The 72,089-nt window shown below is 37.1% G+C and overlaps 3 protein-coding genes and 1 long non-coding RNA gene across 4 annotated transcripts in view; all 4 read right to left on the bottom strand.

Moving 5' to 3' along the window:
- Positions 1-4,295, bottom strand: part of LOC109077440 — a 4,403-nt gene extending 108 nt beyond the window's left edge. The window contains exons 1-3 of the mRNA XM_042766969.1: positions 3,642-4,295; positions 1,595-1,912; positions 1-218 (exon numbers count right to left, since the gene is read on the bottom strand). The exon at positions 1-218 is cut by the window's left edge and continues 108 nt beyond it. Coding sequence (XP_042622903.1) covers positions 1-218; positions 1,595-1,912; positions 3,642-3,696 — 591 coding nt within the window. The 5' untranslated portion in view covers positions 3,697-4,295. The remainder of the gene's footprint in view (positions 219-1,594; positions 1,913-3,641) is intronic.
- A 10,061-nt stretch (positions 4,296-14,356) lies between these two features.
- On the bottom strand, positions 14,357-21,480 carry LOC109087119. The gene is made up of 3 exons (XR_006161145.1): positions 21,231-21,480; positions 15,051-15,100; positions 14,357-14,939 (listed from the first exon to the last, which is right to left on the bottom strand). It is a non-coding gene; the product is annotated as an uncharacterized LOC109087119 (long non-coding RNA).
- Positions 21,481-21,544: 64 nt separating this feature from the next.
- On the bottom strand, positions 21,545-24,690 carry LOC109112397. Its single transcript, XM_042766606.1, has 6 exons — positions 24,577-24,690; positions 24,068-24,361; positions 23,687-23,986; positions 22,500-22,799; positions 22,067-22,150; positions 21,545-21,786 (listed from the first exon to the last, which is right to left on the bottom strand). The coding sequence occupies exons 1-6, from the start codon at positions 24,629-24,631 to the stop codon at positions 21,632-21,634; spliced, it is 1,188 nt and encodes a 395-aa protein (XP_042622540.1). The 5' UTR covers positions 24,632-24,690; the 3' UTR covers positions 21,545-21,631.
- A 119-nt stretch (positions 24,691-24,809) lies between these two features.
- On the bottom strand, positions 24,810-52,590 carry LOC109111954. Its single transcript, XM_042766968.1, has 8 exons — positions 52,473-52,590; positions 51,404-51,721; positions 30,779-31,078; positions 30,612-30,662; positions 30,305-30,349; positions 26,110-26,142; positions 25,689-25,747; positions 24,810-25,600 (listed from the first exon to the last, which is right to left on the bottom strand). Exons 1-7 carry the CDS (start codon positions 52,588-52,590, stop codon positions 25,716-25,718), a joined length of 897 nt encoding a protein of 298 aa, XP_042622902.1. The 3' UTR covers positions 24,810-25,600; positions 25,689-25,715.
- Between the last annotated feature and the right edge of the window lie 19,499 nt (positions 52,591-72,089).

Genomic DNA, 72,089 nt, shown 5'->3' with positions numbered 1-72,089 from the left:
TCTCACAGATGAACTCTGACCTCCAGACCAAACACTGATCTGAGATCCAGTGAGTGAGAGCTGACATGATGAGCTCTGTTTTGAGTTTCTTTCTCTTCCATTTATGTTGAAGAAACACTTTTGCATCTTCAGATCTTCAGTATTCTCACAGCTCAGCTCAACTGTGTCTGTTTCCAGAATAACTGAAGCAGACACTCTCAACTTGGCCTGAGGAAGATCTAATGAACAAAAAAATTATATGTTCAGAGAGATCTCAGAATAGAAGCAAGTGGCTCCTCAGACTGCAAAACCTTTTAGTCCTTTATAATTCTGTCATTTGGAAGGAAAGACAACAGCACAAACATTCATATTAGCATAGATTTGATGAGTTTAGTGATGTTTTGTGGTATTAGTTGGTAGATCTGTATTACAGTGTAATATCATCACTTCAGAAGTTGGTTGACACACTCATGTAAGCTAATTGTCAATCATTGGCTCTTTATTTGCATCCTGTTCATTTTATTGCTATTGTTTAAAACAAATTATATAAATAATTAATCAAATCATAATCAATAAGGTATATGATTAGCTTAACTAGAGAACATTTCTAAAGTATACTTTTAATTAAAATACTTCTGACTTTAACACTAGTGTATTCATTTCTGTAAAGTCCAGAAGGTGATGCAGAACAGAATGACCCAATAAGAACTTACAAAATAACATATTAAAATTAAAATAACTTGCAGATTTCAACAGTTTCTCTTTTCACCATCATATTATGGATTTCATTTTAGGCAGACACAAGTTTCTGTAGTTTTTTTAGACATAGTCTGGCTCTCTGATATGTCAACTTTCATTGATATGCATCAGATTGTTCACTTGACAAAGCAACACATCTTGGGTATTCTATAGTTCATCTTAGGTATTCTAAGTATAAAAAATCGTTGGTCTATATATAAAAAAAGATTCATCAATAAAAAAAGTCAACTCAGTAACTTCAAAACATCAACAACAAAACCAATATGAGAAAAATAGAATGATACTATCTCTGTAAAAAGCCTAGATGGATTTTTTACATAATGACCCTTTCAATAGGCTTTGAATGGGGACAAATGCAAAACGCAATATGGCCACTCTATTAAAGGAAGCCCCACCTTCTGAGTAAAAGAGCCAATCGCTAATCAGAACAGTTATTGTGTCACTGCAGCTGCTGTTAGAAGTCTTGTTGCTATAGAAACTGTCAGCATTCTGGAGACATGTGCTAAGGACTGCGCATATGGCTGGTGTAGCCTGAAAAATAAGCTTTTTAAGGTATATGAGCAATATACATTTGTGAGACAGCTGATGTTAGATTGCATTGGTGATTTCAAATATGAAATTTAATCAAAAGCTTGGTGACTTTTGGAGAATTTCATGTTCCCCAATCACAGAGATAGGAGCTTCACTTGCATGCTCGAGAGGCGTTCAAAGATGGCCGCAGAGTGAAATGACTTGCATTAAAAGTACTTTGATACTACTTGCCTACATAAGAAATCATACTGTCTAAATAATTATACATGTGTCTCTAATCATTAAATGTGCTCATGTTTAAAAGATGATAACAATAATAACTCACCTCTGATGGTGACTGTGTTTCTGATGGTGTATGTGTCACTGCGTGGTGATCTGATCTCAAGTTTAGTCTTGTGTGAATAAACACAGATCAGCTGTCTGCTGTTCACTGATCGTGTGAAGAGTTCACTACGACTTAAATAAAACATACAAAGATTCTTTCCAGACTGACTCCACTGAGAGACACGTTGATACAGAAGAACATCATCCTCAGTGTAGAGACTACAGATGAAATCAGCTCTGACTGAAAGTGGTATTTCACATGATATGGTGAGCTGGACATCATCAACATTAACACTGATGATGGGTTTCGGAAGTGAATCTAAAGAGAAAAAATCCACAGCTATTAAAGTGCCCATATTATGCCATTTTTAAGGTTCCTATAGGATTACATGCATGCAAGGTCAAAAAACACAATTTCATTTTCTCAAAATATGCATATGCAATATCACCTCATTTTCCAACGATTTTTAAATGATTTGTTTGAAGAAGTTCTAAGTTTCAGTCGGTGTGTCCGAAATCACGTACTGTCTGAGTAGGTACTAAATTTGAATTTCAATTTACTTCATGACCATAATATAGTATGAATATGGGTAGTATGAATGAAATTAATATGTACTACATCTGCCATGTTGTTACTGTCACATGCATCGCTTCACTGCCATTTATAAATTCTCTCCCGTGGCCTCATGGGATTGTAAAGTGTCCATCGAATGCGCACTTCAGAATCTAGGCGGAAGTAGTAGGTCATCCAGGTACTTTTTGCCTACTGTTTTTGTGTACTATGATTTTGGACATACTTCTTGCCTCACATACTGTTTTTTCACCTACTATACAGTAGGGAAGCATGCGACTGACACAGCAAATAACTTCATTTATCGTGCACTTTCATCTTTGCAGATCATTTACATTCAAAAACGGCTACATTACACACTGCATGAAAGACCGTATTGGAAATGGCATGATAAAGGCACTTTAACTGACTTTAACACAGCAGTTACTGTTTCTAAGACAGAAGAAGAGCAGTGAAATATCTTACCTAGAACCGTCACTGTGGCAGGAGGAGAATGAGATGAGGGTTTATCGATGCCTCGTTCATTTATTGTGTAGTAACAGTTAATGTAGATTGATTGAGGTGATTTTACACCTGCCCAATATGAGCACTTCAGCACCAGTGAGCTTGAGCTCACATGATGATCTGACTTTTATATTCTTCTGTTCTCTGTTTGTGTAGAAATAACACTGATTCACTCTAACATCTGCTGGAGTCTCACAGCTGATCTTCACTGAGCTGGACTCTCTTATGGGATCTTGAGATACTTTCACAGTAGGAGATTCTGAAACAACACACACAAAAAAATGGTTCTTCAGCGGTTATTTGGGGTGGGTAAGGTGCTATATAACACTGCTTATGTATATAGAACCCATTAAGCTGCTGTATAGCTCTTTAAAGGTTCTCTAACTCTCTCTTAGTCTCTTAGTTTAGTTGGAGAAAGGATTAAAAAATAACATTAAGATACAGTGTATTTCCTGAAAATAACATGGTTCTGAACCTTTTTGCTCCCAAGCACCCCCCATATGGAAATATTCCAGGGCCCCCACAGAAGAATTTTTGCCTCAGAAAAGCATAAATTATTATTATTATAATTAGTAGAATGGGGTTCCTCGTATGGTTCTACATAACACCATTTGACAAAATGCGCTGTAGCACCTTTAAAGCATCTATATAGCAAGTGGTTCCCCCATGATTACAAGCCAATGAACCACTAGTGCTATTTAGCACCATTTTTGTTTAGAGTGTATATTACATCTGCTCGTGGTCTATGTGTGCAAACACAATAATATTCTGATATTAATTATATGTATTTGGGTTCTAAAGTCTGAGTAAGACAACTGCTGATTAAATACAAAATATTCTACATTTAAACGATTGTCAGGTAGGTCCACATGGAGCACTATTGATGTAGAAAAATATTAGACAAAGACACTTTGTTCACTACAAATGTTAACATACAGTATTTAATTAACATTAAACAACATAGATCACTTACTGTAAGACTGAACCTCCATCAGGAGCTGAAACACTATGAAGATGAACAACTCCATTACAGCGAGTGTGAGGAAAGAGTCGAAACTCACACAATGGGTGAATTAGGAAGTAACACATCAGACCACAGGAAACTGAAAGCTTTGTGCAATCAATTTTATGAAGATGAACATGGTTATGATACTTACAGTTATGTGCACTGTAATGTAGCCTAACTGAAACTTGACACTAAACCACGCTTTTCAAATGGTGGGTCGTAAGTTTAATTAAGTTCTAATAGGGCTGTGATATAAAAACTAAGTTTTATTAGTGTATTTGTGTTATGACGGTGAGGGCGGGCAAACATATATGACGTAGCCACACGCACTTACTACAGCGTCTCATTCTAGCATTTAATGCCGAGGAGGACTCTAGTCTACAAGCCTCTGAAGTACTGAACTAGGCAGGATGCAGCCTCGGTAGGATGCACCCTTTCATTTGAGAAGCACCCGCTGTGCAAGATGCAGCTTGTATGCGCGCTTCAGGTGTGTCAGACACCAAGATGAGACGGCAATGAGTTGTTTTCTGCAACTTATTGCACTTAACTCTTTTTAAAGGGGTCATATGATGTGATTTCAATTTTTCCTTTCTCTTTGGAGTGTTACAAGCTCTTGGTGCATAAAGAAGATCTGTAAAGTTGCAAAGACTAAAGTCTCAAATCCAAAGAGATATTCTTTATAAAAGTTAACACTTTGCCGCCATGTCGTATAGACGCTGTGTGTTTCACTGTGAAAGCAAAGCTACTTTGTTTGGCCTTCCAAAAGAGGACGATATCCACTTCGTCATGCCTGGAGCTGATCCGTGCTGGATCACCAGTTGCTCCTTTGTAGAATCTGCCATCCACGCCATTCTCAAGCCACCCGCCTCTGCTCTCTCAAGGCCGCGGTGTGTGATGCTGTATCGTTGAGAAAGCGAAACTACTTTGTTTGGCCTTCTAAAAGAGGAAACGACTAGAAATCATGTTTATATCACGTTTATAATGGGTTTTATGTTTATGACTCGTCGCTCCGGCTGAACAGGGCATCACAATATGTTGAGGGGCGTAACATTTCCGTCACACGATTGAGGTATTCGGCCAATCACAACGCACTGGATAGCTGGCCAATCAGAGCACACCTCACTTTTCAGATCGATGAGTCTGCGATCAACTGCGATATTTACATTTGCAATATTTCGATCATTTCGATATATCGTGCAGCCCTATAGTTCTAATTTAGATTTACAAGTTGATACCATTGATTTTACCGGTGTAGTAGAATTCATGTCACTGTAATGTGGGTTTTGTTTCATGTTCTTGTTTTCATGTCTTTTATTTTGTAGTTTGATTGCTGTTTGTGTCATGCTTCCCTTGCCGTCATGTAGCTCTGCCTTGTGGATGTGTCATCAGTAAGCGATATAAGCGCCTGCATAGGCCCCCCGTGGCCACCAGGGGGCCCCGTGTCAGGAGTTCAGACCGTAATCACGGGAGTGAGGCGAGATGATGGTGGAGATGGCAACAGCAGAGCTGAGCTGGAGCGTTCTCTGAAGCTGTACTTCCATAGGAATTAATTAAAAACGTTCGTGGACACGCACTGTAAGTATCTGACAAATTTTGTAGAATGCAATGCGTGCTCAGCACCTCCGGTCCCGATTGCGAAATCAAAAGCGACACTAAAAAGGATGCGTGCGCGCATTCAAACGCAATATCAATACCAGTAACGTTAGTTTGAAAGCAGCTGTGGCTCCCATATGCATGCAAATTAGGCTGCAAACATTATCTAGGCTGTAATTAGTATGCACACAATATAATAGGTGGTGTAGTTATAACCATCTCTTAGCTCTGTATCATGCTTGAAGAACATTTTGGTTTCTGTTTGCGCTTTGCTTTCAATATTGAGTAAGTAGCCTACTTTGATTATGGTTGCTCTTAATAAGACAAAGAAATAACAGTTCTTTTTGTTTGTTTGTTTGTTTGTTTGTTTGTTTTTATTTAAATGATCAATTTGTTGAAAATAGTTCAGATAGGAGGTCAAACATTCTAAAAACTCATAGCCTGCAAGTACAATCGTTCTAAAGAGACTCATGAAATCATACAAACGAGAAGTCAGTCAGTTGAGTTTGTGGCAAAATATTTTACAGTGCTTGAGTATAGTTTGTTATTGCAAATAATAATTCATACTCAGAAAGCAGAACTGAGATGGTATTTATTGCAATATTAGTTCAAACGTTTCAAATGCACCTGCAGACTATTTTTCCAGGCATGTTTTTCATCAGTGAAGATTTCTTAAAATAGTGTAAAAATTTTGTTTAGTCTCATTCTTGTGAACCCTATATCTTGTCTCGTCTCAGATTTTTGCCAAGATAAAATTTTTAAATAATTAATATTGTCATCATTTAAATTGTATTTGTCTTACATGGACCCATTTTGCTTTGTTATTAGATTTATTATCATTTTTAACAAATTTGAGCTAAATCTCAACTGTCTCAAGGATGTTTAATAAATTACAACTTTTATAAATTAAAAAGAAAAGCATACAATTGTTAATAAATACCTCAGACATAATTTTACACGTGTCTGTTTTAGTAATTAGCAATCATTTATTCATCCATATATTTCTAAAAGCATATGAACTTGATACATTATGTCACTGAAAACTTTGTCCTCAGGTGTGACACCATATCCAGTTTTTAAACTCCACAGACAACTTTAATTAGTTGAAGGGCCAGGAATATTGTTTTACAAAAAAGTTTTTTTTTTTTTTTTTTGCTGTATATTTGTCAACTACCCAAATATATTTTCCTATCTATATCTTGAAAGATAAATATATTGAGTAAAACAAATTGGTAAAACTTTACAATTAGGTGTCAGTGTAGGATATGCACATTAGGATGGGATGTGGGTAGTTAGGTGAAACTGTAGGTATGGGGGCCCCTTTTGAAAATCTGCTTAGGGCCCCCAAAATGCTATGGCCGGCCCTGATGCAAGGTCAAAAAACACTTTAATTTTCTCAAAATATGCATATGCAATGTCACCTTATTTTACTTAAATGATTTATTTGAAGAAGTTCTAAGATTCAGTCGTTGCGTCCAAAATCGCATACTGTCTGAGTACAGAGGCATCATGCCCATTCAAAGTGAGGGGGCACATGCCCCCTCAGACTTTTGAGCCAAGTGGATTTTGAATGCAGCTTCCAAAAGATAAAAAAATAGCCGATTAATATTTTTTATATTTGATACAATCACACCGACATGAGAACGTCCAGCGAGTCATATCATCAGCTGCTAAATTCAGATCTGCGTTCTCTGGCTGGCGCTGAGCCAGAGACAGACAAGTTTTTACAGCGCTGCGCATTATAACCAATCACACAAGATTCTTTTGAGCTTATGAATGCAATGGGCAATCAAAGGTGTTCAGGTGAGTCATCGCTCGCTGACTGAATACCTCTTTCTGGTGAATTCTCTCGTGAGAAACAACAAAGTGCAGATGTGTGTACAAATCTATAAATAAGATATTGATTTCACAGTGTTAACAGCTTCAGTGATTTTAATGGGAGTTTTTGAGAGTGACTGAATTAGACTGTCAGTGAAAATGTTCTTTGATAATGTAAATGTTCTTTGCTCGTTTTCTGTACAATGAAAGATTAGTAGCCTAACTTCCAACGTTTTTATATCACATTAAATTTCAATGTTATATTCACATTTAATATAAAGATATGAAATATAAAAATATGTTATGGCATGACACCCATATCTTTTACTTAAGTAAACAGACAGGTTTTTAATGCATGGTTAATAGATTACATTACTAGGCTACTTTGACCATTGCATATTATCTAACATAATCTATGAAGGTGAGAATCAGATATTTCATGATATAGTTCATGCGTCTGGGAATGTTTCTAATAAAAATGAAAAAAATAAATAATGCGTAATAATAATTTGCCAATATGCTGTTGTAGCTCCTGTGTGTCACATGACAACCCAACCTTAATAATTCTTTGGAATTTGTGAAACTTTTTTTCAGGATTCTTTGATGAACAAAAAGTTAAAAAGTATATATACTACAGTTAAAAAAGTTTGGGGTCAGTAAATTTGTATTCTTTCTTTTTTTTTAAATAAATTAAAACTTTTATTCAGCAAGGATGTGTTAAATTAAAAAGTAATAGCAAAGATTTCTATTTTTAGAAAAGATTTATATTTTGAATGAATACCATTCTTTTTAACTTTTTATTAATCAAAAAAAAATAATAATAATTGGCAGCACAACTGTTGCCAACATTGATAATTCTAATAATAAATCAGCATATTAGAATGATTTCTTAAGGCTCATGTGACACTTTATACTTTATAGTAATAAAAAGAAATCATTATTATATATTGTAATAACATTTTGCAAGATTACCGTTGTTGTTGTTGTTTTCTGTATTTTTGATCAAATAAACGCAGCCTTGATGAGCATGATATAGTTTGGAGCCAAATAATGAATCGGGGAACAACTTGTCTTACGGGAACTTTACTGAACAAAGTTTATGAGAAAACAAAGTGACGATAACACAAACATTAAAGCAATTAAATTCTTATAACTTATATTTATTATTCTTCAGTGTTAATTAACTGCAACTAATAAATTGCAAAAGAGCATAAGAGACTTTTTAAAAAAAAAACATTACAAGTCTTACTGATCCCAAACTTTTGAATGATTTTTCTGATATTAATCTTATATATTTGGATTCTAAATCTGAATAAGACACCTGCTGATTAAATACAAAATACTCTACAACAAAACGATTATGGTTCACATGTAACCCTACTGACATGTAGAAAAATATTACACAAAGACACTTTGTTCACTACAAATATGAACATACAGTATTTAATCATCATTAAACAACAGAGATCACTTACTGTAAGACTGAACCTCCATCAGGAGCTGAAACACTATGAAGATGAACAACTCCATTACAGTGAGAGTGAGAGAACAGACGAGACTCACACAATGGGTGAATTAGGAAGTAACACCTCAGACCACAGGAAACTGAATGCTTTGTGCAGTCGGTTTTATAAAGATGAACATGATTATGACACTCACAGTTGTGTGCGCTGTAACATGTCACTAAAACTTGACACTATACAGCGCTTTTCAAACAGTGGGTTGTAAGTTTAATGAAGTTTTATGTGGACATAACTTAGATTTACGAATTTCACTATTGATTTTACCGGTGTAGTAGGATTCATGAACAAATCAATTAAAAATTTATTTTATAAATTATAACAATGAATAGTTATGAATAGTTCAAAAGACTCACAAACTCAGATCCAACAAAATAAAATGATCCCGATCATGGAAAATAAAAGTGGAGTTTGGTACGAAATCTAATCTGAAGTAGAGAGACATTAAAAAAAATAAAAAATAAAAAACATTTATGTTGGTTAATTTGCAAGGTCTTTTCTTAAATTTTTAAATAGCTTTTATGTTAGGTGGTTGCTATATGGTTACTTGCGTGTTCTGGTCATCCGTTATGCCTATAGACATTCCTACATCTGTTTAGAACTAAATGCTCTAAACCTGTGATTTATATTTCATCCAAGTAGCCTAAATAAATTAAACTCTTTGGCCCGGTTTCATAGACAGGGCTTTGAAAATGCCTTAGAAAAAAAGCATTACTGGTGTGCATCTTAAGAAAAAACAAAGGCACTAACATGCTTTAAGATCAGTCAGTGCAAGTTTCTTTCAGTTGAAACAGCTCAGATTTACATTTTTGTCTAGGACTAGGCTTAAGCCTTGTCTGTGAAACCAGGGGTTTATGTAGGCTTTATAAGGTAGACCTACTCTAACGAGTTTAGAGACAGTGTTTAATAGATAAGATAAGATATGTAAGATAAATGCCTCAGATAAAGTTTTAAACTGCAAATATCTTCACATTCATTTGAAATCGACATCCTGTGACATGCAGTTTGTCTAAATATAAAATGTTGAATAGAAGTAAGATATTATATGTATAATTATGTTGTGATGGTTTATTTTGAAAGTCAGTTACCCTTTTTGAGAGCTTGATGTTACTTGATTTAACCGGTTTCATAAAACTGTGAAGATTCAAGTTGGACTTTCCTGTAAAAACCACATCATGAGATTAATTTCAGTTAGATCACTAATCATGCACATGGGCCATTGGTGCTTGCACCCTGATGCCACCCTAAACAATTTTCTAGATCTGCCCATGTAAATAGATTGTTATTTTTATCCTGTTGTTTGTTACAGTGTTATGCTTGTTGCCCGAGTATCAAGTATCACCCAAACTTTCATATGAAGATGTGCAGATGTAAATAAATATTACTTTGGATATTTCAAATAAGTTGTTTATTGGACTTTGTTTTTTAGGAAATATAATTGGATTAATTTGGTTATTGCAATCAGGTTACATTTGTTTTTCCTCAGTATTTTCACAAGTAAGATTTTTAAAACTCTAAGTATAAAAATCCATACTGACCACACTTTTAACACAGATCTCATGCTTTATTACAATTACACACATTTGTAGTCCTCATAATCATTGTTTCAGAGATTCAGATCAGAGAACACAAGATTATTGTAAAATGTCATGACATTTTGTTGTTGTTGTTCTTTTTTGTCAGAAAGCCAGAAAAAGATTTAGAGCCAATTATGTTTACACACAGGGCCGTCGCTAGTGGGGTGAAAAGTGGTGATGATTATGGGGCCCACAGCTGAGGGGGGCGGGCCTGGCGATTTCGACCGACTGCCCGAGACCAGCATAAGAAGACGGCCTTGTACGTCATCACAAAAGCTTATCAATTGCACGTGTTTTAAGTCTTGCCAATTTAAACATTCAAAACAGTGCATTCAAACACAAGACGCGGAAAAACTCAACTGAGAGTTCGCGTGCCAAGTTCGTTGCGCACATGGAGAGCCGCGCAAACACCGAACCGAGCTCTTCTTCGCTTCTTCCCGTGCCTGAACGAACAAATACACCTTACCAGTTTAAACATACAAACCCAAAAATACGCGAAAAGCTCAATTCAGCACCCGCGTGCTGTTCTGTGCACACAGCGCGCACAGAGATCTGCGTCTCACAGTCCTTGAACACCGAATTGAGGTTGGTCTCTTCTTGCACTTGAAACAACACATACATACAAAAACTCGTCTTTGTGAGTATTCTCTCAAAAATGGTCAGTTATGTCTTAAGTGAAAGTAAATAGTTGAGAAAAAAATCAGATGTGTATCATATTGGATGTGTAAGGTCCAGGCACTTGGTCCAAGGAAGGTATCCAGTGCTGGCTGAAGGTTTCTTGCATGTTCGGTCTTTTCAGCGCATAGAGTTATTCAACTTAAATCCAATTCTAATCTGACTCCATTTTTAGTATGACCTCGAATTTAGGTTGAAAGGCAAATTGGTTGTTTGTCTGTCTCTAATTATTATTATTCTTACATTTGATTATTCTATTTATTCTTTGATATTATGGTACTCATTCATTCGGGTGCTCATGTCGCTCAAAGATATCGCTTTGGCCTTAGCATATCTTACGGTCACATTCTCGTCAGTCTTGGTTATTAGACAGAGGTAATTGCTAATACTTTAGACGGCTGCTCCTATGCTTGTTCATTCTAAAAGTACTTTTAATAAGCCCCCATAGATTTGTACACACTTGAATAAAGCAACATTATTTCTAGTCAGAGGTCACGACCACTACTATAGATATAAGCCGACCAACATAACTTTCCCTGATAGTAGTTTTGGTAGGGTCATGTCATGGTTTCCCCATGTACACTTAGCTAGAGTAATATTACAGTAAACAGAGGTTAGGCTCACCCTATTTAGGATGGTCGAACAACATCCAGTTGACCTAAACGAAAATTCCCTATAAGCCCTTACAATCTAAGTACACTTGAACTAATACCAAGTGTTAGCCAGATCTCTAAAGATACAATTGATGTGCCCTATGCTCCATCAACTGAACTTTAGTCCGTTACTAACCTAATGCAGGAAATGCGGTAACAAGGATACTGTGTAATCTACTAGAGTCAATAATTACAGAGTAAAACAGAATAGAATCAAATGTAACAATTTATTATCAGTCAGGTAAATGTGTATTATGCCAATTCAAGTTATCAAATCAATACAAGACATCAAATTCTCAAGGATAAATCTAAGAGTAAAGGATGCATATCTGACTTCAGGAAAATACATAGTATGGAGTGCAGAGACACACACCACACTACGGGATTTCTGGCTACAGAATCGCCCTGATCCTTTTGCTGCAATCCTTTAAATACCTCAGACCAAGACAAACATCCCCTGAGATGGAGACAGGAACTAACAATTGGAATTTGCATTAACTCCGGTCCCAAACCTGAGTGGTTTACAACTCAAAGGGTAATTTACAGAAGATAATTTACATGGAGGACCATGGGAAGGGGCACTCCCATTACAGTAAGCAAAATATCTCTTAACTCTTAGGATCTGTATTATCTTTTAATCTACTTTTGTAAGATTGAGACCATTGTACCAGTTGCACTGAGACATTTCAAATGATACCAGACATGACTGTTAGTTCACTTGCATTGACATTTTCATGTAATCATTTTGAGCAGATTGAGCAGAAGGAAGCATGGGTGAAGGGATTTAAAATGAAACAAATGGCCAGAAGGGAAGGAGGTCTCCTGCACTTCCACTCTGTGGGGTGTCTCGTAGATGCCCGTGTATGTTTGTATTGTCTGTTTCTCAGGAGATCATAGTATCTCAGTTTCTTTTATCCTTACAGATGTATTATCTCTTAAAGTGACAGGACCTAATTTACTAGCTGCTGTCAGTGTCCTTAATGTTAATTCAATAAATTAAATGGGAGAAAATCATTTACTGCTCTTTACTGAATTACTTTGTAGTTTTAACAAAAATTAATCTTAAATAATGTTTAATTTATACTTTGAAGACTATGCAATGCTATTTACATTTGATTATTCAGTTTCTGTACCTGGACACCTGCAACCTTGAAAAAACTTAAACATTGTTACATTTGTTTATTTGGCCTTGCAATCCCCAGCTACGGCCCCGTTTACACACACAAGGAATTTGTGTTGGCGACAGGAGCTTTCAGTGCAGAACAAAGTACAGACATAGTGCAGATAGTGCAGACATACATAGGAATTACACAGTATGAAATATAACACTAATATAAGAAAAACAAAATTAAATAATGCAATATAATACAGAAGTAGAAATACAGAGAAAAAACACATAGTTGTTTTAATGAATGTTCAGATATGTTACAGTATGATCTTATTTTAGTTTAGTCATTTTACCAGTCAGTTCATTTAATAGCAAACAATCAATGCAAGATAGGTTTCAAATCACCCTTGTTGGTGAAATAATTACAGTAACCCAGGCTACAGATGCCACATTAGAAAATACACTTACATTACCTAATTTATGTAACTGGCATAAAATCCGGTATCTCTTCAGTGTGTCACCCAAAAATGTCCCCACACTGTTAAAAATTAATGTTATTTCCATCCTTGTGAAATGTAGGGTTTACCAGGCAGGACCATACACACACAAATGCAATCTTTGAACAAGAACACTTGTGTTATTTGCAAAGCAAATAAAAAAAAAAGTAATTATTTTTTAATATTTAATTTATTTTCATATTATAAGCTATTTAACTTAGTTTACGTTTAAAGTGTGTGTGTGGTCCTGGTAAACACTATGTTGGATGGCAATACCAGTAATATGTGACCTTGTGGGGACACTTTGTTTCTGTGAAGGTTGTGTATAGAGATAGGGTTTGGGAATGGAATATACCAGCTGTACATTCTAACCTTTATGTCTATGCGTCTCTAATCATTAAATGTGCTCAAACTGATAATGATGGTGATTGTGTCACTGTGTGATGATCTGATCTCAGGTTCAGTCTTGAGTGGATAAACACAGATCAGCTGTCTGCTGTTCACTGATCTCAACAGTTTATGACTTTAAACACAATGATGGAAAAAAATAGATTTTCATAATTCATGTATGTATACAGTGCAACAGAATAAAAATTGAGGAACAAAAATTGTACATTTGTTTAGAGCTGTTATATGCAAATAAACACAAGTGAAGGTGCCATACAAAACAGGAGATTATGGAAATGCCAAAAGACTACTATACTAGTCGCCTTGCCTTGACTGCATATGCTACTATATGGATCTGTTCAGAATTACTAAACACACCAAAATAAAAATAAAAAACAAATGCTTCTTCTGTGAGCATCCATGATTAAAACACTCAGCAGACATACATTTCAACAACTTGAAATTATGAATATGTTGAAATTACGCTTGCAATGTTAGCAATCAGTGTGCTAAGAGTGCACATATGTTTTGTTTGATAATAACAATAATAACAGACTCCATCATGCCTTATGTATGACTCTATGTCACTTTGATTAGAGTCGTCAACCATCTAAACTTTGCTCGCAAAACACTGGTTGGCATCATCCAACGAGAGTCAGTTCACTTCACTCTTAAAAATAAAGGTTCCATTTTTGTTCCCCAAATAACATTTCAGTGAACAGTTCTTAAAATAAAAAATTTTTTCTTGGTGTAAAGAACATTTTAAAAATCTAAAGAACCTTTTTCCACTATAAAGAACCTTTTGTGCAATGGACAGTTTCCATTAAATGTTTTTCATGCAACAAATCGACACCAATAAAGAACCTTTTTTTTTTTTTTTTTTTTTTTTAATAAAGAGTATTTAATGGATGCTTTGACCTGCGATTCAGTTTGTGTTTCAAACAAAAACACACTGGAATGAATGATTCACTAAAACAGGATGCGAGTCACTATTCTCTTTCATCTCTGATGTAATTGACTGGGTTTTGTGGCACTAGAAGCTATAGACACATGATGGACTATGAAAAACTAATAGACTAAATATATATATACCTTGAGTAATACAGAACAGTAAGGAGAAAAAAAAATTCTAGTTCAAAAGGTTTACGATTACTTCAGAAAGTTCAGCCTTTATTGAATGCTCAATTAGCTGTTCTTGGTATTGGAGTGGGCCTTGCCACAGACTGAAGTTGCTATATTCCGCACCATGCACTGAATAATGAAAATAGGACACTTATTCATCTGCAAGTGAAGATTTTTTATTTACAGTATAGTGGTTGTACATAATAAACACAGACATGAGATTCATCAGTGCATGTTCACCAAACTGTACATGTGATCTTCTGTGTTTGAGTGAACTGGTTTGTCAGGGATTGTGGAGTACAGGTGATAAACATTCTTAAGAAAGAAGAAAGAAAGACAGAAAACACATGCAAGATTGAATGTGTTAGTATTCTGTTGATGATGGACGGTGATGTGGGCTTGGGGTGTGACAGTGTTCAAACATACCTCATTTTTCTCTGTATTTCCCTGTTTCTGTTTTTTATTGACCAGGACATCTGTAATGCAATGCAGAAACAGTCAGACCACTTTAAAAAATGTGTTGACCTTGCGTTGAACTTGAAACGCATAAAAACGCAGAAACACATGCCTTGTTGCTAGGAGACGCATGATAAACGAAAGCAATATGTATTCTAAAATCAGCTCAAAATAACATTTGATATCCTCAGATTGGATGGAATCATAGACGCAAATTGAAAAATGATCATACACTTACAAAAATTAAGCAAAAGTCATGCAGTGTATTCCAACCTTTAACATTTTAGCACTTGATTCTGTCGTCCTGAAGTCAGTGGGTTTTTTTGAATGGGTTTTGGTAGATGACTGAAATAAGGTCTGTGAGTTATTTTTTTTATTTTTTTTTTTTTTCGTGTTATTGTACAATATACTGTACAATACAGCAGTAATATAGCATAATACACCTTTGTGATATTTATTTTTTTAAAACAAGTTTTATGTATCTTAAAGACACATCAGACAGGTAAACAAAAATAAATACAATGAGGATGTAAAGCAGACTAATGAGTAGTCATTAATCTGCTTTTACATCCTCATTGTATTTATAATCGTGCTCTTGCAATCTACTCTAACTCAGACTTTCAGAGAAAATGTTTTTTAAATAAAGATTTGTCGGAAGCAGGGGTATTTCAATCCTTTCATCAGTAGTCTACTGGGGCACAGGCCCCCCATTTAAAAAAAATGTGCCCATATTTTGACACTCCTTTTTAATTTAAGATTTTTAGGCTTCATTAATTAGGTAATCCGGAACCAGGAACACTTCCCATAACACCCGATGTCCTTGCTACATCGTTAGAAGAATGGCATCTACGCTAATATTAGTCCGTTTCTCTCTTATTCAGAAGTCACCGTAGCCACCAGATCCAGTCTGTATTCAGATCAGAGGGTCCTGCAGTCACCCAGATCCAGTACGTATCCAGACCAGACGGTGGGTCAGCACCTAGAGAGGACCTCTACAGCCCTGAAAGACAGCTGAGACCAGGACAACTAGATGAGCCGCAGAGACAGATCTGAATCACATCACTGAATTCAATGATGAACTGCCTTTAACTGTCATTTTGCATTACTGACACACTGTTTTCCTAATTAATGTTGTTCAGTTGCTTTGACAATCTTTTTTGTATAAAGCGCTATATAAATAAAGGTGACTTGACTTGACTATTAACTCCACACATTATAAACCCATCTTTATAGGCAAGTACCAGATATGGGTGTCATGTCATAAGAAAGAATTTGTATTTAACTTAATGACAATGTAATAAAAAATATTGTAAGTTTCTGATTATAATGCTTTCATTTCCATGGTTATTCAAGTGGTGTATAAATTACAGAGAAGGCGAGCAAAGAACATTTACATTATCATCAAAAAAAAAAAAAAAGTCTAGCGTGAGTTAAGCTCTCCCAAAAAACTCTGATTATAATCACTGAATCAGTCTACACTTTATGATAAACGAATCTTACTTGTATCGTATGTAAATCTGCACTATGTTGTTTATGATGAGAGAATTCGTGAGAAAGCAGAATTAAGTCAGTGGGCACGTGCACTGAACAAAACACCGGCATTCCAGCATTGACTAAGGCCTTTTGTTCGGCCATTGAAATCAGAAACTCAACAAAATAGTGTGTGATTGATGAAAATCCTCAAACACTAAGAAATATGATGCAACGGTAACACTTTACAATAAGGTTGTATTAGTTAACGTTAGTTAATGCATTAGTTAACATGAACTAACAATGAACAACTCCACTGTTCAGGATTACTTAATATTTTGTTAATGTTAACTTACACATTTACTAATGCATCTCTTCACATTAACAGATTAACTAGTTAACGAGAGGACTGACAAGATGGCGGTGTTAATAGTCAGAGGTTTCGAGCTCTCAGCACCAAACTTTTCTAAGGAAAGTAATTAACGTAGCTATCAGCATAATTGTGTACGTTTTGGTTTGTAAGATATATTTTTCAAACAAACCTGCACAAAAGAGAACCAGTGACTCAGAAAAACCAATTTACACGTGCTTGCTAATAACGACCATGGCTACGAAAGTGGTTAGATTCGAGATAAGCATATGGCAGAAGATGAAGACGAATTTCCGCCATACCCTGTAACTCAGACTAAACCTCCACTTGCGAAAAAGCCAACTTTTACCAACGTGAAAACAGGGAATTCTAATACTGATGAAATAACCTTGACACTCGCTAATCTTATCAATACACGGAGTGATGCGTTAGAATCGATGGTGCAAACCGCCTGTGCAGGATGCTGAACTGCCACTGTATTAGTTGGAGGAGATTTTAATATCGTATTGGATGGAACAATTGATAAATGGCCACCAGGTCGATCTAACATAAATAACAGTAATCTTAGAAATTTCATGGATAAATTCAATCTCATAGATATTTGGAGAACCAAATTTCCACATAAGTCATTTACCTGGAGCAATAAAACAGGGTCCAGTCAGTCCAGAATTGACTTTTGGTTAGTGTCCGAGAAATTTAATATAGATAATGTGGTAGTTGATATTGCTTCTACCCCATTAACAGACCATAAAGCTATAAGTATTAATATTAAATTATCTAATACAAGTTGTTTCAATAATGGGGCATACTGGAAACTCAACAATTCATTGTTAATGTATGATGAAGTAAAAAGAGAGGTATCTAGATTGATATGCCAATTCTGGGGTAAAGCTAACAAGGAGGTTTTTTTTTTTGTCAAATTGGGAACTTCTGAAATTTGAGGTCACTAAATATTTAAGGAAATTTGGCAGCCAATTAGCAAAATATAAAAGAGCTGAAGAAACCGCCATTATTGTTGAAATTACTAAATTAACAAATAACTGTCCAGACAGTTTATTAAATGAAGAAAAAGATTATTATCTGATCTGCAAATCAAACTAGATGAACTTTATAGAAGTAAAGCTGAAGGTGCGTTTGTTCGATAAAGGAGACGTTGGCTTGAGGAAGGCGAGCAAAATTCACAATACTTCTTTAATTTGGAGAGACACCATATTAATAATAACTTAAGTACATTAAATGTGAATGGGATTGTTACAAAAGACCATAAACTAATTTCTAATTACTGCTGTGAATTTTATAAGAAAATATATACTTCTAATTAATCTCCATCTATATCTGATGCTTTTTTGAGCTCTATAGAGGTAAAAACTATTGACAAAAATGAAAGAGAATTTTGTGATATGCATATCTCTGTTGAAGAAGTGATAAAGGCAATTAATAATTTGAAAAGTAATAAATCTCCAGGCACGGATGGTTTGACTGGAGAATTTTATAAGCTACTTGCAGATGATTTGGCCCCTTTTTTGCTAAAAATGTTTAATGAAAGTGTTATTAATCAGTGTCTTCCTCCCACCTTAACTCAAGGGTTAATCACATTAATTCCCAAACCAAAAAAGGATCTATTTTCTCTGGATAATTGGCGTCCAATTAGTTTAAACAATGATTATAAACTATTTGCCCTGATCTTCGCAAAATACTGAAATCTGTGCTAGATTCAATTATAGAAGAAACACAATCTGGATTCATGAGAAATAGGCATATTACAAACAATATAAGATTAGTATTAGATATTTTGGATTATCCAGAATTTAATATAGATAATGGTTTTATTCTTTTTCTTGATTTTTGTAAGACTTTTGACTCCGTAGAGCATCAGTTTATTTTTAATTCTCTTATAAAATTTGGTTTTGGAAATTTCTTTACTAATGCAATTAAAACCCTTTATAAGAATTGTAACAGTTCCATTAAATTGTTTGGTGGTACTTCTAGTAGATTTAACTTGTCTAGAGGGATTAGACAGGGTTGCCCTGTTTCTCCATATTTATTTTTGATAATTAGTCAACTCCTAGCAAATCATATTAAAACCAGCACAATTAAAGGTATGTCTATTAATGATAGAGAACTTATTATAAAGCAGTTAGCTGATGATACCACCCTTTTTCTCTGAAATGAAAACCAAATCCCAGTCCCAATTAATGTAATAGAGGAGTTTTCTAAAGCATCTGGTGTCTATTTAAATGTAAAGAAGTGTGACTCTGATTATGGCGGGTTAAAGAATGTTTAGTGGCATCTTATTGTAACATTCCAGTCAAAACAGAAGTCAAATACCTAGGAATTATAGTAAATAAGAATCAACAGAACAGAAGTTTATTAAATTTTTTCTGTTATTCAAAGGAAATTAAATCAGTGGCTTTCAAGAGATTTATCATTAAAAGGAAGAGTTTTGATTTCCAAAGCAGAAGGTATATCCCGGCTAACTCATATGATAATGGTGGCCTCAACTTACTGGACTTTACTACACTAAACAATACATTTAAAGTCAACTGGATTAGACAATTTGTTAAATATCCAACCTCTATTTGGAATATTATTCCCTGTCATCTTTTATCCAATCTGGGTGGCATACATTTTTTTCTTGTTTGTAACTTTTACATCAACAAAATACCAGTGATGCTTTCTGCATTTCATCGACAAGCTTTTCAGTCGTGGAATTTGATTTTCAAACACAACTTTTCTCCACACCACTACATTATTTGGAATAATAAGGACATATTATATAAACAAAAGTCTATCTAATTCATTCGTACATCTGGCGCGACTAGTTGTGATTCTAAACAGTGGATAGAGAAAACATGACTTGATTGCTGAAATATTATCAGAGAAAAATATTTTCAGGTTGGTATATGTCAAGGATCATCAGTTATATTTTACTGGGGGTGTAGCGGCGTCCCTGGTCAGAAGTCATGCAAACATGGTGGAACAAAATGTGTAAGAATCAAACTTTTGTTGGTAATAGAGCTTATTTTCTGCAATAATCTAAAAGCCAATGGAAATTTTTATTGGGTTTTTGTAGAGGAAATGAGGGTGATGCTGACTTCTGGGCTCGCCTGCGAAAATATGTAATTGCAGCAATCTACACAACAAAGGGGAAAGACTTTCATATGAGCTCAAGTTGAATGGACTACTTCTATAAGAAGTTTACAGTAAATGATTTTCAATTTAGTGTGAACTGTTCCTTTAAGAGAAGATGTGGCTAATTATGCTGATCTGCTGATGACTTGAAAGGGGAAGTGGGTTTAGTACCAGTTTCTAAAAAAATGTGGACTGCACAGCATTTATAAATTTAGATCAGTTGGTGATTTTGGTTAGCAACTAGGGTTGTGTGAAATCATGATTTTTGATTGTGTATGATTAAAATGTCTTCACGATCTGCTTTTGAAGAAATATTGTAGTATCGTGCTGAAGTGCATGTTCTATCAGTTGCAGGTCTGGCGCCTCTGTCTTATACTATACAACGCAACATAGATTCACATCAAATGTTAAAACTCATGGGACACTGCACTTATTCGAAAAGTACATTATTTGCATGTGCTAGCCTTGCTGTTAAACATTTAATTTGCGTCCTTTCCTGCCATGCACACTAAAAAGCCTGCCTGATTACTGGACTAAGTTATCTTTTGCGTCTGATTGTGCTAAGACTGTCAAAAACACACAAGGTTTATATTTACACATAGGCAGAAATCCCAGGGGGGTTGGGGGAGACAGGCGACCCCAATAATGCATGCAAATTTTACAGGGGGAACCCCACCGAAACGTGATTGGGCTAGTTTTGGGCTAGTTTTGAGTAGCAACTGGGCGGGTTTTGTTTTGAAAACCTGGCAACCCTACATCACCTACGCACACACATACACGGCCGGTGAGCCAGAACAAAGTCAATAGTTGTGTAACTCCAGTAAGTAAGGCTGCCAAAGCTATTTTATTCACTTAAAAATCAGATGAAGTGATTATTTTCTCTTTAATACAGATGTTGCCAATGTATTTTTCGATGAGTGCGCTGTTAGCAATAATAACTTTACCTGCTTGACGGACAGTAATGTCTACAATGGACATGACCACTGTCGCCATCTCCATTACACTAATAGTAGTAAGGCTTTCTTCTGTGTATTTTTTTCCTTACAAGTACAATTTTAGCTGTACTATTTGTGTCCCCTTCAAAAATTGCTCTTGTGAAATTTTATGTTTATTGCCATTAATATCATGATATTATATTTTTGCCATATCGCCCACCCCAATTAGCTACCTTCAGGTACCTTCAGACATGGGCTGAGATGTGGCTGATACAGAAGTGACCAGAGAATATGCCTTTGCAGGTCCAAAACAGCTCTTAATAACATAATCAGTAGTTAAGGTCAAGTCCCTTTAAAAAATTTTGTATTAATTATGGTTTAATATAAGTATTTATTGTTAATATTATGGTGACACTCACCATACCAATTCCTTGACTGGGCACATCAGGTTTTATAGATTTTTCATACATGCATACAGTATATCAAATAAGAAGTTAAACATTTACACATACAGCTCCTGGACTACAATATAGAGTACTAACAAACATATAGGCCTACTACTAAATTGAATGAATATAAAACTTACCGTTTTCTTATTTTTTTTATCTAGAAAACAATGAGAATCAGTATTATATAGTCAGTTTTTATTCCTGTACATCACTTTGGCTGACTATCTGTTGTTTTATAAATAAACTGACATTGAAATACTTACATGCAAACACGCAGAGACAGATGAGTCCCATGACTCCAGACAAAATGACAGCAACACAAGTAAAAACCAGCACTATAAACCATAGATCTGTGTCAAAAAAAAATCAACACTTTAATCCATGTACATGTGTATTATGATGTTTAATATGGTTACTGTAGATACATTAGTCCACCTGACAATAGTATGGACCACTGAAATGTAAACATGAGGACAATCAGCATCAGAAAAGACCTCAAATAAAATCACACTTGACTGATGCATAATAAGGATTTTATACAGCAGTGTTTCAGTATTTGATGAAGTTGCATAAAAAGAAGAATTTTCCTTATATATGGTCCTTATATATGGAAAAGATGCAGTAAGTTACCTGTTGTGCAGTACACTGGGGTTTCAGATGAGGAAATGACAGTGTCCAGTTGTGAAGTTTTTTGAGGGGATATTGATGTTGAAACTGCAGTGAGAACATCTCAAGTTGTATTTAACAAACCAAACACTGGCATACATATATTTCTTTATATTGTTCTGAACTAAACATTGTACCAATAAAAAAAATGTTCAATGGTTGGTGTTGAAACTGCAGAGACAATTTATCAGAATTACAGGGAGTCAGTTTACATTATTATATTTATTATATTATTACATTATCAGGGTAAATTTGCATGATTTGCAATCTTTATATCAAAGTTTTTTTGTTGAAGGTACAGGTCCTTCAAATATGAAAAATAGCATATGTTACATTTTGTTGATGTTTGTTGTCATCACCTCTATATTGGTTCACATGAGTATATTAACAGACTCACTGTTTACTGTTACTGTCACTGGATCAGAGTGAGCAGATGGTTTTTGAGCTTGTGACAAATTCACAGTGTAGAAGCAGCTTATTCTCACAGATGAATTCTGACCTCCAGACCAAACACTGATCTGAGATCCAGTGAGTGAGAGCTGACATGATGAGCTGTGTTTTGAGTTACTTTCTCTTTCATTTATGTTGAAGAAACACTTCTCCATCTTCAGATCTTCAGTATTCTCACAGCTCAGCTCAACTGTGTCTGTTTCCAGAATAACTGAAGCAGACGCTCTCAACTTGGCCTGAGGAAGATCTAATGAACAAAAAATTATAATGTGTTTAGAGAGATCTCAGATTAGAAACATGTGACTCTTCAGAAAGTTGCAAAAACCTTAACCTTCAGTTCTTTTGTAATGTAAAATTTGTTGAATTCTGTGTTTGATGGTATTAGATACAAAAATTTATACAACAATAGCTTAGCAACACTTTTAATATTGATTGACATTCATGAAAACTAACTCTCGATCACTGAGCAATGGCTCTTTATTTGCATCCTGTTCATTTTATTGCTGCTGTGTAAAAATCATAATCAAGTCATTATCAGTATGGCACATGAAGAGCTTATATAGAGCATAGTTACTTTAAAATACTTCTGATTTCAAGGTTTTTTTTTTTTTTTTTTTTTTTTTTTTTTTTTTTTTGTAGTCACAATTAAAAAGGTAATGCAGAACATATTGAGAAGAACTTATAAAGAACATTTTGAAATATTTAATATTTTACAAAAAAAAAACACAAATCACTTTTTGTTCAGTTTCTCCTCTCATGGATTACATTTTAAAAATGAGTTACCATAGATTTGTCAGTCATAGTCTGGCTGTATGAGATCTCAACTATGATCATGTTTAGCTCAAACAGCCCTTCCTTCCTGTCTAAATGTATCAGATTGTTCACTTATCAAAGTCACACTGTGGTTAGTACTTGTCTGAAAAGGACCTACAAGTTATTCTCAGTAAGTAGAGTTAACAGATTACTGATTCGGTGTCTGAGACACTGATCTATATAATGACTGGATTTCTCTTTTTGATCAATCGTCCTCCAAGATTTCATAATATCCTACATAATAAATCTGGCTACAGAATTATCCAGGCATCTCTAATCGTTAAATGTGCTCATGAAAAAATCATAATAGTGATAACTCACCTCTGAAGGTGTATGTGTCACTGTGTGGTGATCTGATCTCAGGTTCAGTCTTGAGTGAATAAACACAGAACAGTTGTCTGCTGTTCACTGATCGTGTCAAGAGTTCACTACGACTTACATAAAACATACAAAGATTCTTTCCAGACTGATTCCACTGAGAGACATGTTGATACAGAAGAACATCATCCTCAGTGTAGAGACTACAGTTGAAATCAGCTCTGACTGAAAGTGGTATTTCACATGATATGCTGAGCTGGTCATCATCTCCACTAACACTGATGAAGGGTTTCTCAAGTGAATCTGTTTGAAGACAAATGATTCAGTTATCAAAAACAGCAGTAACAGTTTCTAAGACAGAAGAACAGCAGTGAAATATCTCACCTAGAACCGTCACTGTGGCAGGAGAATGAGATGACGGTTTATTGATGCCTTGTTCATTTACTGAGTAGTAACAGTTAATGTAGATTGATTCAGGTGATTTTACACCTGCCCATCTGAGCACTTCAACACCAGTGAGCTCAAGCTCAGATGATGAACTGACTTTTATATTCTTCTCTTCTCTGTTTGTGTAGAAATAACACTGATTCACTCTAACATCTGCTGGAGTCTCACAGCTGATCTTCACTGAGCTGGACTCTCTTATGACATCTGGAGATACTTTTACAGTAGGAGATTCTGAAACAACCCAAAAACAGATCAATCACTACATATTTTGGGGTTATAAAAACCTAAATAAGACAACTGCTGATTATAAGTAAAATATTTTACTGCAAATATCAGGTATGTTCACTTATAGCTCTAATGATCAATATTTTAGACAATGACACTTTGTTCACTACAAATGTGGACATACAGTATTTAATCATCATTAAACAACAGAGATCACTTACTGTAAGACTGAACCTCCATCAGGAGCTGAAACACTATGAAGATGAACAGCTCCATTACAGCGAGAGTGAGAATAGAGACTCACAAAATGAGTGAATTAGGAAGTAACACATCAGATCACAGGAAACTGTATGCTTTGTGCAGTCCGTTTTATGAAGAAGATGAACATGATCATGAGACCACACTCACAGTTGTGTGCACTGTAACATGTTAGCGAACCTTTACTGTAGTACAGTGGGTCACAAGTTTAATTAAAAGGTTTTAGGTGGACATAACTTTGATTTACAAATTTCACCAGTGTTTCACACAGTGCTTGCAATTGTAGGATTCACAAACAAATGACTCTAGTGAGTTGGTCCTTTAAATGAATAGTTCAAAAGACTCACAAACTCAGAACTTACAACTTTGAATCAGTCTGACTCCCCAAACCAAAGCAGCTTTTGGTTCAACATGATTCACTTTCTGAATATAAAATATATATTCTCTCTTTATGTATACACACCTCACACTCATCTTTGTTCAGGTTTACCTTTATTTTTTATTGAATACCATAGTGAATAGGTTAATGATTTTATACACACAGCTGGACACAGTGGTCCCTTCATCAGGTACACTTTTGCTCCTTAATGCAAAAATCTAATCTGATAATCATATGGAAGCAACTCCATAAAAGCATGCAGACAAAAGCCAGCAGTTCAGATGGTCATTGATCTTAAAGTAAAAAAAAAAAAAAAAAAAAACAGACAAAACCAGTAGGACACTATGATCATTTTCTGAAACTGTTGCAGTTCACCTGTCAACTTTGCTGTTAGAATTAATCTCTATATTAAAAGCTATGTGTGTTACAATAGTTGAATAAAGAAGTACATATAGACTAAATTAGATTTAAGATTTAATACTTTAGCGAAAGGAAAATAAAGTAAACAGGTCATCCATGTTTTGAGGCGCAGACAGAGGAGGTTAAAAGAGATGATGTTTCTATCTGGCAGGAGGTGTAGTTCAGCTCTGTGAGAACATCAGCAGAACCTGCAGAGATACAGATTTTATTATCATATGTTTCTATATCATGGAGTTTATCAGTTTATGTACAACTAATCCTGTACATTGTTCTTACTGGTAAAGTGGCACAGACAGATGAATCCTATGAGTCCAGACAGAAATAATGCCTGGAGCCTGTCAAAAGAAAAATAAATAAATAAAGATTTATCCCATGTTTACATTGCAATAGGGGAATGAACATGGTACTGAATCAGAAAAATTATTTGCTGAATTTTTATTATTATTCAGTAGATTTTAATATACCACGACATAATCACGAAAGAAAGACATTTTGTAAATATATATATATATATATACATATATATATATATATACATACTATATATATATATATATATATATATATATACATACATATATATATATATATATATATATATACATACATATATATATATATATATATATTATTATATATATATATATATATATATATATATATATTTGTGTGTGTGTGTAGTGAGTGAATGAACAACCTTCAGAGTGAGTGTGAACAGTGTGAGGAACAGCTGCAACGGAAAAGATCTCAGATTAAATCAGATTAGAGTAAAAACTGAACTACTGTTTTAAAGACAGCAGTCTTATAAGTATTTTTATTTAACATTTAACACAGATTTAATGTATCATAAGCAAAGTAAAAAAGTGTCTCTCTGGTGGAATCAGGCAGAGTAGAGGCTGCTGTGAAAACAGCTGATAGAATCAACAGTGTGTCAGAGTCAGATGTGATACAACAGACATTAAACTATACAGATACAGTATGGAGTAATAATTCAGTTTCCACAGACAATGGTCAATTATACAGTTTAGCTGTCCTTACATGACACTATTTATCTGATAATGCTTTGAATGAACAGGTACAGTCATATAAAAAAAGCTGTGAAAAAAACAGATGCAGTGAACTCAGTAAGAGGGTTTTTTTTTTTTTTTTACTTTGAAGCAGTTTAAAGTGAAATGAGCAAAAACTTTATGAAAAGCAAAAACCGGTATGAAAAGGTACAGTCACATAAAAAAAGCTGTGAAATAAATAGATACAGTGAACTCAATAGGTAAGTTTTATATATATATATATATATATACATATTCATACATACAGTACAGACCAAAAGTTTGGAAACATTACTATTTTTAATGTTTTTGAAAGAAGTTTCTTCTGCTCATCAAGCCTGCATTTATTTGATCAAAAATACAGAAAAAAATTGTAATATTGTGATATATTATTACAATTTAAAATAATTGTTTTTACATTTATTATACTTTAAATTATCATTTATTTCTGTGATGCAAAGCTAAATTTTTTGGATCATTATCACATGATCCTTTAGAAATTATTCTAATATGATGATTCATTATCAAAGTTGGAAACAGTTCTGCTGCTTAATATTTTTTCAGAACATGTGATACTTTTTTAAGATACTTTGATGAATAAAAAGTAAAAAAAATAAAAATAAAAAAAGAAGCTATGTTTTTCGAATATAAATATTTTGTAATAACAATATACACTACTGGTCAGTAATTTTTTTTTTCTTTCTTTTTTTTAAATAAAATCAATACTTTTATTCAGCAAGGATGTGTTAAATTGATAAAAAGTGATAGTAAAGAAAATATATTATTAGAATATATATTATTAGAATTTTTTTTTTTTTTTTTTGAATAAATGTAGTTCTTTTTAACCTTTTATTCATCAAATATATTAGACAGCAGAACAGTGTTTCCAACACTCATAATAAATCAGAATATTAGAATGATTTCTAAATGATCATGTGATAGACTGGATGTTACATGTGACACTGAAGGCTGGATTAATGATGCTGAAAATTCAGTTTTGCATCACAGGAATAAATTATTTTTTTTAAGTATATTCAAATAGAAAACTATTATTTTAAGTTGTAATAATATTTCACAATATTACTGTTTTGTCTGTATTTTTTGATCAAATAAATGCAGGCTTGATGAGCAGAAGAAACTTCTTTCAAAAACATTAAAAATAGTAATGTTTCCAAACTTTTGGTCTGTACTGTATATATATATATACACACTCACCTAAAGGATTATTAGGAACACCATACTAATACTGTGTTTGACCCCCTTTCGCCTTCAGAACTGCCTTAATTCTACGTGGCATTGATTCAACAAGGTGCTGAAAGCATTCTTTAGAAATGTTGGCCCATATTGATAGGATAGCATCTTGCAGTTGGAGATTTGTGGGATGCACATCCAGGGCACGAAGCTCCCGTTCCACCACATCCCAAAGATGCTCTATTGGGTTGAGATCTGGTGACTGTTGGGGCCATTTTAGCACAGTGAACTCATTGTCATGTTCAAGAAATTTTAAATGATTCGAGCTTTGTGACATGGTGCATTATCCTGCTGGAAGTAGCCATCAGAGGAATTATCAGAGGACAATTTTTGATTAGTAATATGTATTTTTAAGAACTTAATTTGGACAACTTTAAAGGCGATTTTCTTAATATTTAGATTTTTTTTGCACCCTCAGATTCCAGATTTTCAAATCGTTGTATCTTGGCCAAATATTGTCAGATCCTTATAAACAATACATCAATGGAAAGCTTATTCATTCAGCTTTCAGTTGATGTATAAATCTCAATTGACCCTTATGTCTGGTGTTGTGGTCCAGGGTCATATAGATATTGTCTGCATGATGTTTACTTTGTCTGTGAGGCAATCACAAGTCCCTTTTGAAACTTCATATTTAATCTTCAGAAAAATTGCTTTTCTCTTTCACCTCTATCTTTGAAAGGAGCCCTGCTTATCTTTGTTCAAACAGGAAAATTTCCTTGAAAAAATGTATGTCTTTATGGTTGGCTTTTGAGGAGTACTGCAGATGATCTTAAATTCTGAACGTGCACGCAAAGTATGACTTCCTTCAACATCTTATTGAAGAATGACATCTTCCTTAGTTTTCCTCCCAAAATTCCACTGATTTTTTACCATGCATTCAAAATCTCAGTCTCCAACCTGGCAATCATGGTTCATGCGAATATCCCATAAGCTCATTTACAGATTTCATAGTTTTACTTTTGAAATGGTGCAAACAGTTTATCTTCCAGTTGTCAGTCTTAAGTAATATTTTCTGGACCCCACTTTATTGACTTGCCAAATTAGGGTTTGCCAATATATGTATCCTTGTGACAATATAAAATGTCAACCGCAACAGATGTATTTATTTATGTGTATTCCAGAGCTGCACGATTAATCATTACAAGATTGTGATCTCAATTCAAACACCCAGGCGATCTTATTTCAAAATGACACTGAATCTCCTGTGTCTAAAATTCACTTTTCACAAAGTCATATCATTTAATAAATATTTGCATTGTAGAATCCATTTATTGAATATTAGCAGTTATCATGTTTAGGTATGAAACAGCTTCACCAAACAACAAACGTCAACCACAGTATTATTTCTGTCTTACAATCATGCATATTATCACTGAAGTAATGAGATAAAAGTATATAGTTAGGAGGATATAAATAACGATCAAAACAGAGGAAATCATCTTTTGAAAGTAATTGGTGCTTGGTATTTGTGTATGTATTTGTCTTTGAATCATTAATTCAAGAGATTCCTTCAAAACTGCTGATTCCTCAGTAATGAAACAAGTTAAGTAATTAAGAGTGAGTCATTGAATCATTCATTCAAACATTTATTTTAATAATTAATTAAAGACTACAGATATTATTAGATTATTAGACTACAGATACTAATATTTTGTCACAGCCTCTAGTAAATTACACATTATTTAGTTTATTTCAGAGTTATGGTAGAATTATTATCTCTTTTTGAGAAAAAAATAAATAAAAAAGTCATCCTGATTCCCAGTTTATCCATAATAGTGTAGCTCTAGTGTATACTGTGGTCTCCAAATATTTGTGGACGTGGTTAACTCAGTTTTATGTACAGCGGTCTTGCACCAGAGACAGGGAAACAAGGAGGAGGAAGATAAACACACAGATCAGGAGGACTAAGGCTGAGTGCTATGACAAGAAGTGTCAGTCAATAGAGATTTTGCTGTATTGTTTATATTGTGATAGGTAAATATACCTGTACAGTGCAGGACTGCTTAAAGTTGTTGACAAAGCATGCGTGCACACTCGTCTCTCAGACAGCGTGCTAGTACTGAATTAAGTTACCTTTCACAGCTTAGGTCAAATTCACTCAAAATTGTCAAAATGCCCATTTTGGCAAGTATAACTGTAAACGGGTGGAAAATTTTTAGTAGTAGTTTATGGTAAATGATTGCTTTAAAGCATAGTTTGTGTCATTTGTATCTTCGATTTAGTGTATTAGATGGATGTTTTTCCCTTTTCACACCATTCTTTGTAAACCCTAGAAATGGTTGTGCGTGAAAATCCCAGTAACTGAGCAGACTGTGAAATACTCAGACCGGCCCGTCTGGCACCAACAACCATGCCACGATCAAAATTACTTAAATCACCTTTCTTTCCCATTCTGACATTCAGTTTGGAGTTCAGGAGATTGTCTTGACCAGGACCACACCCCTAAATGCATTGAAGCAACTGCCATGTGATTGGTTGATTAGATAATTGCATTAATGAGAAATTGAACAGGTGTTCCTAATAATCCTTTAGGTGAGTGTATATATATATAAACTTAGAAGCAGTTTGAGCAAATAAATGATATTCACTCACAAGTTTTTGTGGCAGTTGTCAAAGTTTCATCGGTAGAGGTTGAAGCTGCAAAGAGATTTCAATAATGTCACAAACTGCATTAAGTTTGGAAATAAAACTTTTGCAGTGTTGTTAATACATTATAAATAGTGTAATACAATATTAAAATATCAGAAAACTGAAAACTAAGCTGTACAGAATCATATAATGTGATAAACATATAAAAAATCATCCACCTAGCATTGGTTTAGACAACTCATTCAAAATAAACAGCAAATTAATATTAAAAAAAACCTCTACAGGAATATTGAGATGTATGATTACTCACTTGTTTTTGTGGCAGTTGTCAAAGTTTTACCAGCAGAGGTCACCGTTGAGACTATCACACAAGGGACAAATACAAGTAGATGTATAATCATTTGTTTTTGAGAAAAAGGATTAAGTTTTGCTGCTATAAATAGATCAGTTATTTCATATGTATATAAAAAAACTCACTGTTGACTGTTACTGTCACTGGATCAGAGTGAGCAGATGGTTTTTGAACTTGTGACAAATTCACAGTGTAGAAGCAGCTTATTCTCACAGATGAACTCTGACCTCCAGACCAAACACTGATCTGAGATCCAGTGAGTGAGAGCTGACATGATGAGCTGTGTTTTGAGTTACTTTCTCTTCCATTTATGTTGAAGTAACACTTCTCCATCTTCAGATCTTCAGTATTCTCACAGCTCAGCTCAACTGTGTCTGTTTCCAGAATAACTGAAGCAGACGCTCTCAACTTGGCCTGAGGAAGATCTAATGAACAAAAAAGAAAAAATATAATGTGTTCATATAGAGATCTCAGAAGCATGTGACTCTTCAGACTGCAAAACCTTTCAGTCCTTTTTAATTCTGTCATTTTGAAGGAAAGACAACAGCACAAACATTCATATTAGCATAGATTTGATGAGTTCAGTGATGTTTTGTGGTATTAGTTGGTAGATCTGTATTACAGTGTAATATCATCACTTCAGAAGTTGGTTGACACACTCATGTAAGCTAATTATCAATCATTGGCTCTTTATTTGCATCCTGTTCATTTTATTGCTATTGTTTAAAACAAATTATATACATAATCAAATCATAAGGTATATGATTAGTTTAACTAGAGAACATTTCTAAAGAATACTTTTAATTAAAATACTTCTGACTTTAACACTAGTGTATTAATTTCTGTAAAGTCCAGAAGGTGATGCAGAACAGAATGACCCAATAAGAACAAAATAACTTATTAAAATTAAAATAACATGCAGATTTCTACAGTTTCTCTTTTCACCATCATATTATGAATTTCATTTTAGGCAGACGTGAGTTTCTGTAGATTTTTTTAGACATAGTCTGGGTCTGTGATATGTCAACTTTTATTGATATGCATCAGATTGTTCACTTGCCAAAGCAACACATCTTGGGTATTCTATAGTTTTTGGAAGTATAAAAAAACGTTAGTATATATATATATATATATATATATATATATATATATACTATATATATATATATATATATATATATATATATATATATATATATATATAAAGATTTATCGATAAAAAAAAGACAACTCAGCAACTTGAAAAAACATCAACAAAAAAAAAAATAGAATGATACTATCTCTGTTAAAAGCCTAGATGGATTTTTTACATAATGACCATTTCAATAGGCTTTGAATGGGGACAAATGCAAAACGCAATATGGCCACTCTATTAAAGGAAGCCCCACCTTCTGAGTAAAAGAGCTCATCGCTAATCAGAAAAGTTATTGTGTCACTGCAGCTGCCGTTAGAAGTCTGGTTGCTATAGAAACTGTCAGCGTTCTGGAGACATGCGCTTAGGACTGCGCATATGGCTGGTGTAGCCTGAAAAATAAGCTTTTTAAGGTATATGAGCAATATAAATTTATGAGACAGCTGTTGTCAGATTGCACTGGTGATTTCAAATATGAAATTTAATCATAAGCTTGGTGAGTTTTGGAGAATTTGATGTTTCCCCATTCACAGAGATAGGAGCTTCACTTGCATGCTCAAGAGGCGTTCAAAGATGGCTGCAGAGTGAAATGATTTGCCTTAAAGGTACTTTGATACTACTTGCCTACATAAGAAATCATACTGTTGTAGCGTGAACCAGACAAATTAAAGATTCGATCGGGAGCCTGGTTGAAACATGAGCCGAATTCCACAGAAAGGCAGGATGTTGTAAATCAACTCCCAGCACCACAGTCTGATAACCGACCAACTCTTTCACAGAACAGCTTTCAACATTAACACCATTAGAACAATTATTGACAATTTCAATTCGAAGAAGAGATTGTCTAATTTGGGGCAAGTAATCGAAGAGATGGACAGTCTGACACTAGGAGAAAACAAGATCGTTGGATTGACTTCCCCCCACCTAGCAAAACCAGACGGAAATTCCTAAGGAGACCTGTTAACCCCTCTGGTCTCCACAGGACATATCCTTACTCCCCAGAATGGCACAGAGAATGCCTTCCAATGCATATATGCACCAAAATGAACTCAAAAAAGACTTCTAAATGGATATCAGTCCATTGCTTAACTCCATATCATTTATGTAACCGACACATTTGATTTTAATGTTTATAATCACTTATTGTGTATGTCTTTTTAAATAACTCTTGAATAGCTTAAGGGATCATATTCATGTTTAGTATGTGTGTGTTCGAATATTCTTGCTTGAAACGTTTCTGACCATTAGTTATTTGTCAAATGTATCATATTCTTGTTATAGGAATCATGTCCAAATTATACCCTGCAAGAGCGGGAAAATTCGGACCACGAGCTTGATAAGATAACATATGATTTATGAATGGGTGGGACAGACAATGCAACACCCTGAGAAAAGACAGTATCTAATTGGTCAAGACAACATTTGAGGTGTGGCCAAAAGGCCAGTTTAAATACTCAGGACACCATCAAGTTTTGCTTTTAGCTTTTGTCAAGCTTTTGCTATCAGTCATGCCGGCTTTTAGCTTTGCTTGTAGTTTAAGCTTTTAGTCATGCTTTGCCGGCTTTTAGCTTTGCTTGTAGTTTAAGCTTTTAGTCATGCTTTGCCGGCTTTTAGCTTTGCTTGTAGTTTAGCTTTTAGTCATGCTTTGTCATCACTTTTAGCGTTCTTCGAGCGCCGTTCCAGCGTGCTTCGGCCTGCACGCCTGCTGCTACTTAGCCACGATGAGAAGAAACACCACCTAGTCTCGTCAAACTTTACTTCTTTTCTTTTCCGTTTGAGAGTTTCGTGTTCTGAGTTAAGTTTTGTAACGCCGTGTCTCCGAGTCTGACCTCGCGTGCCCGTCTGAAACTTCAACCAGCCCACAACTCTGCATCTTCAGCCAACGCCCAACCACTGGCTTCCCAAAACGTCACTTCAAGGACTACTGAACTTCCAGCCAATCAGCAACTTCGGGAAACCCCCTTTTCAGCGACAACAAAGGGAACCCCGTTAAACAGGCAACGCAAGTAACCTCCAGACTCACATCTGTACTGGTGTTATCTAATATAATTTTAACCTCATTGAGGAACTCAGTGCGAGGGTTAATTAAGTGATTAAATGGTTGTTCATGTCTATGCAATTTCACGTATTGCTGTAAACTTGGGATTACACATTTTCATCCTCTTAAACTCACTCTTTCCTAACGTTCTATCCTCCTGCAACTTGTGTGAATGTGTGAGTGCGTGTGCTTATGTGTTAGATTAGTTTATATGTCTCAGATTTATCTAATAAAGGCTTATTTATATTGAAAAGAGAAGTATCTTGTGTTTTGTGCTCACAAGTTAATGTCTTAAACTGCCGATCTTGTTACTGTGCTAATTAATAGTGTTTTCACTATACTTTGGATATTAATATCCAGCGCAGATTTGATGTTAAACGGCTCGTTCAGTGAATCGCTGGCCGTTTCAGTGATCAGCCGTGAAACAGTGATTCTGTTCAAATTCCCTTAAAATCTTAAATGATTCCCTTTGAGCTAAATTGACCTGTTTCCCTTACAGTATTATGGTGGAGAATTTTGCGTGCAGTTTAATCTAAATTGTGAGCATAAACCAAGTTATTTAATCTTTTCTTTTGCTGCGGATGAAAGATGAGAAGACGTCGAGAGTCGAGACGTGTGTGTGTGTGATCCGTGACGTAAGCAGCGCGCGACCGCTTGAATAGAATGAACGCAGAGGAGGCTGTAACTCAAGTCCGCCTCTCCATTGATAAACGGCAGTAAGTGAACTTAAAGTTAACGTCTGAGATCGTACAATTAGGTAGAAATTGAGCGTGTTCCTCATTTTTGTAATGCCTTGTTTATAGCTAAATTGATTTCACTGCGTGTTCCAGTGCCTCTCAAAAGCTATACTCCCGGCAGGGAATCTCAGTCACCGTTAACTAAACGGAGCCTAAACTGTAGTAACGTTAATTAAAAGGGATATAAATCGGTGAATAAAGAATAGTGTTGAGCGTGTTCCTCAATCTATTTATCAAAGCCTCGTTATTCATAGTTTGATTGCCAGTGCGTGTTCCACTGCCGAATCAAATGCTATTCGACTCCCTGGGTTAATATTAGAGAATAATGTTTCCCTGTTCAGCAAGTGAATGCAATCTCGCTTAACACTGCGTGTGTCCGAGTGTGATGGGAGTGTTCTAAAAGCTTGATCAAGTAAATTTTAAGTTTGTACCGACAGCGAAGAAAACCTGTTGTGTTTGTGTCTGTGTCCAGAGAAACTGGCACGGAGATTCAGATCCGCCGAGATCGCCCTCACTTTTCCCTTAACTACAGCAAGAAGCTGCTATTTGAATTAAGTTAAAGTTAACTCTATACGAACTGAGAGTTTAAGCGCCACATCGCAAAACTAACTAAACGCGGTGTTGTTATTTGTACAGTGTTGAAATGCGCCGACATTTCATGTAACATGCTTAACTGTACTTGCAATGCAATGATTCATGTGCTAGTCCACTAGAGTTTGTTTTGGTTGCCACAGTTACGACCATGACACGGAAGTCTTAACCTTCTTCCGGAGCAACTTTGAACTGCGCACGCGCAGTGCATCGACGCTAGTGTAAACAAACTCCACGGTGTTGCTAAGCTAACGAAACAGTTGTATTTACATTGAAGTCTATGCTAAAGCCACTAGCCTCAAAGGTTAGCTGCTAGCATTAACATCCAGTGTTTGAATAGTGTCTGTGTGGGCAACGCTAAAGTGATTTAATCCTTTAAACATCTCAACTAACACTTGTTGGTCTCTTTCTCTCTCTTATTTCTCTCTTTTCTCACAATACCATTTATTGGCATTTTACTAGAAAGGGAAATAATAACTCAATAAAATAATAATAAGATAACAATTATTAATTGTGTCAAATCCAAATTTAATTGAAACATTAAATTTATTTGGAATCATTCAAATTTTCCCCTTAGATCATTTCATATGATCATAACTTCTAGTATTCTCTTTTGGGCCTAATTATTTTAGGTACGAACAAGACTGAATTTTGAAAGTTTAAGTAAACTTGTTCTACCTAATTTATTTATTACCCATCTGAATATATTCTATTCAGACTTGTACATATTTTATTGCGTTTAACCCTTCTTGCTTCCTGTTTTGGTTATACACTTAACCACTATTGTTTTATTTATAGATTTTCTCCTTTATGTAATTTAATTTTTGCTTATTTTGCCCATTTATTACTTTTTAATTTCTGTGTATCCTAGCTTGGGAACGACACACCTGAGCCCTAAAAGGAGACATTGTTATCCCTCACTACGAGTTCAAATAAATTAGAAAGACAACTCTCTTTCACTTAAAGTTTATCTTGTTTGATTAGTTGTGCAGCAACTAAAACAACGCTCTCCTCGTAGTTGATATAACCTCTACTGAGACTTACCATCTCCGTCCTCTCTCTCCTTTCCTTTCCTCTTCACTTTTAACATTTGTAGGGACATGTAAGAACCATCAATTAATTCTAAGTGAATGAAATACGCAATCTTGTCAAAGACAAATCACCCTTATGAATTTGATTGTAATCAACCTCTCCTTTGTTCTTCCTAACCTCCCTACATTTGGAAACGCAATCCAAGTTTTAGCATCTCATCCAACGCTGAGATCAATTTAATAGAGATACGTGTTGAACAACTGTTTGCCTTCGCAGCCTCCCTGGTGAGCGGTCCAACTGTAAGGTGTACGGTGTCAATCCTGTCAGATTAAGGAAAGAGATATCAGCATTATTATTGTATTCTTTTGTCCAAAACAAGAGATTTAATAATATTGTTTACCTTCTTGATAACATTTAATTGGGAAAATTGATTTTCCTCATTTGAAAAACTGAAATTGTTGCTTGTCATTAAATTTGTTTTTCACCTCTTTCTCTTTTTTTCCTCTTCCTCATTAGAGTGACAAAGTCTTTGCATCTCTAGTCTACTTAGACATCCTGAGACCAGCACAGTCATCACCACACTTCACTAGTGGTTCACAATCACTGATACAACACTTAGTTGTTCCACCACACCTAGGCTTTTACTCCACACAGATCTGTATCAGTCTCTCTTCTCCCCAGCGTGCCGACATGCCGCAGACTGCAGACCCCATCACCCATGGGGAAGATGTGTACACTTGGCTGAGAGGCATGACAGACAGCCTCACCCCCAAGACATTTGAACTGTTATTATTTTTAATAATAATCCTAATCCTGAGAAGATTCCTGACACAAGATTCAAGCCAGAACAACAACCACGAGGAGCTAGTCAAGATCACCAGCTCCCTAAGCTATGCCTTCACAACCCAGCTGAAACTGAGCGACAAGCACATCACCCACCTTCAAGAGGAGCTGACACGTGCTCAACGTCGCATAGACAAGCTGGAAGTGAAAGTTCAAGATCAACTCAAAGCACCCAACGAGAGGGAGCAGGAAACAACGGAACAAGTTAAGAAGCTCCAAGCAGCCCTGGTGGCAGCAGCTCAGCTTGACCAGCAACATGCAACAGCTGCCCAGAGAGACCTGGTAAACAGACTCCAGTATGCTGAACAGCTACTAGAGAAAGCCAAGAATGACATCAGAGACAAGAATTCTGAAATCAGTGCTTTGGAAGATGACCTTGAAAGGTACAGAACTGAAACGGACAATCTGACCCAACAACTAGACGATACCAATGATGAGCTCTACATGGTCAGAAAAGAACTCCAATATGCTTACAAGCAGAAACAAGAGCCAAGGAAAGAGAAACTTCTCTTAGCCTCATCACCTGCTGAGCAGAGCAGAGTCCCACATCCAAGAACTGGCATATGACGAAAGGAGCGAAGGGCCACAACCTAAAACCTCAATTGCCTTCGCCACACAACCCTTTCCTGCCAACGGAAGTAAACCTCCCGTCCAAGACCTTAGAGCTGCACACGGGATGACCATCAAAGACCTCAACAAGCTGTCTGAAAACATCAGCAGGTTCAACCCAAACTCCACAGAGGGCCACGACGTCCAGGCTTACCTGCAAGATATCGAATTTCATCTGGAAATGAGACCTCATGTGACTGACAGAGACAGGTTATACATCCTTCGAGCCACGTCCAGTCCTGAGGTACGAAACTTCCTAGATCGACAGCCTAGTCAAACAAAGTCAAACTACCAGCGACTTCGTGAGGTCCTGATTAAAGAGTTTACAGACCCAGAGTCTGAACATGGACTGTTGACTGCCTTGGAAACCAAACAAGGTCGACAAGAGACTCCACAAGCTTACTACAACCGACTCCGACAAGCCTACTTTGGTGCACACAACAAGCCTGACCTTGAAGAGGATGTGAACTTCAAAAGCCTCTTCCTAAAGAATCTGCACCCTGGAGTCAGCCACCATCTAGGTGTCATGGCCTGTCCACACTCCATGACCATCCAACAGTTGCGTGACCTAACACAGAAGGCCTATAACAAGCAAAAGATGGCCTCAAAGAAAGGTAACAAAACATCCACACTCTTGAACTCTGTCAACAAAGACTCAAGCCTTGCACTGGACGACACCTAGTGGCATCACAACACGAGAGTCTTCCATCAAGAGCACAGAGAATGTGACACCCATGTCCACAACCGCTTTCAACCCAACCGCTGGAAAAATCCATGGGACCAGCCACGCTTCTCAAGAAACCAAAAGTATAAGAACAACTGGAAACCTAACCCAGACATCCAAAGGTAATCACCTGACTCATTCAAGAGCAACTCATGTGGGTAAGCGACAACGAAACCCACCTCAGCACCACTCAGACATGCACAGTGCTGAGTATTCACAAGAACATGACAGCTTACCATCTGAAGAAATGGAACAAGTCATGAGACAACTGAAAGAGTTCCTTCAAGACCAGTTACACGCATATGACCACAAAGTTGAGTCATGCTCGCTGTGACCAGCGACAGAACGGAAGGCCGGTGATCACCTGGTACACCACATCAGAGATGACAAGCACCTGTTCAACAACCACCCGGAATGAACAAGTCTTCACGGCCAACCGTTGATGAAAAATCTGAGGTACTAAAGAACATTACCTCAGTCTCCCAATGCTCACTAACAAACTGTCAAATGAATTCCAACTCCAAGAACCACATTCCTGTCTGTGCAACAGCAACCACCAGAGCACAGAAGGTCAGAAAGTCTGCCACAGCCAGAAGGCACCACAAGAAGAGTGCAACATAGGAGACAAAGTTTTGCAACCCAGCTTCAGACAGCCATGCCAAACTACCTCCGACTGTCTGCTAAAGAACTTCCTGCCTTGCTGGACTGACCCCCACTAGACCATGGACACGCCCTCATCCAAGCCAAGGATGCAGAGAGCCAGTCTTCAGTGACATACAAGCAAAGGGGGGAGACATCACAGACTGAAACAGATCTGACCACACATACACTACACCTTTAACACACACAACATTACCTACACCCAAAGGTAACCGCATCTACTGATAACACATTCAACAAACATATTCTTCCCACAGGTAGAATGTCCAAATTTTAGTGTAACAAAGTTACCTATACCCTCCATGAAGAAACATGCAGCCATCCTCACAATAGGTTATAACATCTGACAGTAAGTTAAGGTACATGACACACTAGCTGCACATGACATCCTAGCTCAACAGCAGTTGTAAGCCATGCTAGGAAAACCCACAGCAGCTTTGTTTTGTTTGTTTTGTTTTGTTCTTCTTTTACCTATCCTTCTCCTTCCCCTCTTTCCTGAGTAGGTGAAACACCTAGACACCCTGCAAGGGTCGAAGGTCTGATATTAGGATTGACTCACACACACCTAATATCCGCCAGCCACTCTAAACTGAATGGAAGCCAGAGAGCTCCATGCACGATAGGTCAACTCATTTCGTTGCAAATGATGTTACTAGAAAATTAACGGTAAACGTATAAATTAAGACAACCTAGAAGAACCAAACAAAGTTAACCACAAATTTGATGGGCGAATCAAAATACAACAACGATTTCCAAAATGATCTAAACTATCCTCAATGTACTAAACTACATTGACTAATTGAGCTTAACCACGTGTACCTAAATAACCTGATGCCTGCACCAGTACAGTAACTGTCATGGAAGTGTTGTCTTGTTGTTTGCTGTGTTTGTCTGCTTCTTCTGCCTTTGTTTCTCCAGCGTTCGACGATGTCTTCAGCTAAACACCTCGCCGATCGAAGGGGGGTGTATGTGTGTATGTATGTGTGTATATGTGTGTATGTATATATCTGGTTGAAACATGAGCCGAATTCCACAGAAAGGCAGGATGTTGTAAATCAACTCCCAGCACCACAATCTGATAACCAACCAACTCTTTCAGAGAACAGCTTTCAACATTAACACCATTGGAACAATTATTGACAATTTCAATTCGAAGAAGAGATTGTCTAATTTGGGGCAAGTAATCGAAGAAATGGACAGTCTAAACCTCCCATGTAAAGCCATGAGATTAAACAAGATCGTTGGATTGACTTCCCCCCACCTAGCTAAACCAGACTGAAATTCCTAAGGAGACCTGTTAACCCCTCTGGTCTCCACAGGACATATCCTTACTCCCCAGAATGGCACAGAGAATGCCTTCCAATGCATATATGCACCAAAATGAACTCAAAAAAGACTTCTAAATGGATATCAGTCCATTGCTCAACTCCATATCATTTATGTAACCGACACATTTGATTTTAATGTTTATAATCACTTATTGTGTATGTTTTTTTTAATAACTCTTGAATAGCTTAAGGGATCATATTCATGTTTAGTATGTGTGTGTTCGAATATTCTTGCTTGAAATGTTTTTCTGACCATCAGTTATTTGTCAAATGTACCATATTCTTGTTATAGGAATCATGTCCAAATTATACCCTGCAAGAGCGGGAAAATTCGGACCACGAGCTTGATAAGATAACATATGATTTATGAATGGGTGGGACAGACAATGCAACACCCTGAGAAAAGACAGTATCTAATTGGTCAAGACAACTTTTGAGGTGTGGCCAAAATGCCAGTTTAAATACTCAGGACACCATCAAATTTTGCTTTTAGCTTTTAGCTTTTGTCAAGCTTTTGCTATCAGTCATGCCGGCTTTTATCTTTGCTTGTAGTTTAAGCTTTTAGTCATGCTTTGTCATCACTTTTAGCGTTCTTCGAGCGCCGTTCCAGCGTGCTTCGGCCTGCACGCCTGCTGCTACTTGGTTCTGGTTCAGTGAATCGCTGGCCGTTTCAGTGATCAGCCGTGAAACAGTGATTCTGTTCAAATTCCCTTTAAAATCTTAAATGATTCCCTTTGAGCTAAATTGACCTGTTTCCCTTACACTGTCTAAATAATTATACAGATGTATCTAATCATTAAATGTGCTCATGTTTTAAAGATGATACTACAAATTTGAAATCGGAAATTTAACACCAATAGAGTTAAATTTAAACACTTTGTAAGTGTATATATGGATACCACCACACGAGTGTTAAAGTAACACTTCAAAAGTGTTGACACTTTTCAACACCAATACGGTGTTAAAATATAACACTATTGGAGTTAAATAACAACACTGGCAATAAGAAGTTGATATTGCCAACACTATTATGGTGTAAAAATTTAACACTATTAGAGTTAAATAACAACACTGTAATAAGTGTTTTAAACACAACAACAACAAAAATAACACACACACACATATATATATATATATATATATATATATATATAGAAATAGATAAATCCACAAAACAATATATGTTTACACCTTTATTTATTTTTATTGGAAAGATTTGTAACTTTTTCACTGCCCCAAAATGTCTTCACATTCAGTGTTTTCAATACATATAAAAGAACATACTTTACAATAATTATAACAATGTTCAAAGCAAATCAGTGTGCCAAAGGCACAAAAAAAACGTATTTGGTCCATATGTATTCTCAAATTTAATCAGGTTTATAGTGCTTACATTTATCTGCTTAAACCACATGATCTCATTCATTACCATCAACCATGAATGCAGGGCCATACTTAGCTGATTCGGGGCCCAGTGCGAAGTAGGGAGCGTTCCTGGGTTGGCGGAGGGAGGGCTCATTCACACCATTTACCCCTCAAGTGCGGGGTCCGGTACGACAGCACCAGTTGCACCCCCCCTTAGGATGCGCCCTGGCTGAATGTATGTTACTGATCAATGAACACAGTCTGTGCCAATGCCATTTGGACCTCCTTGGAGAAAGTAGTCTCTTTTTTTGTTTTTCAGGACAACAAGATGTGGTTCTCTGCAGTTTCCAGCTAAGCAAGAAATCCACTCCCACTTGCAGCATCACAAAAGTGCTTCTGTAAAATTGGGGAGAAAAAAACAATAATTTCACATTCATTTATCAAAAATATTATTAACAGGTGAAATATCAGAGACAAGTATCAATTACAATAAAATAATAGTTCAAGCAGCATTTACCCAAAAATTCTGTCATCATTTTTTTTTATCCTCATGTGGTTCCAAACCTGTATGACATAACATGTCTTACATGGTGTCTGTAGAACGGCATGAGTACAAGTAAATAATTATTCAGGTGAACAATTTGGTTTTAAGGGTTATTTTCACCCCAAAAAATAAAAAATTATGTCATCATTTATTTACCTGACTGTTGGTCTCTGTGCATGAATGTGCGTTCATGAGAATCTATTAGCAAAGCAATTCAATCTAACTCAACTAGGAAGAGCACACAAATTGTGAACAATCAAGATGAATAAAAACATAGCATGAAATACAATATATGTGCTTTTTTCTCTGTGGTAAATATATCTGCTGTGCTCGTTGCAACAGGAAGTTATCACATTCATCTGTCAGCTGTCATTTTGACAGTTATAACAACCAAAGCTCCAGTACAAACTCAGTGAAGAAGAAAGTAAAGGAATTTGGCTTTAGTTATAATCAATGTATGAAATATACATTGGACAGAGCTAAACACATAGTAATTGGTGAATAAGTTAGACACAAAACATGATATCAAGTCATGAACACACAGTCATGCACAGAGACCAACGATCAAGTCAGGATGTTTGTTGAATAATATGCAACATTTTCAGTATGTTTCTCACTAAACCTTATTGTATACCCGCAGAACACTTGGAATATACATCACATGAGACATAAGACCACTCTATTATACTTTTGCTTCTATTTTAAAAGCTTGATGTTAATCGCCCATAGACTGACATTATATGGGCAGCACCCTTCGGGACATTTTATTTAAATCTCCTTTTGTGATAATGACATAAGAAAAAATTCAAGGGTGATGATTATTTAAACCCTCTGGGGCCAACTAACGTAAATATGCGTTTTGAGGCATTTCTCCTGAATAACCCCGAAAAGAACTTAAATTACACTTTCAGTTTTGATCGTACAGATAAGAGCAATACATCAAGTGAATCTGTAAAGGGTCTACTTTTATTTGTTTACACACATGATAGGCTAACAACAAAACTTTGTGCATTTATAAAATAAAGAAAACAAACAGGGTGCGCTGTCTGCAGCCTTGGTCTGTGCTGATCTTCATTCGGAAACGCGTCATTAAAATGAACTGTAACTCAGTGAATACTCAGCACAGAGACATGAGAGATATATCTATAGAAAGCTTGACATGTCTACTTTTAAACTGAGCAAGTGCTACCAAAAACAAATATTCTGTGATAAAGTAATCCATATGAAAACAACGCGATGTCCAGTCTTTTACGTCTCCCTTCATTATATCTAATGCGACCACGCCCATGCCGCACGAGCGCGCTATTGAGATTATAATCTTGAAGCTCGCGGCAGGTAAACGCCCCATAAACAACAACAAACAAAGCAGCGAGTTATTTTTACATTTTACTTTGCACTTCGCACTCAGAGGAATGAGACTGAATTCACCGCAGAAAAGACTTGCTGTGACAAATAAGAAAGAATTCTATGAGGCGCCGCGTAGGATTTAAATCAAACTTCGCTTATGAATACATGTATAAAACACGTGCATATACACCTATACATTACTCACATATACATGCATACTACTGGATGTTCACAAAATACATATATTAAACACACATGCCACACTAATATAGAAATCGATACCAATACATATAATGTTAACAATGAATGCATACACACACACTTGTGAATAACTTGCTTATACATATAAACTTGACGCGTGCATACACCAAAGACACTCGCATATATGTATAGCTCGATCCATGCATATACCACCTACACACACTCGCGCATACATATAAACTCGCTGCATACAAACACAACTGCACATACTCGCATATACATATAAACTTGACTCCATGCATATACACCTACACACACTCGCGCATACATATAAACTCGCTGCATACAAACACAACTGCACATACTCGCATTATACATATAAACTTGATCCGTGCATATACACCTATTAAACACTCGCACATAAATGTAAACTCGATGCGCGCATACACTGTAGGATATCAGATGTTAATATATCCAAAGTTCCTCAGAGGTGTAGAAACTTGATGGCGTGTCTGATTAAAACATGGGACAGATACCAGTCCTTTGCTCTCTTTTATTTTTAAGTTCAGATGATTATTCATAGACAATTCCCATAGCATGGAGATGGACAGATGTTATTAGATGGACAGGATGAACTGGATGGACAACGTGTACAAGATGTACAAGATGGTCTTAAGTCACTACAAACAGTACAATAAAAGAAATCAAACTCATAATACATCAACAAACATATCAACAACATATATATATACTCAATCCAAACGATAAATTGGCAAAACAAACTTAGACTAATACGCATCCTAAGGAAAGGACTCAAAGGACATGGTTGGGTGTCCATTCAAACACCCACACCCTCACCAAAGGAAGAGAAACAAAGGAAGGAAGTGAGGTCTATTTATAGACCTTGACCAGGAGGTGTATGGGTAATGTGTAGTGCACTTGCATGGGTATTGTAGTTCTGCTTGGGAATTGGTGGGATATGTAGTACATATATATATGAGGAAAAGGAAGAAAAAATGAAAGATAATAAGGGTCAACACAATTCACAACAGCCGCCCCCGAATACAGTTAAGTATTCGCTATCACTCATCTATTTTAGGTCTATGGAATCAACTTAGCAACTGGACGTACATTGTCTTTCCATTGATAACAATCTCAGCTACTCTAAAACGCGCCCATCCTGACTAGGTAAGACGTACTACGACCCTACCATGGCCATGATGCTCTTGGGAGTTGAGAATCAATAACCAACACCTGATTATAAGTAAAATATTTTACTGCAAATATCAGGTATGTTCACTTATAGCTCTAATGATCAATACTTTGAACAATGACACTTTTGTTCACTACAAAATGTGGACATACAGTATTTAATCAACATTAAAACAACATAGATCAATTACTGTAAGACTGAACCTCCATCAGGAGCTGAAAAACTATGAAGAGAAAACCAAGCTCCTTACAGCGTGAGTGTGATAAGAGGACCTCACACAATGAGGAATTAGGAAGTAACACTCTATCACGGAAACTGTATGCTTTGTGCAGTCCGTTTTATGAAGAAGATGAACATGATCATGAGACCACACTCACAGTTGTGTGCACTGTAACATGTTAGCGAACCTTTACTGTAGTACAGTGGGTCACAAAGTTTAATTAAAAGGTTTTGGGTGGACATATACCTTTGATTTACAAATTTTACCAGTGTTTCACACAGTGCTTGCAATTGTAGGATTCACAAACAAATGACTCTAATGAGTTGGTCCTTTAAATGAATAGTTCAAAAGACTCACAAACTCAGAACTTACAACTTTGAATCAGTCCTGACTCCCCAAACCAAAGCAGCTTTTTGTGTTCAACATGATTCACTTTCTGAATATAAAATATATATTCTCTCTTTTATGTATACACACCTCACACTCATCTTTGTTCAGGTTTTCACCTTTTTTTTTTATTGAATACCATAGTGAATAGGTTAATGATTTTATACACACAGCTGGACACAGTGGTCCCTTCATCAGGTACACTTTTGCTCCTTAAATGCAAAAATCTAATCTGATAATCATATGGAAGCAACTCTCCATAAAAGCATGCAGACAAAAAGCCAGCAGTTCAGATGGTCATTGATCTTAAAGTTGTGCAAAAAACAAAAAAAAAAAACAGACAAAACCAGTAGGACACTATGATCATTTTTCTGAAACTGTTGCAGTTCACCTGCTTTGCTTTGAAATTAAATTCTGTTTAGAATTAATCTCTGTGTTAAAGCGATGGTGTTTACAATAGTTGAATAAGAAGTACATCATATACTACATTAGATTTAAGATTTAATACTTTAAGCAAAGGAAATAAAGTAAACAGTCAATCCATGTTTGATGCGCGAGACGAGAGGAGGTTACAAGAGATTTTCTATCTGGCAGGAGGTGGTAGTTCGAGCTCTGTTAGAACATCAGCAGAACCTGCAGAGATACAACTTTATTAATCATATGTTTTCTATATCTGGAGTTTATCAGTTTATGTCAACTAAACCGTCATTGTTCTTTACTGGTAAAGCGGCACAGACAGAGAATCCTATGAGTCCATACGAACTAATGCCAGAGGCCTGTCAAAGAAAAATAATAAATACAGATTATCCCATGTTTAACATTGCCATAGGGGAATAACATGGTACTGATCGAAAAATTATTGCTGAAGTTGAAAAGATCTCAGATTAAATCAGATTAGAGTAAAAAATCTGAACCAGTGTATTAACAGACAGCAGTCGTGGTATAAGTATACACGTTAAGTTAATACATTATAAAACACTGCATACTGTTTTAAGACAGCAGGTCTTATAATGATCATAAGTGCACATTTTAACACAGATCTTAATGTCTCATAAGCAAAGTAAAAAGGGTCTCTCTGGTGGAATTAGGCAGAGTAGAGGCTCGTTCTGTGATTAAAAACAGCTGATAGGAATCAACAGTGGGTCAGAGTTAGATGTGATACAACAGACATTAAACTATACAGATCAGTCAGTGGAGTAATCATAGTTTCACGTTTCCACAGCCCCCACAATGGTCAATTATACAGTTAAGCTGTCCTTACATGACACTATTTATCTGATAATGCTTTGAATGAACAGGTACAGTCATATAAAAAAGCTGTGAAAAAAACAGATGCAGTGAACTCAGTAAGAGGTTTTTTTTTTTTTTTTTTTACTTTGAAGCAGTTTAAAGGTGAAATGAGCAAAAACTTTATGAAAAGCAAAAACCGGTATGAAAAGGTACAGTCACATAAAAAAAGCTGTGAAATAAATAGATACAGTGAACTCAATAGGTAAGTTTTATATATATATATAGATATATATACGTATATATATATAACCACTCACCTAAAGGATTATTAGGAACACCATACTAATACTGTGTTTGACCTCCTTTCGCCTTCAGAACTGCCTTAATTCTACGTGGCATTGATTCAACAAGGTGCTGAAAGCATTCTTTAGAAATGTTGGCCCATATTCATAGGATAGCATCTTGCAGATGGAGATTTGTGGGATGCACATCGAGGGCACGAAGCTCCCGGTTCCACCACATCCCAAAGATGCTCTATTGGGTTGAGATCTGGTGACTGTTGGGGCCATTTTAGCACAGTGAACTCATTGTCATGTTCAAGAACCCATTTTGAAATGATTCGAGCTTTGTGACATGGTGCATTATCCTGCTGGAAGTAGCCATCAGAGGAATTATCAGAGGACAATTTTTTGATTAGTAAATATGGTATTTTTAAGAACTTAATGTGGACAACTTTAAAGGTGATTTTCTTAATATTTTAGATTTTTTTTGCACCCTCAGATTCCAGATTTTCAAAATCGTTGTATCTTGGCCAAATATTGTCAGATCCTTATAAACAATACATCAATGGAAAGCTTATTCATTCAGCCTTTCAGTTGATGTATAAATCTCAATTGACCCTTATGTCTGGTGTTGTGGTCCAGGGTCATATAGATATCGTCTGCATGATGTTTTACTTTGTCTGTGAGGCAATCACAAGTCCCTTTTGAAACTTCATATTTAATCTTCACAAAAATTGCTTTTCTCTTTCACCTCAGTCTTTGAAAGGAGCCCTGCTGATCTTTGTTCAAACAGGAAAATTTCCTGGAAAAAATGTATGCCATTATGGTTGGCTTTTGAGGAGTACTGCAGATGATCTTAAGTTCTGAAGGTGCACCGCAAAGTATGACTTCCTTCAACATCTTATTGGAGAATGACATCTTCCTTAGGTTTTCCTCCCAAAATTCCACTGATTTTTTACCATGCATTCAAAATCTCAGTCTCCAACCTGGCAATCATGGTTCATGCGAATATCCCATAAGCTCATTTACAGATTTCATAGTTTTACTTTTGAAATGGTGCAAACAGTTTATCTTCCAGTTGTCAGTCTTAAGTTATATATTTTCTGGACCCCACTTTATTGACTTGCCAAATTAGGGTTTGCCAATATATGTATCCTTGTGACAATATAAAATGTCAACCGCAACAGATGTATTTATTTATGTGTATTCCAGAGCTGCACGATTAATCATTACAAGATCGTGATCTCAATTCAAACACCCAGGCGATCTTATTTCAAAATGACACCGAATCTCCTGTGTCTAAAATTCACTTTTCACAAAGTCATATCAGAACATTCAAATCTGCATTCGAGCTGCCGCTGACACAGAGAGAGCAGTTATCATGTTTAGGTATGAAACAGCTTCACAAACAATCTTGTCAACCACAGTATTATTTCTGTCTTACAATCATGCATATTATCACTGAAGTAATGAGATAGAAGTATATAGTTAGGAGGATATAAATAACGATCAAAACAGAGCAAATCACCTTTTGAAAGTAATTGGTGCTTGGTATTTGTATATGTATTTGTCTTTGAATCATTAATTCAAGAGATTCCTTCAAAAACTGCTGATTCCTCAGTAATGAAACAAGTTAAGTAATTAAGAGCGAGTCATTGAATCATTCATTCAAACATTTATTTTGATAATTAATTAAAGACTACAGATATTATTAGATTATTAGACTACAGATATTAATATTTTGTCACAGCCTCTAGTAAATTACACATTATTTGGTTTATTTCAGAGTTATGGTAGAATTATTATCTCTATTTAAGAAAAAATTGTCACAGCGATGAAAAATCATGCTGATTCCCAGTTTATCCATAATCGTGTAGCTCTAGTGTATACTGTGGTCTCCAAATATTTGTGGACGTGGTTAACTCAGATTTAATGTACAGCGGTCTTGCACCAGAGACAGGGAAACAAGGAGGAGGAAGATAAAACAACACAGATCAGGAGGACTAAGGCTGAGTTGCTTTGACAAGAAGTGTCAGTCAATAGAGATTTTGTTGTATTGTTTATATTAGATAAAGATAGGTAAATATAACCTGTACAGTGCAGGGACTGCTTAAAGTTGTTGACAAAGCATGCGTGCACACTCGTACGCTCTCAGACCAGCGTGCTAGTACTGAATTAAGTTACCTTTAGGTCAAATTCACTCAAAATTGTCAAAATGCCCATTTTGGCAAGTATAATTGAAAACGGGTTGGAAAATTTTTTTAGTAGTAGTTCATGGTAAATTATTGCTTTTAAAGCATAGTTTGTGTCATTTGTATCTTCGATTTAGTGTATTAGATGGATGTTTTTCCCTTTTCACACCATTCTTTGTAAACCCTAGAAATGGTTTTGTGCGTGGAAAATCCCAGTAACTGAGAGCAGATTGTGAAATACTCAGACCGGCCCGTCTGGCACCAACAACCATGCCAAGCTCAAAATTACTTAAATCACCTTTCTTTCCCATTCTGACATTCAGTTTGGAGTTCAGGAGATTGTCTTGACCAGGACCACACCCCTAAATGCATTGAAGCAAACTGACATGTGATTGGTTGGTTAGATAATTGCATTAATGAGAAATTGAGCCAGGTGTTCCTAATAATCCTTTGTGTGGTGAGTGTATATATATATATATAAACTTAGTAGCAGTTTGAGCAAATAAATGATAGTTTTTGTTGGCAGTTGTCAAAGTTTCATCGGTAGAGGTTGAAGCTGCAAAGAGATTTCAGTAATGTCCACAAGCTGCATTTAGTTTGGAAATAAAACTTTTGCAGTGTTATTAATACATTATAAATAGTTGTAATACAATATTAAAATATCAGAAAACTGAAAACTAAGCTGTACAGAATCATATAATGTGTTAAAACATATTTAAAAATCATCCACCTAGCATTGGTTTAGACAACTCCATTCAAAATAAACAGCAAATTAATATTCATAAAATCCTCTACAGGAATATTGAGATGTATGGTTACTCACTTGTTTTTTGTTGGAAGTTGTCAAAGTTTTACCAGCAGATGTCACCGTTGAGACTATCACACAAGGGACAAATACAAGTAGATGTATAATCATTTTGTTTTTGAGAAAAGTGATTAAGTTTTGCTGCCTGTAAATAGATTCAGTTTATTTCAACATATGCATATAAAAAAAAACTCACTCTGGACTGTTACTGTCACTGGATCAGAGTGAGCAGATGGTTTTTGAACTTGTGACAAATTCACAGTGTAGAGAAGCAGCTTATTCTCACAGATGAACCTCTGACCTCCAGACCAAACACTGATCTGAGATCCAGTGAGTGAGAGCTGACATGATGAGCTCAGTTTTAATTAAAATACTTCTGACATTTAACACTAGTGTATTAATTTCTGTAAAGTCCAGAAGGTGAACGCAGAACAGAATGACCCAGTAAGAACTTACAAAATAACTTATTAAAATTAAAATAACTTGAAGATTTCAACAGTTTCTCTTTTCACCCATCATATTATGGATTTAATCTTAGGCAGACACAAGTTTCTGTAGATTTTTTTTAGACATAGTCTGGCTCTCTGATATGTCAACTTTCATTGATATGCATCAGATTGTTCACTTGACAAAGCAACACATCTTGGGTATTCTATAGTTCATCTTAGGTATTCTAAGTATAAAAAATCGTTGGTCTATATATAAAAAAAGATTCATCAATAGTATTCTATAGATGAGAAAAATAGAATGATACTATCTCTGTAAAAAGTCTAGAAGGATTTTTTACATAATGACCCTTTCAATAGGCTTTGAATGGGGAAAAAAGAACCAATCGCTAATCAGAAAAGTTATTGTGTCACTGCAGCTGCTGTTAGAAGTCTGGTTGCTATAGAAACTGTCAGCGTTCTGGAGACATGTGCTTAGGACTGCGCATATGGCTGGTGTAGCCTGAAAAATAAGCTTTTTAAGGTATATGAGCAATATACATTTGTGAGACAGCTGATGTTAGATTGCATAGGTGATTTCAAATATGAAATTTAATAGTAAACTTGGTGAGTTTTGGAGAATTTGATGTTTCCCCATTCACAGAGATAGGAGCTTCACTTGCATGCTCAAGAGGCGTACTAAGATGGCCGCAGAGTGACATGACTTGCCTTAAAGGGACTTAGATACTACTTGCCTACATAAATCATACTAGCTAAATAATTATACAGGTGTCTCTAATCATTAAATGTGCTCATGTTTTAAAAATGATATCAATAATAACTCACCTCTGATGGTGACTGTGTTTCTGAAGGTGTATGTGTCACTGCGTGGTGATCTGATCTCAGGTTCAGTTTTGAGTGAATAAACACAGATCAGCTGTCTGCTGTTCACTGAACGTGTGAAGAGTTCACTACGACTTACATAAAACATACAAAGATTCTTTCCAGACTGACTCCACTGAGAGACACGTTGATACAGAAGAACATCATCCTCAGTGTAGAGACTACAGTTGAAATCATCTCTGACTGAAAGTGGTATTTCACATGATATGATGAGCTGGTCATCATCATCACTAACACTGATGATGGGTTTCGGAAATGAATCTGAAGAGAAATAATCTGAAGTTATTAAAGTGCTCCATTTATGCCATTTTTAAGGTTCCTAATATTGTTTGGGAGTCTTCTACAATAGGATTACATGCATATTAGGTCAAAAAACACTTTCATTTTTCTCAAAATATGCATGTGCAATATCAACTCATTTTCCAACGATTTTTAAATGATTTGTTTGAAGAAGTTCTAAGATTCAGTCGGGTGTGTCTGAAATCGCGTACTGTCTGAGTAGATACTAAATTTGAATTTCAATTTACTTCATGACCATAATATAGTATGAATATGGGTAGTATGAATGAAATTAATACGTACTACATCTGCCATGTTGTTACTGTCACATGGCATCGCTTCACTGCCATTTATAAATCCTCTCCCATGACCTCATGGGACTGTAAAGTGTCCATCGAATGCACACTTCAGAATCTTGGCGGAAATAGTAGGTCATCCAGGTACTTTTTGCCTACTGTTTTTGTGTACTATGAATTCAGACAACTATCTACTTCTTTCTGTGATTTTGTACTTATTGTGATATTCTTTTGTATTCGGATCACATACTGTTTTTCGCCTACTATACAGTAGCGAATCATGCTTTCATCTTTGCAGATCATTTACATTCAAAAACGGCTACATTACACACTGCATGAAAGACCGTATTGGAAATGGCATGATAAAGGCACTTTAACTCACTTTAACACAGCAGTAACAGTTTCTAAGACAGAAGAACAGCAGTGAAATATCTTACCTAAAACCGTCACTGTGGCAGGAGGAGAAGCAGATGATGGTTTATCGATGCCTTGCTCATTTATTGTGTAGTAACAGTTAATGTAGATTGATTCAGGTGATTTTTTACACCTGCCCATCGAGCACTTCAGCAACCAGTGAGCTCGAGCTCACATGATGATGTGACTTTTATGTTCTTCTGTTCTCTGTTTGTGTAGAAAATAACAACTGACTCACTCTAACATCTGCTGGAGCCTCACAGCTGATCTTCACTGAGCTGGACTCTCTTATGACATCTGGAGATACTTTTACAGTAGGAGATTCTGAAACAACACACACAAAAAAATGGTTTCTTCAGCGGTTAGGTTTTTATTTGGGGTGAGGTGCACTGCTTATGTATATAGAACCCATTAAGCTCCTGTATAGTTCGTTAAAGGTTCTCTAACTCTCTCTTAGTCTCTTAGTTTAGTTGGTGAAAGATTAAAAAAACAACATTAAGATACAGTGTATTTCCTATAAATAACATGGTTCTCAACCTTTTTGCCCCCAAGCACCCCATGAGGAAATAGTCCAGGGCCCCCACAGAAGACTTTTTGCCTCAGAAAAGCATAAATTATTATTATTAGTAGTAGTAGTAGTAGAATGGGGTTCCTCTTATGGTTCTACATAACACCATTTGACAAAGGCGCTGTAGCACCTTTAAAGCATCTATATAGCAAGTGGTTTCCCCATGATTACAAGCCAATGAACCACTAGTGCTATTTAGCACCATTTTTGTTTAGAGTGTATATTACATCTGCTCGTGGTCTATGTGTGACTACCAGGGGGCCCGTGTCAGGAGTTCAGACAGTAATCAAGGGAGTGAGGCGAGAGATGATGATGGAGATGCCAACAGCAGAGCTGAGCTGGAGCGTTCTCTGAAGCTGTACTTCCAGGAATTCATTAAAAACGTTCGTGGACACGCACTGTAAGTATCTGACAAATTTTGTAGAATGCAATGCGTGCTCAGCTCCCTCCGGTCCCGATTGCGAAATCAAAAGCGAAACTAAAAAGGATGCGTGCGCGCATTCAAACGCAACATCAATACCAGTAACGTTAATGTACCAGCCCTCAGGTAAGGAATTGTTTTCTTTGTCACATTCTGAGGAATCAACTGTTTTATTTCTATTCACATAAGAGTTTTTTATATAGGCTTACTATAAAAACACACTGTGGTTTCACCACTCGAAAACTTCCTGTCTAGTACAAAAGCTACATTTTTTCATGTTCACGTTCAAGTGTTGAGAAACTTGGCTGCCCAAACACAGTGAAGTAATAGAGCGGAAGTTGGACCAATATTACATTCATCACAACACTGTTGCACATTATGAGTCTGAGAAGAGATGATTCTGTGTCAAAGTATAAAATACATTAAAGTCTTATTTCAGACATTGTTTATCCAGGTTAGCAAATGTTCTTTAAAGTGATATGACTGGTTTAAATGTTTCTGCACTGCATTTCAGATGTTTTGATCAATGAAAAACAGAAACAGGGAAATACAGAGGAAAATGAGGTGTATGTGAACACTGTCACACACCAAACACAAATAATCACATAACTGTTCAGTATAAACGGAATACTAACACATTTGCTTAACATTCATTTCATGTGTGCATAATTTTAATATTTATTTTCAAATCATGTGTGCCGAGTGTTTTATAATGGATGCTGGCCAAAGAAGTGAGTTTTGGAAGGGTTTAAACATTTAAACTACATTATGTTACATGGTCCATGTTTACATTTCAGTTCAAAATTATTCCTCATTTACACAATTTTTTGTTAGTGATGATGATGTCCAGCTCATCATAGCATATGAAATCAGAGCTGATTTCATCTGTAGTCTCTAACAGACGTTAGACTCAAAGGTGATTGTCTGGAGAGCAACTTTGTATATTTTTATGTAAGTCGTAGTGAACTCTTCACACGATCAGTGAACAGCAGACAGCTGATCTGTGTTTATTCACTCAAAACTGAACCTGAGATCATCCATACACTATCAGAAAAAGAAATTGTAACCCAAAGCCATGGAGATTAACTGGTCAAAATGTTGACATATATCAATGAGTTATGAAGTTTAGTATTGTTATGAGCCTGTCTAGGATGAAGCTGTAACATAAACTGGAACAAACAATCCGTTGTACACTTTCATGTACAGGACCACAAGTGAAAGCACAACTTCAGGGGTGGGCAAACACTAAAACCACAAACAAACATCCAACAAACTCCTGACAGCAACAACAAAATTCTCTATCAAACCAACAAAGAAATAAATACATCAACAACAATAAAGTCTACCATAACTCTATAAGCAAACTATTGCAAACATGAAACACACTGAGCACAGCAGCAAGGTTACAACAATAAACACGGCACACAACAGGTAGTCAAGCCAGCATACACAAACAGAGCTAATAATAAGTAATAACTACATAATAATAACTACACCTCCTACCAGATGGAAACAACATCTCTTTTAACTTCCTCTGTGTGCTCCTCAAAACATGGATGACCTATTTACTTTCTTCACTCGTTGCCACCTCTATTGCTAAAGAGAAAAAAATGATATGTACACAGAAAGATAGCATTTGTTCAGTATATAGCTGCTGAATTCATATACTGATCAGGCAGGCCGACAGAATCTGTGGGGCTTTTTACCACATTTAGATTTTAGGGGGAAAAATTAATTTTATTTTGGTATAATGTATGTATTACATGTAGCTAAAAGCAACTTTAAATTAGCCAAAATATTAAATAAATATGCAAAATCTTCAAAAAAAATTCATAGTTTTCTACTCATTTTGTCGGTATTATTTTTTTTGTCTACTGCCCAGCTGATTAGATTTTTGCATGCAGCCCTTGTATCTCATAAATGACCACTGACTGTAGAGCTGATAATTATTTGCATTAATACCTTTTATATTTAATAAAATATATAATTGAATTGTTTTTTTGTTTTTTTTGTTTTTTACCTTGTCTTTCTTTATAAGATCATTACTGGTACAGTTCTTTAAATGAAGGTTTTAAAACTGCATGAAGGCATTCAACTCTCACGCTTTACATTTTCTATCTTTATATGGCAGAGATATCATGTGTGCTAATATGCCTTTTCAAATTTAACCTGTGGTTACAAAAGATGTTACATATGCCCTATATTTCACAGTGCACACGGTTGAAAGTGCGGTCTATAAGTACACTTTCATCCACTAAACAAACTGCACTATGTATTAAACGATTTCCTGTGGTCTACTGTAATAATAGTCTTATTGTGTTGAGTTTAATTTTGTCTCTTTTCTCACTCTTGCTGCAATGGAGTTGTTCATCTTTATTGCTTTTCAGCTCCTTATGGAGGTTCAGTCCTACAGTAAGTGATTTATGCTTCTTAAATACTGTATGTCCACATTTGTCGTGGAAAAAAGTGTTGTTGTCCAAAATATCTCAGCATGTCTGATTGTTAAAGTGTGAACTTTTAATATGAATATACAAACACATGAATACAACCTGCCTGAAATTAATGTTGATACTGAATTTTTCCTATATGTAACTAGCTGATAAAATCTGAAATATTAGCTTAACGTGGTAAGAGAATCATCATGTTAATTATTCTACTTGAGCTTTACATATTCAGAATATGATAAAATAGGATTAATATTTTTGTTACTGTCAATACATGCATATCATTTGATTGGGTCCAGCTCAGTGAAGATCAACTGTGAGACTCCAGCAGATGTTAGAGTGAGTCAGTGTTATTTTCACCATTCACAAACAGAGAAGAAAAGAATATAAAAGTCAGATCATCATGTGAGCTCAAGCTCACTGGTGCTGAAGTGCTCATATGGGCAGGTGTAAAATCACCTGAATCAATCTACACATTAACTGTTACTTCTTCTGTCTTAGAAACTGTTACTGCTGTATTTTTAGTAACTGGATCATTTGTCTTCAAACAGATTCACTTCAGAAACCCTTCATCAGTGTTAGTGGAGATGATGACCAGCTCAGCATATCATGTGAAATACCACTTTCAGTCAGAGCTGATTTCAACTGTACAGTGTACAGGTTTAGTTGTACAGAACCTGATAAACTCCATGATATAGAAACATATGATAATAAAGTCTGTATCTCTGCAGGTTCTGCTGATGTTCTCACAGAGCTGAACTACACCTCCTGCCAGATAGAAACAACACCTCTTTTAACCTCCTCTGTCTGCCCCTCAAAACATGGATGACCTGTTTACTTTCTTTTCCTTTCTTTATGTTTTTTTATGTTGATTATATTTTATTATATTTTTAATTTTTTTGTTTAGTTTTTTGTATATGTATTTATTTTAACATACATAAGAATTCTAACAACAAAGTTGACAGGTGAACTGCAACAGTTTCAGAAAATGATCATAGTGTCCTACAATGGTTTTGTCTGTTTTTTACTTTAAGATCAATGACCATGACTGAACTGCTTGCTTTTGTGTGCATGGTTTTATGCATTTGCTTCCATATGATTATCAGATTAGATTTTTGCATTAAGGAGCAAAAGTGTACCTGATAAAGGGACCACTGTGTCCAGCTGTGTGTATAAAAATCATTAACCTATTCACTATTGTATGCAATAAAAAATGAAAGATAAACCTGAACAAAGATGACGTGTGAGGTGTGTATACATAAAGACATAATATAGATTTTGCTTACTTGGTGGGACAGCAGTTAAGAGCAGCCTAATTGCTTTACTGAAGAAAAGGATGCATGGATGTGGTACTTGAGTTCAGAAAGTGAATCGTGTTGAACCAAAAGCTGCTTTGGTTTGGGGAGTCAGACTGATTCAAAGTTGTAAGTTCTGAGTTTGTGAGTCTTTTGAACTATTCATTTAAAGGACCAACTCATTAGAGTCATTTGTTTGTGAATCCTACAATTGCAAGCACTGTGTGAAACACTGGTGAAATTTCTAAATCAAAGTTATGTCCACCTAAAACCTTTTAATTAAACATGTGACCCACTGTACTAGAGTAAATGTTCACTAACATGTTACAGTGCACACAAAACGTGAGTGTGGTCTCATGATCATGTTCATCTTCATAAAACTGACTGCACAAAGAATACAGTTTCCTGTGGTCTGATGTGTTACTTCCTAATTCACCCATTGTGTGAGTCTCTATTCTCACTCTCGCTGTAATGGAGCTGTTCATCTTCATAGTGTTTCAGCTCCTGGTGGAGGTTCAGTCTTACAGTAAGTGATCTCTGTTGTTTAATGTTGATTAAATACTGTATGTCCACTTTGTAGTGAACAAAAGTGTCATTGTCTAAAAATATTGATCATTAGAGCTGTAAGTGACCTACCTAAGATTTTGCAGCAAAATATTTTACTTATACTCCCGTAGTTGTCTTCTTTAGGTTTTTATAACCCCAAAATATAGTGATTGATCTGTTTTGGGTTGTTTCAGAATCTCCTACTGTAAAAGTATCTCCAGATGTCATAAGAGAGTCCAGCTCAGTGAAGATCAGCTGTGAGACTCCAGCAGATGTTAGAGTGAGTCAGTGTTATTTCTACACAAACAGAGAACAGAAGAACATAAAAGTCAGATCATCATGTGAGCTCGAGCTCACTGGTGCTGAAGTGCTCAAATGGGCAGGTGTGTAAAATCACCTGAATCAATCTACATTAACTGTTACTACACAATAAAGGGAACAAGGCATCAATAACCATCATCTAAATCTCCTCCAGCCACAGTGACGGTTCTTGGTGAGATATTTCAATGCTATTCTTCTGTCTTAGAAACTATTACTGCTGTGTTTTTGATAACTGAATCATTTGTCTTTTAACAGATTCATTTCCGAAAACCCTTCATCAGTGTTAGTGACGACCAGCTCATCATATCATGTGAAATAACCACTTCAGTCAGAGCTGATTTCATCTGTAGTCTCTACACTGAGGATGATGTTCTTCTATATCAACGTGTCTCTCAGTGGAGTCAGTCTGGGAAGAATCACAAAGGTGATTGTCTGGAGAGCAACTTTGTATATTTTTATGTAAGTCGTAGTGAACTCTTCAATCTGTGTTTGTTCAGTAGAGAGTTGATCTGTGTTTATTTAATCAAGAATTGACATGTGATCCTTCAGAAACACAGTCACCATCAGAGGTGAGTTATTATTATTATCATCTTTAAAACATGAGCACATTTGATGATTAGAGACACCTGTATAATTATTTAGACAGTATGATTTATTATGTAGGCAAGTAGTATCAAAGTACTTTTAAGGCAAGTCATGTCACTCTGCGGCCATCTTAGTACGCCTCTTGAGCATGCAAGTGAAGCTCCTATCTCTGTGAATGGGGAAACATCAAATTCTCCAAAACTCACCAAGCTTTCGATTAAATTTCATATTTAAAATCACCAAAGAAATCTGACAACAGTTGTCTCAAATATTAACTTTTTTTTGCTATATTTTTTTTTCTATATTTGGTCATATAGAGTTAAAAACGCTTTTTTTACTTTTTTTAAGTTACACTATTTGTTTTAAAACTGTTTTAAAATAAAGATGATCCTCGTCTACACTTGAGTTTTCGCTGCATTTCAGAAACGTTCTCCATACACATTACACAACCGACAATGCAAGGGTATAGTGTAAACGACAGGCGTAACCATAGCAAAAGTTATGCATTTTAAAATGAAAACGCACTAGTGTAAATGATGATACCGATTGGCTCTTTTATTCAGAAGACGGGGTTTCTTTCGATAGAACAGCCATTTTGGGTGTTGCATGTTCTCCATTTAAATCTATATGAGTGAGATGTCTTGTGTATTCTATAATCTATAATTACCTCGGACCTTTTCCTGGACTGTGCCCAGCTGGTGGAATGACCTCCCGATCTCAATTCGAACAGTCTTCAGCCATTTTCAAAAAACATCTAAAGACACATCTTTTTCGCCAGCACCTGAACGACTAATACTAGCACTTGCCTATTCTTTTCTATTCAGTTCTATTCCTTTCTATTTTTAAAAAAGCTACCTGTACTGTACTAGACTAACTGAGACTTGTCATGGCACTTGTATACTGTTGTTGTTCTCTCGTTGGTCTGATTGCTTCTATTGTTCTCATTTGTAAGTCGCTTTGGATAAAAGCGTCTGCTAAATGATTAAATGGAAATGTAAATGTTTTAGAAAATAATTTGTGGAAGATTCATCAATAAAAAAGTCCTCTACTGGTCAAACTGTGACAACTGCCACAAAATCTTGTACGTAAAGTTTATATATATATATATATATATATATATATATATATATATATATTATATATATATAATCCATACCTCACAAGCACACAGAGGCATTTTGCTCATTTTACTTTAAACTGCTTTAGTGTAAAAAAAAATAAAAATAAATAAGAATAAAAAAAAAAAAGTTAAAAGTTCTTAGTCCGTTCACTGTATCGGTTTATTTCATGGCTTTCTTGAATATATGACTGTAACTGTTCAAAGTATTTAGCAGACAAATAGTGTCATATAAGTAAAGCTAAACTGTATAATTGACCATTGTCTGTGGAAACTGGTTAACTCCATACTGTATCTGTCAAATTTTAAAACTGTATTATTGTATGTTATAATGTATTAATAACACTGCTAAAGTTTTATTTCCAAATTAAATGCACCTTGTCACATTATTGAAATCTCTTTGCAGCTTCAACTGCGACCTCTACTGGTGAAACTGGTTATAATGTATTGTTAGTAATGTTTATAGAGAGAGAGAGATAGAGAGAGAGAAAAAAGCCCTTAAAAAACCATGAAGTGAACCCCTGAAAAAAGTCCCCTGATTCAGATGATCCTGAAGCTGCAGAAGCAAACTAACACCAACATACAACAGCCAGCATCAGGACTCTGAAATATCCATCCACACAATTTGGCCCAACCAAATAATAAAAGCACAAAAAGAAATTATCTAACTTATTGGACTTAAACAACAGAAAAACAAAGTAAACTTGAATGTATATTTGGCCCTAAATAGAGATTACACAACTGCAGAATATCTGAGTACAGTTAAAGACTGTAAATTAAGAAGACAGATGACGAGGTACAGACTGAGCAGTCATACGCTGACTATAGAGACGGGCAGATATCGACAGCACTGGCTGCCCAGAGAGAGCCGTATCTGCCCTTACTGTAATCATGGGGAAGTGGAGACAGAGCAAACACTTCCTCACCAGCTGCTCTAACTATGAAGAAATTAGAAATAAATTTTATCCCAAATTTGAAATACTTTACCCTGACTTCAAAATGTTGAACAAGAAAACACAACTTCAGTATTTATTAGGTGAAAAACAAGACTGTATCTTACTAGCAGCAAGATACATTGATGCCTGTCACAAAAAGAGGGAGGAGTCAACAAATCAGTGATGCGCCTACACACACACACACACACACCACAAACACACAAACACACACCACACACGCACACCACATTGAATTATAAATTGTTTGAAGAATTTTAAAATGTTATTTGTTCTACTTTTTTAATGTATATACATGCATGTATATAGATTCAATGTAAAACACACTATGCTTTTGCAATACATTGTAACAATTGTCATGCCAATAAAGCGCATATTGAATTTAGAGAGAGAGAGATAGAGAGAGAAATAGTGTCATATAAGGACAGGTAAACTGTATAATCGATCATTGTCTGTGGAAACTGAATTATTACTCCATACTGTATCTGTATAGTTTCATGTATGTCATATCACATCTGACTCTGACACACTGTTGATTCTATCAGCTGTTTTCACAGCAGCCTCTACTCTGCCTGATTCCACCAGAGAGACAGAAACATGTAAGAATATTTTAACTTTGCTTATGATACATTAAATCGGTGTTAGATTTTAAATAAAAAAAATTATTAGATATTTATAAGACAATAAATATATATATACTTAACAGTGATATAATCTAGATAGAAACACTGATGTCTGGAATCATTATGCAGTAGTTCAGTTTTTACTCTAATCTGATTTAATCTGAGATCTTTTCTGTTGCAGTCATTAGCTGACACACCAAAACACTTCTGATAACTGGAATATAATCTTTCACACAGCACGAAACTTGTTTAACTCGGGTGGCTCGTCTGTTTCTAAAGTGTTATTTTTTTTTTTTTTAATTTCTGAAGCAATTTTGTAAAGGGAGATGCACGAAAACAGAAGAAATCAGGATGGTGCAAACACCTTTTGCACAGCACGGTATGATAAGTCTAAAAATCTGAACACTAGTTATCTGACTGTCAAATACAATTTTTGCCTAGTCCTGGGCACTTAGTTGCAATATCAACTACATGGCCTTCTAAATAATTACATTAATATAATTTAATATAACATGATAATGTTAGTTAAATACCAATTAAAAGAAAACGAATAACATAAATGGGCAAACTTCCCTGCTGACAGGCTCATGGGCTTTCATAGTGCTGGCGTTTCACAACAGCTGTTCTTTGGTTTAACTTTCTGTTCCTGACACTTCATAGTGACCTCATCTGTCTGTGCCCGCTCGGATAACCAGTAAGAACATGTACAGGTTTAGTTTTGTACATAAGACTGCGATAAACTCCATGATATGGTGAAACCTATGATACTAAAGTCTGTATCTCTGCGTCGCGATTAGCTGAGTGGGAGCTCACAGAGCTGAACTAACCCCTCCTGCCAGATAGAAACATCAGCTCTGTACCTCCTCTGTCTGGCGCCTCAAAACAAAGGACAAGCCCGGTGTATCCTGGCGTGTGCCTTGCGCTAAAGTATTGAAAGCTGAAAGCGTATTTAGTCTATAGATGTCCTATCTTTATTAGATCAACTGATTGTCAAACCCGAGGGCTATTTAACTGACAGAGGAAGTTCGAACAAACACTAAGTTTTGCAGCTGTAAAGCGGCCCACGGCAGTTTCAGAAAATTATCATAGGGGCCTACTACTGGTTTTGTCCCTGTTTTGTTACGTTAAGATCAATGACCATACCTGAACTGCTTGCTTTTGGTCTGCATGGTTTTATAATGCATTTGCTTCCATATGATTCTCAGATGATTTTTTTGCATTAAGTAGCCAAAGTGTACCTGATAAAGGGAACCAACCCGTGTCCAGCTGTGGTGTATAAGAATCATCTAACCTATTCACTATTGTCATGCAATAAAAAATGGAGATAAACCTGAATAAAGATGAGTGTGAGGTGTGTCTACATAAAGAACATAAGATAGAATTTTGCTTACTTGGTGGGACAGCAGTTAAGAAGCAGCCCTAAGATTGCTTTACTGAAGCTAAAAGGATGCATTGTCATGGTGGTACTTCTGAGTTCAGAAAGTGAATCATGTTGCAACCAAAAAGCAGCTTTGGTGTTGGGGAGTCAGACTGATTCAAAGTGTGTAAGTTCTGAGTTTTGTGAGTCTTTTGTGAACTATTCATTTAAAGGACGCAACTCATTAGAGTCATTTTGTTTGTGAATTCTTACACATTGCAAGCACTGGGTGAAACACTGGTGAAATTTCTAAATCAAAGTTATGTCCACCTAAAACCTTTTAATTAAACGTTGTGCCCACTGTACTAGAGTAAAATGTTCACTACTACCATGTTTACAGTGCACACAACTGTGAGTGTGGTCTCATGATCATGTTCATCGTTCATAAACATGGACTGCGCAAAGCATAACAGTTTGTTTCCTGTGATCTGATGAGTTTACTTTTCCTAAATATCACTCATTGTGTGAAGTCTCTATTCTCACTCTCGCGCTAGTAATGGCAGTTTGTTTCATCTTCATATGTGTTTCAGCTCCTGGTGGAGGTTCATTTCTTACATAATGATCTCTGTTGTTTAATGTTCATTAAATACTGTATGTCCACATTTGTAGTGAACAAAGTGTCCAGGTCCTGAAAATATTGATCATTAGAGCTATAAGTGAACCTACCTAAGATTTGCAGCAAATCATTTTACTTATAATCATAGTTGTCTTATTTAGTTTTTTATAACCCCAAAATAATAGTGGATTGATCTGCTTTTGGCGGTTGTTTTCAGAATCTCCTACTGTAAAAGTATCTCCAGATTCAAAAGAGAGTCCCAAGCTCAGTAGCCAGAGTCAGGCTGTGAGACTCCAGCAGATCAGATTAGAGTGAGTCAGTGGTATTTCTAAATAAACAGAGAACAGACGAACATAAAAGTCCGATCATCATGTGTGACGCGTGCGAGCTCAACTTGGTGCTGAAGCTGCTCATATGGGCAGGTGTAAAATCACCTGAATCAGATCTACATTAACTGTTACTACACCCCAAGTAAATGAACAAGGCATCAATAAACCATCATCCCTAAATCTCCTCCAAGCCACAGTGACGGTTCTTGGTGAGATATTTCAATGCTATTCTTCTGTGCTTAGAAACTGTTAACTGCGGTTTTTGAGTAACTGAATCATTTGTCTTTAACACAGATTCCTTTCCGAAACCCATCATCCAGTGTTAGTGACGACCAAGCTCCTCATATCATGGTGTAAATACACCACGTTCGGTCAGAGCTGATTTTCAACTGTAGTCCCCCTCTACACTGAGGATGATGTTCTTCGGTATCAACATGTCTCTCAGTGGAACTCAGTCCTGGAAAGAATCTTGTGTAATTTTTATGTAAGCTTCGTAGTGAACTCATTCCCACGAAAAATCAGTGAAGCATGCACGCAACAGCTGATCTGTGGTTTATTCACTCAAAACTGAACGCTGAGCTCAGATCAACCACGCAGTGACACATACACCATCAGAGGTGAGTTATCACTATTAGATTTTTTACATGAGGCACTTTAATGATTAGAGATGCCTTGTATAATTATGTAGCCACATTTAAGTATGTAGGATATTATGAAATCTTGGAGGACCGATTGATCAAAAAGAAAAGGTTCAGTCATTATATAGATCAGTGTATCAGACACTGAATCAGTAATCTGTTAACTCCTACGTGTACATGATCCCATAATTGTAGGTCCTTTTTCAGACAAATACTAACCACAGTGTGACTTTTCTTGAATAAGTGAACAATCTGATAATTTTAGACACGAAGGAAGGGCTGTTTGAGCTAAACAACTGATCATACAGTTGCGATCTCATACAGCCAAGACTATGACTGACAAATCTATGGTAAACCTCACTCAATTTTAAAATGAAATCCATGAGGAGGAGAAACTGAACAAAAAGTGGATTTTATTCTTGTAAAATATTATTAAATACTTATCAAAATGTTTCGTTATAAGTTCTTCTCAATATGTTCTGCATTACCTTTTTAATTCTGTGACTACAAAAAGAAAAATAAATAACATCATGGAAAATCACGAAGTATTTTAATTAAAGTACAATAATGCTCTATATAAGACTCGATCATGTACAAGGCTTATAATGACTTGAGTTATGATTTTTACACAAGCAACAATAAAATGAACAGTATGCAAATAAAGAGCTCATTGGCTCAGTGATCGAGAGTTTAGTTTTACATGATTGTACTAATCAACATATTAAAAGTGTTGCTAATAGCTATTATTGTCTTATGAGATTTTTGTATCTCGACACCATCAACACCACAGAACTTCAAACAATTTGGTACATTACAAAAGAATCTGATGTGTTAAGGTTTTTGCAACTTTCTGACATGAGTCCACATGGTTTTCTATTTGCTAATCCTGAGATCTCTCTAAACATCATTATCATTTTTTTCCTTCATCATTAGAACTATCCTCAGGCCAGTTGAGAGCGTCCTGCTTCAGTTATTCTGGAAACAGACACAGGTTTGAGCATGAGGCTGTGAGAATACTGAAGATCTGAGATGAGAAGTGTTACTTCACAAATTGGAAGGAAGTAACTCAAACAGCTCATCATGTCGCTCTCCGTCCTGGATCCAGATCAGTGTGTGGTCTGGAGGTCCAAGTTCTCTGTGATAAATAAGCTGCTTCTAACAACTTGAACTTTGTCAATTTCATAAACCATCTCTCACATCTGATCAGTGACATAACAGTCCATAGTTAGTTTGGTTAATATACTCATGGGGGTGAACCAATTCGATGTGTGGTGAATGTCGCGGTTACATCACCAGTATGTCCATATTTCGTTTTCATATTTGAATGAACCTGTACCTCAACTACCAACTTTGCTATAGGGAAGGGATTGCCAAGTACGTCAGGTGCAAATTTACCCCTTGGTAGGATTGGTCGAAGTGGGGATCATAGATGGGACAGAAAGTAAACACACACACCTCCACATCTACTGGAATCGTGGACAGATTGATAATCACATACACACACACGAATAGACAAGTGTAGCATAACAAGTTAAACCAGCAGATATACGGGTAGCGCGGGATAGAAAGTAATTGTGGTGCCCTAAGAGCGGAAAAAATAAAAGGGGGCTAAGCGGGTATCGCACCCAGTGCAGGAAGGGACCAGAAGAACCAAAAAAATGGGTGGGAAAGAAAAAAAGGGAAGAGGGATCACGGACTGGTCGAAGGAGCAAAGGAATAGGAAAAATAGGAAGGGGAGTGAAAAGTACAAGGTGCGGGAAAACTAGTATGTCTGGAAGAGGGTATGAAGAAGGAGGGAGAGAGTGGAAAAAGAATAAAAGCCAGGGAGAACAAAAAGGGACACCGCAGGTGAGAGGCTTAGTGTGGGGGAAAAAAAGGGGAAGAACGAAAGAGGTAAAGAAACGAAAAAAAGAAGAAAAAGAGGAGGAGGGAAGAGGAAGAGGAAAGGAAAGAAAAAAAGAAAAAAAAAGAGAGAAAAAAAAGAGAAAGAAGGAGAGAAGAGAGGGGGGAGAAGAGGAAGGGAGGAGGGTGAGGGGGTGTGTGAAATTTAGTCATAACAAGAGTCAAGAAGCTTTAGCCTGTTAGGGTGGAGGGAAAATACCATGTCGCAACTGCATTGACACAGTCTCCCACAGATAACTGCGACACGGACACTGGTCATGTCCTGCATCAGAAACCCCAGGACCAACTCGCGCAGCTTACTCATCTGCTTAATTAAGAGAGCCAGAAATTACAGCGGCTGATGAGCAACGTGATGCGAGCAAGGCCACGCGCGGGATCCAAGCCGCAGTACAGCACAGTGTGGATGGCTATGGGTGAGTACGAGCAAACAGATACATGCCCGCCAGTGTAGCACAGCAGGGTCGCTACGAAAGGGCCGCCAGCGTCAACAGACAAGTAAGGCGCTGGGTCGTGCGTTTAAAGATGTGACCAGTACGGGGGGGGCCAAGCTCGGCGAAACAGGGCGGCGTGCCAAGACCAAAACACACTAACCACACAAAACAATACAAACGCACGAACCTATGCTTACAGGCTGCGCGAAGCACGAGAGTGGCATAGGGGTAGAAGCGTTACATGACCATTCGTGTGCACACAGAACACATGAACAGAAGAAAGAAGAGAGGTATATAAGTGTACCTGGCTATGTTGATAGAGGCAAAGGGCAACGGGAGTGGCAGACCATATTAAAACCGGAACAGCATGAACCAATCGGGCCCTGGCCTTCGCAAGATAGTGGTTCGCACATGTGATTTAGAAAACGACAGATGAGCAAGCCACAAGAAGCGGTACAAGCAAACATAACGAATCCATCGCAGAGGGGGGCGAGGAAACAAGAAGAAAAACGAATGGGAAGCAGGAAAGAATAGTAGCCTAGTGGGGGAGCGCACACTGACGGAATCAAGTTGTGGCCAGGAGCTGTATGTAAAGGTGTGGCTTCATAATGGGAAGATGCAGGAGTACAATCGAGAAACCTGGCCCAAACAAGGGGGATGGTCCAACGAATGACCAAGAGAACAAAGACGAGAAACCCAGCACAGGGCTTAGCGAGACAAGCGGAACGACACATGATTGATGACGGTGCGGGGACCTGGCTGACAAATGAACAAGATTGCCTGCACAGGGGTGATACAGAATACCGCATCGCCCCCGCGAGGGACAGAGAACACCTCAGAACGCAAACAGGAGCTACGAATAGATAACATCAGTACCATTGGGAGGATAGACACAAAATGGAAGAACATGAGTGGGGGAATATGGAGGCATAGAACAGGACAGCGTCGAAGCACGGGATATGGCGTGCATCAGACGAGAGGATTGGCCCGGGGGGATTGGGGGTGTTGTAGGATCATGTAAAAAGTAAAGGCACAAATTTAAAAGGTCAAGGTGGAGCAAGGGACAGGCGGGCGCATTGGGCGCCCACAATGGTGGGAAAAAACCGGGGGGTAGGTTCATGGTAGGGTCTACGGATAGTTATGATAGAAGGGGAGGGAACCAAGAGTGGCAAGTCCCCAGAGACTAGATCCCAATCTGACACACATGGGCTCCTACCGCCAACTGGGCCACAGAAGCCAGGCGCCAGAGCGGCGCGGGCCATCAGCCCGGGGCCACGGTCACAAAAAGGCCGGCCGGGCGGGGCACAAAGGAAAGAGGAAACAGAAAAACAGCCATCCGCGGCGAGGGGCCTGATAGTTCCCGCGAGCCCCAAGGGGGGGCCCGAGACAACCGCCAAAACCCCCCACGGGGCTTAGGAGGGGGACGACAAGGCATTTCTCCCATCGGGACAGCGCAGCGTCGACGGAAGCAGTTAAAAGCTAACACGACCACCATCAGGTAAAAAAAACTGTGAAAAGATGGGCTCAAAACTCACGTTCACGCAGCAGCAGTGGAAATAACGCGACCCGAGCCATGGGGAGTGAGAAATCACCAAAAAGCAAAAGAAGGTATACGGCACAGAATAGGCCCCTATAGGACTGTCCCAGAGTAAACAGGTAACGGGTAACGGGTGTCCCGGTTGGAAAAATCAACGTCAGCTGCTTATTCGCTAGCACAATCATTAGTAAACGAATATGTGAGCGGTCATCGAGGGTTAGCGCGAGAGGGGACTCCACGTAGCACGAGTCAAAGGTGGTAGAGGAATTGTGGTGGGTCGGGAGCTGGATAGAAAAAGAAGAAGTAGCAATGCAGGCTACAATTGTATGGATGGGACGCAAAGTACACAAAACAAGCCGCGACTGGAGAACAGCCTTGGCCATAACGCGGCAGCGGGAAAATAAAGACGAAAATAGAAGACAGTGTATTTCTGGACCAACATTATTTGTGGACAAGCCTGAGAAAGAAGGCAGTATCGCATTGAGCACTTATAAGTAAAACAGGAGGCTGTGAAGGGAAAGAGGGACAAAGCATGCAGAACAGAAGCCCGCGGTGAGTGGGGGGCGAGGTTTGTGTCAACCAGGGCCAGGACTGAGGGCGGAGGATGGTTCGGGAGAACGGCGCGCTGTGAGGAAAGGAGTGGGGAGGTCATGACTGGGGCCGAACGTGTAAAGGGCGGGTGTGAGGGGTACGAAGCGCAAGCGACGGCCGAGGCCGCGCTGGGGGAAATGCCAAAGGGAAAGGCGCGTCTGGTGTGGTGATATACCACAGCGACTGTGCCGCGGGCGTAGTGCCCCCGCCGGACAACCGGGGAACCCGGCTCACGACTGGGGCCCGGCGGGAAGGGCAGTGGCGAATGAGGCCACACGGGGGATGTACCCACTGCTGCCACAGAAGGGGTTGCTGTGGGTGGACAGGGCCCGGGAATGACTCGGCGGATGAAGTACTGTCCCGGGTAAGACCCTGCCAAGCTCTAAGATACAAGCAGCAGCCAGCCAGGGTCGCGCATCAACGGGGACGGGCACGATCATAACCAACGTGCAGAGTGCTGCATGAAACAGCTGATTGTGCAGTCGATAGGAAGGGCTACTCAAGCGGAGGGGCATGAACTGGAGCACATCGCACGAGCGGGAGTGGTGTCGCGGCGGAGGGGGACCAAGGAGCGGCTGGCGCAACGCAAAATAGGACGAAGCGTGGCCGGGAAGCATGCAGCGTGCGGCAGAACCCCCACCGGCCCAGCTCCACAAGTCCACCGTAGATCATCGTCGATACGAGGGGAGTCAGGTATTCGAGGGGGAGGTCCATGGTATGGGGATATGGCAGCAGCAAGAGGGCGTACATGATTACGCAGCAGGTTGGGGGGCCATGAGGCCGAAGGGGCGCGGGATACAGCAACACCAGCCAGCAGAGACGCCGGTGTGGTCATGTGACAGTATGATGCCACATCGGGACCGGGAAAGATAACTGAGTCCCAGGTAAACAGGGAGGAGGGACGGGGTAGATGTTCTTGAGGCAGAAAAGGCGGAAATGAAAATGCTGAACCTACCTCAAGGCGATCAGATGCCAAAATAATGTACGAATGTGAGTCGAATAGTTCAGTTGCGCTGACCGTGAGTGTAACGCTACCGCAGCTTAGGTGAACATGTACTAAGTGTAGTATGTGTTGTTAGTAACAGACAGAGGGCACCCAAGACAGAGAGGGTGGCAAAAAATAACTGAAGGAGACAAGACCCTGCGATAAGAACTAAAGCACTGGAGCAACACTGTGGGCTACAATATTTGCTGTCAAACAAGATGCGGGCTGGCGAGACATTTTAAATACAGACAGCAAATAAAAAATCGGATTTCACACTACCGATTAGCTAGGGTGGGACGGGGTCAACAAACGGGTCTCATACTTCCCGCCACAGGTTTTTACAGACGGCGTTGTATCACAAAAGGGTTCGTTACCGGTGCGGGTAATGTGCGATGGTTGAGGGAAAAACTATACGTTTCAAATAAAAAGAAAGAAAAGAAGAAGATATCGAATCTATCTACTACTGCAAAGCACACAAATAAATAAAGAGAGTACCGGAGTACAAAGACAAAAAAGCACAGTGATTTTCAGAATATGAAACATTGTTTTAGTAGGGCTATATCATTAGTAGTTTAAGGTACAGAACTGGATAAGGAAATCAAGATGCACACAGACAATTGGCCTAGTTGACGGTAATTGGTGAGAAAGAGTAATCCTGGAGTGGAAAATTAAGGATCAAAAGCGATTCAAACGCATAAAAAGAATAAAAGATCTCGTGGAGGAGCAGTGAGACGTACATAGGGGTGGTTTTTTGAGAGTAAAGCGCGAAGGGGGGGAAAAAGAAGACGAATCTGCAGAAGAAAGAGGGGAAGCATATGAATAGAATACCTGGAAGAGAAGCACGAGGCCAAGACTACGGAAACGAGGGAGGGAGCACGATGCCAGGGCAACCAAACGGATCCCAGACGAGCCCTAGGGGAGCGCGCCAAATCAAGTCAGCGGAAGTCCAAGGGGAAAGGCAGTGAATCCAAGAAGAGCGAGAGCTGATGATCTCGATAAAGAGTACTATAGATCAAGATAGGGGGCAGTGTGACCATAATGTTGTTGTGGGGAATTTCTTCCTACTACTAAACTGAATACTGACTTACTGAAAAATACGGTCGAAACCGGAAGGCTTAGGATCGTTCGAACTTACTTACTGAGATGAAAAACGTAACGAACACAAGAAAAGACGAAAAAGGAAACTGACTATGGAAAACTGGCGGTGTAACACTATAACGAAGACAATGGAAGAAAACTAATCCATACTTCAAAATAAGGTTAATATCTTGGAGCACCGTCTGAGAGCGTGTTGGGCATGAACACTGAAACGTGGGAGAAGAAGAGAAGAAGGCCCTAAAAAACCAAAGGGGCACGCAACCCAAACAACAAATCGGTTTCACTACCAAACTACAAATAGCACGGTCTTGTGCCAAAGCGAGCACTACTTTTCCATTCCAACGAAAGCGTTGTCACACACTCACGAAAACCTGCAACTACAAACATTCAACTGCCTATTGCAGCAGCCGACTCCTCACAGCCATCAGCGCTCCCCGTATTCCTCGCTCCCTCAACCCGCGCCTGGCTCTTAAAAGTATTAGTCTTTCAACACACACAACACATGGAAATCTGTTCTGGTCATTAATGACTCACCCTCATGCTTGCGGGCAATCACCAACCCGTAAGACCGGGTTCGGGTATAACTCAATTAAGATATTTATTGGAAAATAGGGAAATCTGAAGCTTGCTGACCCGGCCAGTTACATCATGCACGGACATGGAGGGATTGAGGACGTGATCTCCGTGGCGGGGACGGGACTGGACGTGTTGGAACATTTCAGTGGCATTGCTGTCTATACAGGGTCCAGACAGCTCTCAGATTACATCAAAAAGATCTGAATTGGTGGTACCCGAAAGGAACGAAGGCGACTAGGGAAACGACATGACGGGGATAAGTCATGACAGAATTGGCATGGTTGGGTGACTACCCGGTGAAAAATGGGTAAACTAAACTTACGGCAAGAGCTGAAAATGAGGTTAGGGGGAAACACAGATCACAGAGGTGCTGTGCAGGGTCGGACCGGGTGTGTGCCTACACAGCACCGTGGGGGATGAAGGACGGCTATAGGCCAGCAACCCTAAGAGGAAGGGTTGGCAAAGGGGGGGTTTGGGTTGCCAGAGCACTGGTGGTTGTCATGGATACGGGGAAACCAAATGGCCACATCCATCAAACAAAACATGACGTGCATAGAAGGGGAGACATTAGACACGACATTTAGACCATACCCGAGGTGGGGTAGGGGTGGGATGGGTGAGTGAGTAAGGAAACCAGAGAGAGTCAGAGGCGGGGTGGCTCCGATTGAAGTAAATCCCGCAACAAAAAAAACAAGATCAACGCACAC

This window comes from Cyprinus carpio, chromosome A11 (assembly GCF_018340385.1).
Source record: "Cyprinus carpio isolate SPL01 chromosome A11, ASM1834038v1, whole genome shotgun sequence".
Taxonomy (NCBI): Eukaryota; Metazoa; Chordata; class Actinopteri; order Cypriniformes; family Cyprinidae; genus Cyprinus; species Cyprinus carpio.
Note: the sequence above shows the minus strand (reverse complement) of the source record. Positions and strands in the feature narration are given on the sequence as shown.

Bases quoted from the DNA above. Each gene is read 5' to 3' on its own strand.
- LOC109112397 (XM_042766606.1), bottom strand. From the start codon at position 24,631: ATGGAGCTGTTCATCTTCATAGTGTTTCAGCTCCTGATGGAGGTTCAG. The intron at 22,800-23,686 runs GTGAGTTATCAC...TTTGTTCATTAG, and splicing joins TGACACATACACCTTCAGAG to ATCTTCCTCAGGCCAAGTTG. The intron at 22,151-22,499 runs GTGAGTCTGTTA...TTCTCACTGCAG, and splicing joins AGTGACAGTAACAGTAAACA to TTTCAACATCAATATCCCCT.
- LOC109111954 (XM_042766968.1), bottom strand. From the start codon at position 52,590: ATGGGCAGGTGTAAAAAATCACCTGAATCAATCTACATTAACTGTTAC. The intron at 30,663-30,778 runs GTGAGTTTTTTT...CTTGTGTGATAG, and splicing joins AGTGACAGTAACAGTCAACA to TCTCAACGGTGACCTCTGCT. The intron at 25,748-26,109 runs GTTGTTCATTCA...TTCTTTTGACAG, and splicing joins TGTTCACACTCACTCTGAAG to GCTCCAGGCATTATTTCTGT.